This window comes from Helianthus annuus, chromosome 13 (genome assembly GCF_002127325.2).
Source record: "Helianthus annuus cultivar XRQ/B chromosome 13, HanXRQr2.0-SUNRISE, whole genome shotgun sequence".
In the NCBI taxonomy this organism is placed as follows: domain Eukaryota; kingdom Viridiplantae; phylum Streptophyta; class Magnoliopsida; order Asterales; family Asteraceae; genus Helianthus; species Helianthus annuus.
In genome coordinates, this window is record NC_035445.2 from 92007113 (window position 1) to 92072320 (window position 65208).

The 65208-nt window shown below is 37.4% G+C and overlaps 1 long non-coding RNA gene across 1 annotated transcript; it reads right to left on the minus strand.

Annotated features, from left to right (window-relative positions):
• Positions 1-51776: 51776 nt before the first annotated feature.
• On the minus strand, positions 51777-54924 carry LOC110902977. Its single transcript, XR_002571564.1, has 2 exons — positions 54820-54924; positions 51777-51993 (listed from the first exon to the last, which is right to left on the minus strand). It is a non-coding gene; the product is annotated as an uncharacterized LOC110902977 (long non-coding RNA).
• Positions 54925-65208: the final 10284 nt, after the last annotated feature.

Consider the following 65208-nt stretch of genomic DNA (forward strand, 5'->3'; position numbering starts at 1 on the left):
TCCAAAGGTCGGTGCTTTGTCCTTGAACATATGTGTGAAAGCGGCCTTTCCATGACGGAAAATCGTTCATGTGGTTCAGCTTTGGTGGACGATTGTTACTGCCTGTTTCACTTTCACTAATCAGAAGATTCTGAAGACTTTGACTTTGATTGGAAACCAAAGCCCATTGACATGAACTTATTGATTGTTGTTGTTTTGGAATGGCACTCGTCATATATTCAGCCATCGACATCTGTTTCAGATCTGGTTGTGGATCCGTACTCCAATCCCAAGGACTTGTGCAACTCATTGTGATCAAAAATTAACAAATAACCTACACACCACAAACAGTTAAGAACAAACAGACAACAATTGAAAGATACAATCTGATCGAAAGATCAAGACTTGTTCGAAGGATCAACAGTGATCGAAAGATTACTGTTGAGTTTCGAGCGAAGTCTTCGAAAGATTCTCAATGAAAGATCCTTATCTTTCGACTGATTATCACGAAAGATTCACAGTTCGAAAGATCTATATCTTTCGAATACTGATCTCGAAAGATTCACAATGAAAGATCCTTATCTTTCGAGATGTATCCTTATCTTTCGGACAACCAACTTTCGAAAAGATTCCAACTACGAAGGATAACCCTTAGACTTCGAAAGACTACTCGAAGGATGCTTATCTTTCGAGCTGCCTTTGATCGAAAGATGTCGAAGGATATCTTTCGATGTCGAAGGATATCTTTCGACAGCTCTGACACACTGACACAAAGTACGACAGGTTGGTGAAAAGTTGATGTGGTTGGTGAGCCAACTTTCGGCAGAAAGGATGTTTCTGTCAACAACTTTTTCACCAACTTTTTGACTTTCAAAAAGTTTACCCAAAATGGCAATCTTATCCCCAAGTCCAGTCACCGGAAAGATGATCGGAACACGGCCGGAAAAATCAAAGTTTCACAAAAACAATTTCTATGTTACCCAAACCGACCCCGAACACTCCCGATAGGTTTAGTACGCGTTTTTATGCAGAAAACTACCAAAAACGGGTGCTAAGCCAAGTGTCCAAACACACCAAGAACTTGAACAAACCGGTTTTAAACAAGGTAAAGAGCGAGGCTCTGATACCACTTGTAGGTCCCTTTTCTCGGAGGATCGAGAACAAACCTAAACCTTGTTATACTAACCCACTAGCGAGTGCGGAATCCAAGCTAGTAGGCAAACCGGGATGAAGCAAGAACAAACACAAGAACACACAAAGTTCACCGATTAACACCACTGTATTAATACGTATGAAGGTTTACGGTTACAAGCACAAGGTTTACAATCTGTTTGCAAACTCTCTAAAGTGTGTGTGTGTGTGTGTTTTCCAGCAGAGTTTCTCTAACTCTCTATGTGTGCATCTATCTAACACTAACACACTGCATGGGTATTTATACCCATACATAGCAGATCTGGTCGAAGGATCGATAGATGGTCCGAAGGATCATCTATCGATGACAGGGAGCTCGAACGATCAGCATGGACATCGAAGGATCATCCTTCGATGTCTAATGGTTGAACCATGGTCGAACCATATCTTTCGAGCACCTCGAAGGATCAGTTGTATCCTTCGAGGCTATCCTTCGATCCAGACAACATCATGTTGTCCAAGTCAAACTAGGAGGATAGTTAACTTGGTCAACTTACAGACTGATTTAGGACATCGTTTATATACAGACCGAATACAGACAAAGTACAGACACAAGTGCACCAACAAGATGTAAAAATACATAAAATTGATGTAAAAATATATGAAATGGAGGTATAAATACATAAAATTGAGGTAAAAATACATGAAATGAAGGTATAAATATATGAAATGAAAGTAAAATATAAAATAAATGAAATGGATGTATAAAAGCTAGAAATATATGGAAATATAAATGGTTAGGTTCTGTTCGGTTAATTTTGGTTATCTGATGATACAAAAAAATAACCGACGACCGACTATTGGATAATTTCAGTTTGGTTTCGTTGGTTTTCAGTTCAGTTTCAATTAAAAGTTCGATTATTGCTCACTCGTATTGTATAATATTGTGTTCCAATTGGTGTGTCAACATGTATACACAAATGTGCATATTTTTATACATGTTCTTATATAATATATTGGTTCTCAATATAATATTAGTTTGGAGAAAAAAACTCACTCTTATGTATATACATATAGGCAAAAGATCAAATACAAATAATTTTAATATACTAAACATAAAAATTAAAGGAAAACTCAAAAAGACAAGGTGACATTTTTGTAATTACCACCAACTATCAAAGTTACTATACAAATGTAAACTCAACAAAAGATACCTAAAAAACACAAAAAATTTTTTTTTAACATTTTTTATCAAAAAATCGCTACATTTCGTTAGAAAAAAAAATATTTTTTTTGCTGCTACTAAAAGTAGTGATTTTTTAATAAAATAAAATAATTTGTGTGTTTTTTTTTGTTTTTTTTAGATTTTTGGGGGTTTAGTTTTTAGCATTTTAGCTTGGGGGGGGGGGGGGTAGGTTTTTCGTGGGTGGGGGGTTTAGGTTTTTTTTTTTTTTTTTTTTTTTTTTTTTTTTTTTTTGTGTGTGTGTGGGGGGAGGAGGGGAGGGGGGAGGAGGGGTTAGGTTTTTTTTAGGTATATTTGTAGAGTAACTTTGATAGTTATTGATAATTACAAAAATGTCAACTTGTCTTTTTGAGTTTTCCTTTAATTTGTATGTTTAGTATGTTAAGATTATTTGTACAAGAACTTTACCCTATACATATAAGTCTTATATAATTATTATAGTTCTCAATATAGTGTTGGTTTTTTTAAAGAGTGAGCTCTTATTATTATTACGGTTCAAACATATATGTATATAAGTGTGTATTATTGAGGTGGGGAAATAAAACTTTTGGAAAGATCTTGATTGATTATTGAACTATAAACAATTAGCATAATAGCATACCAGTTTAATTATTTTATCATATGGGTTGTCTGTTGTTCAACTTTCTTGGAACATTAATCAATTATATATTTCTAAGATCGCATTTTTATGTTTAAATAGATTACATTTTTAACTAAATATATATTCTGAGTGCTAAGCATATGTCCAAATATGTTATCATTAATCTTTAAATTCAAAATATGATCATACACCTGTAAATGTTATCTCTAATTTAATATATTTTTTCTTTGAAAACATAGTATATATTAAACATTACTCTAGAAGCAAAGGAAGTGAAGTTCACATGTAAAAGAATAATATGAGTAATAATCGAGGAAAGGGACTATTCTTGCCAAATAATAAAAACATGTAGGTAACACAAAATCTTTTTAGACCCACTAATTTTAGGCCATCTTTTAGTCTATGTTTGGCCCATCAAATTACTTTTCCTGTTTCATAAATGTGTTATTGTGTGCCATCTTCTTGCGGGTATTAGGGGATACGGAGTGGAGCGGCAAAGGGAATCGGCAAAGGGGTTTGTTGCTCGGGAACACCGTCGCCTACTCCCTTGCCCTGCGGTGACTTTGATGATCGGTGTTTCGTTGCCGATCGGTGGAAGGGATGGAAGGAGAGAGGGGGTGTGTGTGGTGGGGTTCATACCATCTCAACCAATCATATTTTTTTCTTTTTTTTTTAAACAGTTTACCAATTCATAAAGTGTCTAACCATTGCCAACACTTTTGAGCATAGTTTACCACTTTGACACGACACACTCTCATTGGTTGATTTTGAAGTTTACCACTTTCAAGTGTCTAACGACTCGCTATACCATCATTTCTTGTTGGTGCATCTGGTCGGCAAGAAACAAAGCGGTTTTTGAGGGCCAACGAGCAAAAGTGGAAGATATTTTAGGCGAGTTAAGATCCATGGGATTCTTTTGGCTTAAACATAGGTCTCAATTTCATTCAATAGGGTGGAGCGATTGGTGTAAATTTGTAATTATGTAACTTTGTTTTCGGTGTTTTGTTTTTGTTTGCCGGCCTGGTCTTCGGGTCGGTTTAGTGTGAATGAAAGTTTATTTTCAAAAAAAAAAAAACGACTCCCTATACCCTTATATGAACAGTGGAGAGTTTAAATGAGAAGAAACTTTTTGAAATAATAAAAAGAAGACATTTCAACAAATAATAATGCTTTATTTTACTACATTTAATTTTGTATTTAATATTACTGTAAGGGTATATTAGTAAAATTAGATAGAACATTAATTGGTAGTATTCCTTTTTAATAGCTATTACTGTAAGGGTATATTAGTAAAATTAGATAGAACATTCTTTTTAATAGCTATTACTGTAAGGGTATATTAGTAAAATTAGATAGAACATTAATTGGTAGTATTCCTTTTTAATAGCTAACTAAATTAAATTTGTAGTTTATTTTCAAATATATATATATATGTCTTCAAAGAAGAAAAAAATAATTTAAAGTGTAGGATAAATTACGACGTGTGTAGCATGAATTATGAGTTGTGTATGATGAATTTCAAAACGTGTAGAATAAATTTTGATGCGTATAGCCAAAAATTTTAGTGTGGAGGATGATAATCTTTATGACTAATTAATTAGTCAAAGATAACAATAAATGAGATGAGAGAAAAATTATTTAATGTTTTACAATTGTACCCTTTATTCTTTTTTTTTCTCAATTTAATTTTCTTATCAAATGAACTTCCCCCTATATGAATATGTATAGTAGATTTATATTCTTATAACGAGAACTGTACATTTATATTTATATATACTACAAACTACATGGAGGGGAATAGTGTCAGGCACTTGCCTCACACTTTCCCATTGATCCAGCTAAATTACGATTTTGTCTCGTTTAAATTTACAGTTTTGCAATTGGTTTGTTTTTTTCAACCAAATTACAATTTTGCCGTCAGTTGAAATTTACAGTTTTGCCATCATTTTGTTTTTTTCTTGTCAAATTACGATTTTGGCCCCAGTGTAAAATTACAACTATGCTATCGTTTTAGTTTGTCAAGCAGTTGGCTGACACTTCCCCATTGGTCCAACCAAATTATGATTTTGCCCGTTTAAATTTACAGTTTTGCCATTGGTTTGTTTTTTTTTCTCCCAGCCAAATTACAATTTTTCCCTCACGTGAAATTTATAGTTTTGCCATCGTTTTTGTTCTTTTTTCTCTTTCAAATCACAATTTTGGCCCCAGTGTAAAATTACATTCATGCTATTGTTTTAGTTTTTTTTTACAAAACTATGGTAGTGTTTTGTTTTAATTAGTTGACCCGGTGTAATTTTTATTCGTGACAGGTGGCTGCCTGACACATGCTCATTTGTGCTGAAAAAATACAATTTTGCCCCCAGTTTAAAGTTATAATCTTTACATCGTTTTAGTTTTTTTTTAGCAAAAAGTATTGTACTGTTTTGTTTTAATTGGTTAACTCGATGTAATTTTTTTGAGATCGTGTCATAAGTAGTATGTACTGTTGGTCAGTTCTGTTTTAGGCATAATGGAAAAACATGAAAACATACCTGATTGCAGCAGTACATGCCAACAAAGAATCCAGATGGAGACACAACAATAAGTTTTGACATGATTGTCATCTTGGTCTGGTTCCTTCTTAGGGTGCAATCTAATGATGGTAATGATAAGAAACCGACAAGGGAATCGGTTATGGAGAGGGAGGCGAGATTGATGTTATGTGCTATTAGGGTTTGTGTAATTGTCTAACCCTTTAACCTCCACATTATTCTCCTTATATATGCACCCAGGAGGAAACCCTAATTAGTTAATAAGGGTAATTAGGCCCATCAACAATTACCAACTAATTATTTAATAGGATTGTTATATATTTTGATCCATATAATGTAAATTATTATAATGGCTACTAGATTAAATATAAAATAAATATATTTAATCTTACATTCTCCCACTTAGCCGAGTAATCGTTTACTATGAGTGTTAGATAAGCATGATCAGGAGTTAACACTCATTTTAGCCTTAAACAAGTACTATAGCAGAGAAATACAGCCGTTGAATCATTATGCGACTCAGGACCCCCATTAATCATACTATAGCCTTAATTTAAAACCTAATCGTTATGATCAAAATACGCATAAGCCCTTTGTTTGATTTGTAACTATATTTGTCTATATGCCATTATGCTAGCTTGACATATTCTTAGAGACATACAAAATCAAACTGATGAGGAAAATTAACTAATACTTAGTCATTCATAGTACGATATGCAATTGCGCATGGCCCTCAATTAATACCCGTCTATGAGCTCTCCTAATAAGACTTATGGGTAATAGCCTTCAGTTATAGGATCCTTAAGCATATCATGAATGTATTCGATACAAAACTTAGTTTCCTCAATTCGTTCATAAACGAATAATTAATTGCGTATCGAAATTTAATGCAGCACCTCTTGAACTGTTACTGTTCAAGGAGTCATGGTAGCTGACTTTATCACACTAATTCTTCAAAACATTATATGGAGTTAATAAACTTATGAGTCCACTGATAAATTTCCAACAACATTTAGTGACTATATTATGTCGTTATAACATAGGTTGTTGATATCAGTGCATTATGACTCCTCCATGAGATAGTTTTGTCTGCTGACATAAAGATATACCCGAAATTACATTTTGTAATCTTTGAATATCACAAAGTTAAAGTAATCAACCGGTTTTAATTCTCACTTCTTCTTCAAATTGTAGTCTCTCGTTTCTTTTAAAGATATTGTAATACTCCATTAGATGTTACACATTAATCTAGACATATCTAGTGTGTTGCAATGTGAGTAATATCTAAACGAGTATAGACTTAAACTTACATAAGGCTTCCAATTAATGAAGCATAAGGAAATAATTTCATTTATCCTATTATCCTCTAAAGGAGAGCAGTATTTTGTTACATATGTAAGGACCCATTTAATGTTAAACTTATGGAACGAAACTAATGTCCCATTGGGCCTATCTCGGTACGTTATGATATCTATTACATAAGAGACATCTCTGAGATCTATCATATCAAAGTTTGTGTTAACAATGCTTTGACTTATGTAACATATACTTGTCAAAATAATATCATCTATATAGACAAGTTTATCTTAGTTGCTCCCACTCATTTTGAGGTAGGTTCATTAATCCACTTGATTCTTGATGAAAATAATTACGTTAGCTTTTCATCACATTATGATGTTTGCATTAACCCATACATGGATATTATTGGCTTACAAATAAAGTGTTCTTTAACCTTCAGTTTGAAACTTTAGGTTGTTATCTAGTGAACATGTAAATCTGTCAGCCATTTGTTAGAGAAAATTGTTTTTAGTGTTCATCTAATGTAGCTTTAAACTATTATAAGCTACTAGAACAGTGATGATCCTCAAAGAAATCTTTGATAATTTATCTCTTCCTAAGTATAACCTTTGACAATCAATCATGCTTCTTAGTGTCTTAACGCTTATATCAGGGAGGTGTACTCAGAGTTAAATTCGGAGTGAAATTTAATGACACTCTTCCCCCCGCCTCTTGTATTCCTTGCAAGCCATGATAAGGACTTTGACTGCTCCTACTGACCTTAGAAATCTTTAGGAACTCAGTATGCTTAGGGTCAATATTTAACGACCAACAAATTCTAATAGAGAAAACAAATTAATGACGTTAGTCGTTGTGATTTCTCTTGTTGAGGATTATGTTAGTTTAGGTAAGAAATCTAAGTGTGCCCACAATTAAGCAACAAAGAACCTTTTGTAAGAGTAGCATTAGATTTTAAGGAGATAAGTATTGATGGAACAGTGTCATGATGGAGCGGTGTCTTGTACAAGAGGTGCAAAGTGAGGTAATGTAAAATTTTCACTCCCCCACCTCTTGCAATTATTGCAAGTTATTATTAAGACACTTAATGCTCCCACTGATCTTTAATATCTCTAGAATGCTACAAGAGAAGTTTCAATGAGCTACGTGACGTGGGAACCTATCATATATACGTTAGACTTTATTTGATTTCTTTAATGTCCAAAAAACTTTGGGGACAAAGTTAATAGAAATCTTATTAAGTACATATATGAATAGAGTTCTTCTAAGACAGTGGGCCATATGTGACAAAATTTAGATACAAGTTGATAGTCTGTTAAATGATAAATGAATTATCTCTGAATATTCCATTTGGAATAAGTTCCACGAATGTCAATGAATGACTTATGATGGACCCATGCTTATTCCTTAAGCCAAGTCATATTTTAGGGCTTTAACGTCATGATTTAATATCACTTAAAATGAGATTAGATGAAAAAAATCATCCTCATTAACCATGTTATGATTTCTCATGAATTTTGGTTATAATGGATGAAATTTATAAGTCTCATTTTCCTTTTGTCAAATTCTCATTTGCATGATGACAAAAGTTGTGAAAAAGTAAGGTATCATCTAGTTTCATCTTAGTAATGTTTCTATCCAGATATTTAGAACAAATAAGATGAGAGTTTAAGATAAGTGTGACTTTATGTTGACTATGCAAACCACACAACCTTCATAACATTGCTTAATCATGATACTATATTCTGATTAATCTTCAGAATATATAAGGTATCGAAAGGCGTTGTTAGAAGACTGCTTATTATGGTTCTTATAGTCTTAACATTTAATTTTGTCACTAACTCTCACGTTAGTTATTTGTTGACTTCTGGTAAGAAACATTTAAAACTAGAGTCAACTAATCATGTGTTAATAGGAATATTAAAGAATTATCAGACTTAAATATCATTAGTAAGTTACTATCTAATTAATTTATCCAACTGTTCTTTAGAATAATGGATAGTCTCGTTGCTTATGCCTAGTCTAATGACATAATTATGCAGTGAGATTTTCCCTTAAAGAACGTTAACGTTGGGATTAGCACTTGTAATTTGTCTATGGACCTTAGAACAATCCTTTTTCTAAGGTTTTAGTGGTTGTAAGGTGAATAACATCTTATTTTCCAGTTTCAAACATTTATTTCTATGTACATGTGACAACCTGAACCTTCAAGGTTAGTGTCGTCTAACCTCGTAACTTTTAATCTTGTATTTTCCTTTTACGCAATGTGTTACCACACATTTCGGTGAATGTTTGTTACTTGTTACGCTTAGACGTAAACGGAAATCATATGTGTTTGGGCCGAGTACCAGCTATACACGATTGGGCCTAGGGCCGCACCCCAAATATTTGAAGCCTCAACTAGATTAAAGCCCACCCATTAATATGTATTGATTAAATCCAACCCATTTAATATATATTGATTTAAGCCCATTAATATATGATTTCGGAAGTCAAGTGTGTGGGCTTGGCCCAGATCGGTCAAGATAAACAACCGCCCCCAAGATCCTATATCTATTATATCTATTAATACGTATCATACTCCAAAACGAATTCTGCATAGTTTAAAAATCGTAACAAACTCTACTCCACCCTATCTCTCTCTCTCAAATCTACATACGGCAGACGTAGGAGACCCCCCCCTCTCGTGACCGTCTACTCTACTTGTAATTCTTCGTAGGTATGTCCTTTCCATCGTGATTGTTATTGTGTTGATCATGCACCATGTCATAGGGAGGGTTGTAAATTGCATTGAATCTTGTTCGTCCAATCTTGTTTATATGTGTACTGATTGATGTACGATGCTTATACATGATATATGGATAACGAGTGATTAAGGTATTAAATGAGGGTCTGAATTAATCGGAATCATGCATAACTGATGTAATGGGTGAATTGTAAACGAGATGTTATTGGGCCGCACTGCTCCACATAGCCTGTTATAGGGCCGAACTGTATAATGAGTCTGATTAATAGATGTGATGATTTTGTTATGTGGTTCATGATTAAAATATCATTATTGGTCCAATAGTTTTAATTGTACATGGGCAGTAGACTAAGTCAATTGTGTGTGCATGACATTTGCGGTGCAATAGTTTTGATTGTTTTAAATATTGTTGCTGAATAATTACATGTAATCTTTATGATGTGTGGGTCAGCTAGTGGACCGAATGAAGGTCCAATGGGGGGCGCATTGTGTAGGCTATATATCATTGGAAATATGTGTTGAACTATGTGGCTTACTAATAATTAATAGTATGTGTTGTCATGCAATAAAAGGACCGAACACTGGACCAATGGGCGGCTGGGTTAACTCAAGTGGAACAACAGGAACTTATCTTTGCATTGTACGATGTTGATGATATATTTGTGCATAAGCTCGTTAATTATTATCACATAATTCACATGAAGCAAATAGGAAGCCGTGTGGCAGTTTTATAGTCGGCCACTTTCTGATCGGTCCAATCAGATTCAGTTAGTAGTTAAAACATGTTTGCATTGTAGGGTAATACGAATTGAATAAACACATATGGCCGAGAACTAGTGTGTAGCCTGTTTATCTTAGTTTGGGGTAGTATGTGAATTGCACCTATTTGTTGTATCGACTGGGTTGGGCTTATGTTATTAGGCCCAACATCTATAGGGCAGCACATGATGTGATTTGGGTCGCACATTGAATGTTTGGCTTTGTTAGATATCGTGGTATGCATATGTTGAAACTTTGGGTTATACACTTGCTAGTTGATTTTGGTAGGAATGTAAATGGTGTGTGTGTGCGTGATTACATGTTGAGCATCATTCGATACTTTAAATGGACGAATAGGCTGTCATGAGTTGTAGTGCATATGTGTGTTACATGAGCAATGATCATACTTGATGTGAACCTCGCATACGTGAATTAGCTGTACGTGAACGGTGTGGTGCATATGCATGTAAAACTGACTGTAATCGGTAATCCTTTTTAGGGCGTGCTTTGTTCGATTAATAAACAAGATATTTAATCTTACCGAGCAAACCAAGGTGAGTTCATTGCATTTTCTCAAGCATGCGTCCCGGTGGTTTGGGACAACTGGTAAACATTTGGAAGGGAAACATTGGGTAAATAACTTAATCGGTTTTGGTTATTGCCTGGAGGGCAATGGGGGTGATTAGTTGATAGCGCTATTAGGTGGGAAACCTCACACCGGGCCGTAAGGACGGGCGTGAACTAATTATCTGGGTATGGCTATGGTTGTTAGAGGCACACTCCTCGGATACATATGGGCACTCTCCCTAGGGTATCTAACGAAGGCAACATAGCAAACGGTCGTTAAGGGGTACCCACTCCCCGGATACTTATGGGCACACTCCTTAGGGTATCTAACATGAGCAACATCGTAACGCAACATTAAATCGCATTATCATACATATGGTAACATAACTTGTTAACGAAACCTTGAACTCACCAGCGTAGTCTGACACACTTGTTTACATGCTTGTAGGTAATTACTGAAGGAACTTTGGAGCTTGCTGTCTGATGCTGCTGGAGTGGTTATGGTCATAATAAACAGTTATTTTGATTTGGTTTCGATACATTTACACATTTATACTTTTATGCTTCCGCTCAGTACTTTGGTTTGGTTTAACTTTCAAACGATACCTTTCTTTCAAATTGGGTATTTAAATACATTATTACTTGTGTTTGATATGATTAGTGGCTCTTTGTTGAATCGTTACGCCTCCATTAGGGACACGCCCTAGGTGGTAAATTGGGGGTGTGACAGTACATATGTTGCTTATCAACACACTCGTTATACTTTGGTATTTTTGAGTGTTATAGTTGATTTATAAGGCATCAAATTGTACAAGTGAAAATCTTAGTATGTAATGTACTGGAAAAATATACTTACTTCCATGTGTAAGCCCTTAACTTTATGGGTCATGGTATTGTACATTGTTATGTATTCACATATACCACTTAGCTTTATAATTTATAATTTTAAATGAAGGCATGCATCTTAGGAGTTCTAGTGATTATTCTACAATTATAGATTACTCTTAGGAAAGACTTAATCTGGAATAACCTTTTAGTGATAGCACTTATTCTTGATTATCATAAGAGACATCATGTTCGATTTGTCCTATTCATCATGCTCTACTTTTCTTCTGTAGTGCTTTATCAGAAGAGAGCAATAGGATCATCGTGTCTTAAGAGATAATCAAGGATTTAATTTAAGAGCTAATTCTTATAGAAACTTTAAGCAAAACATATTAGATTTAGGAATTAGAGTGGATGAGATATAGATTTATAGAAGAAAATTATAGTGAGTAAAATTATGGGTACTAAGAATAAGGCAGACGAAATGATCATAAAAATTAATTGAGGATCATTAATATAAGGATCATTATGTGAAGAGGTTGTGATATGTCTATTACTAACATCAAAATAATAGACTACTTAAAGTTCTACTTAAATGAAGACAAAACAGCTTTGGCCAGAAGTGTAATCATTTAAGCATGTGTGCAAAGTGGTTGTAACAAATCAGCTTTGGCCAGAAATTGAGACAATCACTTTAGTTATGCACTTGTTAAGTATGCCATCTATGAAGGAATTAAATCAGCTTTGGCCAGATATTAAGACATTCATGTTTATGATGCACACTTAACATAGCTTTCATAATACTTGAACGATAAGTAGATACATCAAATCAGCTTTGGCCAGAAGTGATACATCAGAAGCTCATTCAAGTTAAGCCATTTTGGTTTTGTAAAACATTATTTGATCCTCATTAATTAACTAAGTAATTACAAAAACCAATAATTTAATAGCAAACCACCTGTTAGCGCGGATCGAACTCCGCGATGAGTTCGCTGGGGTGCAGGGGGACAGCGTGCCCCGCACGGGGTTTGGGGCGGAGCCCCGAGCTAAATCTTAGATCACATTAAACAGCCTAAAATAATGAGGTTTCGAGTGAGATCTCGACTCAGTTATGAGATCTCGAGTGAGTTCTCGAGTCAAGTCTCGACTTATCATTATGAGGTCTCGACTCATTAAGGTCTCGAGTCGCAACCTCAGTGTCTCGAGTCGTAATCATGGTCTCGACTGTTGTGAATTATGAGATCTCAACTCCTTATGAGGTCTCGAGTCGGAACCATGGTCTCGAGTTGTGACCTTGTGGTCTCGAGTTGTAGCTTTATGGTCTCGAGTCGCAACCTTATGGTCTCGAGTTATGACCTTATGGTCTCGAGTCGAGACCTTTGTCTCGAGTTGTAAAGACTGAAGCCCTTAGTCGAAACCTCAGTGGTCTCGAGTCGAGACCTTATGATCTCGAGTCGAAATCGTTGTCTCGAGTTATAAACATCTGAGAACACTTATGATTTCGAGTCGAGTTCTTGTGGTCTCGGGTGGTTAAAACTTATATCGAAACTTCTGTTACAGCGGTTAGTGTGATAAGTTTGAAATTCGAATTTTAAGGGATTGGTATATATTATTACCTGTTTTAAAAGATATTTTATATTTATCCAATAATTTCGAAAATTATATCTAATAACATTAACAGATTTTTCGAAATCTTAAGGGATAAAAATTAATCAAATACAGGAAAAACACCTTCTAATCCTTAATTCATTCCAAAATAAGGGAATTTATTCGAATTTCACTAAGAACATGAAGAACCCTAATAAATAAAATAATAATTCTGGAACCCGAAACCTGAATTTTTTAAGGTTTTAAAAACAGATTTCAGTCATAAACATAATCCAGTTGATTTGGAATGAACATATAATTAATCCTTTTCCCGAAAACAGAGATCTCGAGTCGATCTTCATGACTCGAAACCGGCTGTTACAGTTTTAAAGTTACAAAAAAAAAAATCCGTTTTCCAGATTTCTATCCCAGAATTGATGGATACGAAAACAGAACTGACTAATCAACATATGCTCTGATACCACATGTTGGTCAGTTCTGTTTTAGGCATAATGGAAAAACATGAAAACATACCTGATTGCAGCAGTACAGGCCAACAGTGAATCCAGATGGAGACACAACAATAAGTTTTGACATGATTGTCATCTTGGTCTGGTTCCTCCTTAGGGTGCAATCTAATGATGGTGATGATAAGAAACCGACAAGGGAATCGGTTATGGAGAGGGAGGCGAGATTGATGTTATGTGCTATTAGGGTTTGTGTAATTGTCTAACCCTTTAACCTCCACATTATTCTCCTTATATATGCACCCAGGAGGAAACCCTAATTAGTTAATAAGGGTAATTAGGCCCATCAACAATTACCAACTAATTATTTAATAGGATTGTTATATATTTTGATCCATATAATGTAAATGATTATAATGGCTACTAGGTTAAATATAAAATAAATATATTTAATCTTACATGTACAAGTAATCGAAACACGAACATACATATTATAAAAGAGAAATATTCGGCTTAATGTCCTGCAACATAAGCATGAATAGGGCAAAAACTAGTTATGTTATATAACACAAGTCATTAATACAAATAAAATATGAAAAGTGAAAATATCCGCACATACAAGTCATTTCTGTGTATTAAATCTTAACGGCTTTAACTTGTAAAAGGTAAATGTTATAACTTATAATTAGACCTAGCAAACGAGTACGTTTGAGCTGAGTTTTATTGTTAATGGTTGTGAATAGTAATCTCTCAACCCTTAAGGGTCGCTTCGTCTTTAGTAGGATCGGTTTTGCAATTCAAAAGAGGGTTACGAAGCAGTCTGTTGACCGTTTACCTGTCATTTATTTATAATTTGTTATTTTGAGATTTTAATGAAAAAAAATAATTTGTTATTAAATAGTTTTTTGTTAATATTTGTTGGAATTGGTGAATATAGATATGATACTAAAAGTGGTTCACGAAAGAAAAAAAAAAGGTTAGGAGTTGGATGAATTGTTAAAGGTAAAAGACTAAAAGTTATGAACATTTTGATGATGTTTCTGTCGGCCATCAATTCACCACCTTTTTTTTTTATTATTAACACTTCACTTAACCATTATTTTATATGTTCTGTTTACACAAGTTAAAATCAGAAATCATCGGTTTCACAGATTCAGCTATGAACTAATGGGTTAGGTATAAATGGGTATCTTCTGCTTTTCTTTAATAAATCAAAATAACCGACTAATACTTGTCACTAGAGGAAACGAACCAAATGTTCGGTAAATAGTTCGTGAATTATTTGACGGAAAGTTCGTTTGTGTTCGTTCGTTTATTAAATAAACGAACAGGAACACGAATTTTCGTTCGTTTAGTTAAATAAACGAACATGAACAAAGGCCGGGTTCGTTCATTTATGTTTGTGAATGTTCGGTAACGTGTTTGTTTTTGTTCGATACTTCATTAGTGTTTTTAGTATTTATATTTTATTTAAATACTTCAAAATTTAGACACACAATATATATAATAAGTGTCAGTATTATATATTTTGTTTATGAACGTTTGTTTGTATTCACGTGTTTCCATTTGTGTTCATGAACATTAGTTTGTGATCATTTATGTTCATCAACACTCGTTTTCATTCGTTGCCTAAAATTAACAAACAAACACAAACGAACACGAACAAGTTAATTTCCTTAACAAACGAACACGAACATAAAATCTTATTCGGTAAGTGTTCTTGAACAGTTCGTGAACACACATATTTCTTAACAACCAACACGAACAAGGTCTTACTCATGTTCGTTTGTTTCATTTACAGCTCTACTTATCACCTTTCTTTAGAGACGCACCTGTTTTTAAATGACGCTGACCATTTGAACCACTGAAGCTATAATACCATTTTTAAAAACTTACATTAAACCAATTGTCTTATCGTTTCCAACAATTTTATCTTGACATAATGACACGTTATCTAAGGACGCGAGTGCCATGTGAAATGATAGTTTCGTTAAAGGTATGAAACTTTAACAAGGACGTGTAGTTAAAACCATTACACATAGTTTAATGATTCCATCAAGGCTTTTGTTAAAAAAAAACAAGACTTGTGCAAGTGTTTTTCAAAGTAGTTAAAATATATAATGAAATAATTAATTTGTCTGATAAAAAGATATTTGTCGAACGCAATAAAGTTACAACCCGTGTAAGTTTTTCCTCAAAGAAAAAATATATATAAAGCCTGTTATAATGGATTTCTATGATGCTGATTTGAAATTTACGTGTGTCATCATTACATGTATAATATTTTTCATAAAATGAGGGTTTCACATTCGACAGTTGTTTAGAGAATATAATCTAGTATTAATCAAATTTCTCATTGTTATCTAAATCTATACGATTTAAATAGAACGATAAAACATAATTAATTCTATAAGGGTTACGGCTAAATACAAAGTCTTTTAAAATTAGAAGTCGTAAGAAGGGTATCAAACGGACTTCAATTGACCTCTTCAAGCGGCATTGAAACCGTCTCATCAAACTCTACAATATAAGATTTTAGGTTTTTGCATTTAGATGTTTAGCTTGTAGATTTTAGAATTCTTATTTACTTCATTTTGTCTTTTTTATTTATTGTTGTATTTTTTCTATATTTGCGTCATTATGTCTTTTTTTTTTTTGACTCACTATGTCTTTTTTCTTTGACATGGTGTTATATTTTTCGGCATTGTCTTATATGTTGTCGACATTATGTTATATTTTGCGATTCATTGTTTCTTTGTATACTTTTTATTTTTAGGAGTGTTTGTAGAATAACTTTACCTAATTCTATAAAATTTGATGTGTTATTACATGTTGCTATAATTCGTTAAAATCTAGTATTGATAAAATCATAAAAGTATCATTCTTACCCAACAGAAATCGTTTTGTTTACACTTTGTCATTATAATTCACATATTTAAGATCTAAGAATTGTTATAAACATATCCATTTTCCTATAAATTTTTATAAAATTGAATTAGTGGTAATAAAATATGGAGTTAATTACACAAATGGGTCCTGTGGTTTATACATAATTTCGCCTTTGGGTACTAACTTCTTTTTTAACAGGTTTAGGTTCTATGGTTTCAATTTTGTAACACCTTTGGGTACTAACATCAAAATTAGTTAATTAATGACTAAAATACCCTTACATTTTTTTTAAGTTTATCAATGTAACACATTTGGGTACTAACACCTAATTTTATTTAAGTTTAAATCAATTTTACAAAATCTATTTATTTTTTTTATTTTCATTATTTTATTATATCTCTTAATTAACATAAACTCTATTTATTTTTTTTATTTTCATATTTTTATTAAATTTCTTATTTAACATAAAATCTACTTGTTACACCAGTATTTTTTTAAATAGATTTTTTAAATAAAATCTACTAGCTATATAGTTTTATGTAAATTAAATTTCGTTTTCAATTTTGGATTGAAATGATTGATAATAGTAAATATCTTTCATGTAAAAAATTTAAGCCTTTTTAACTCGTTTTTTTGTTCATTTACATTTTACTATTTTAGAAAGATATTTAATTTACATAAAACTATATAGCTAGGTATTTTAGATAAAACTATATACCTAGGTATTTTAGATAAAACTAAAAAAATTAAGCCTTTTTTTAACTCGTTTTTTTTTTTTTGTAAAATAGATATTTAATTTACATAAAACTATATAGCTAATAGATTTTACTGGTGCAACTAGTAGATTTTATGTAAATTAAATATCTTTCTAAAATAGTAAAATGTAAATGAACAAAAAACGAGTTAAAAATGGCTTAATTTTTTTACGTGAAAGATATTTATTATTATTATTATTATTATTATTATTATTATTATTATCAATCATATATATCCAAAATTCAAAACGAGTAATGTTTACATTATTTAAAACTAGTAAGAAATTTAATTTACATAAAACTATATAGCTAGTAGATTTTATTTAAAAAAATTATTTAAAAAAATACTAGTGTAACAAGTAGATTTTATGTTAAATAAGAAATTTAATAAAAATATGAAAATAAAAAAAATAAATAGACTTTATGTTAATTAAGAGATATAATAAAAAGATGAAATTAAAAAAATAAATAGATTTTGTAAAATTGATTTAAACTTAAATAAAATTAGGTGTTAGTACCCAAATGTGTTACATTGATAAACTTAAAAAAATGCAAGGGTATTTTAGTCATTAATTAACTAATTTTGGTGTTAGTACCCAAAGGTATTACAAAATTGAAACCATAGAACCTAAATATGTTAAAATAAAAAGTTAGTACCCAAAGACGAAATTAGGTATAAACCACAGGACCCATTTGTGTAATTAACTCTAAAATATGCTTTTACGATTGTTTGTGTGGTGTTGTGTGACACATAAAGAGTGTGTACTTTATAACTTTGTATGCTTGCACGCTTACAGTGTTCAAGGCTGCAAAAAGACAAAAGGCATTACAAATTCACAATACCTTATATAATTTTTTTTTTTATTTTCTGTTTTTAGTTTGCTTTTTATAAGACATGTGCAATGGTTGGTAAATATGCATTGAAACTAATCTAATGTAAACCATGGGCACAATGGGTATCATTTTTATAGTCATTGATCGAGGGGTATTATGGTTAGTAAATGTGAAGGGTGAATTGATTTTTGATTAGCTCAATTAGAAGAAAAAGGAAAAGAATAACGCTCCATCCCTTTTAAGTAGGGCTGTAAACGAACCGAACGGACACGAACAAAGCCATGTTCGTGTTTGTTTATTAAGAAAATTTACATGTTCGCGAACTGTTCACGAACGCATACCGAACATAAGTTTATGTTCATGTTCATTCGTTAAGGAAATTCAGTTGTTCACGAACAGTTCGTGAACAATGGTCTCGAACACAAACGAACGCAAGCAAATAAAAAAAGAACGCAAACGGACATTTAACTTGAAAATAAAAAAATAAAAATAGTGTCATCCTTAAACATTGGATATAAGTAGTTAAACACAATCATCAAATGATAAGTCAAAACACAAGAAGTCTAATACACCACCAAATGATGAATCAATTTTAACTAACTTAGACATAATTATCTTCAAAAATGTCTTAGCATGTCCATATTTTAGCTAACTTAGAAAAAAATAGGGTTTCAAGTTTTTAATATGTTTAGATAAAAGGTTTATTATTTACTATTTTTTTAATATAATCAAACGAACACGAACGAACGTAACAGAACATATTACCGAACTTTCACGAACGCGGTCAAACGAACGAGACCCGTGTTCGTGTTCGTTCGCTAAGCTACCCGAACAAAATTTTTTGTTCGTGTTCGTTCGTTAAGCTAATCGAACGAACATAAACGAACTTCCCGCCGAACGGTTCACAAATGTTCGCTGAACGTTCGATTCGTTTACAGCCCTACTTTTAAGTTCGTGTTTCTAACCACATTTCCCTGACACATTCACACCATACAGGAGGTGAATGTGAATCATAGGTGACATCTCCTCTTTTCACTACCATGGATCATAATACCATGCGTAGTGGTAAGGGTGAATAATGCCCTCATCTTTGGACGTTTTTCGTCATGTGACAGTACAGTCAGCAAGGGGCATTATTGAGCGTTTTTCTAAAATGGGTGTAGTGGGGATGTGGGTATTATATTAAAAAGGTGTAAACAATTAAATAAAATAAAAAAAGCTAACCAAAAAAAGGTATTGGTCAAACCCTAAAGAAGATAGCTCTGATTGGCCCAAACATTGCCCCCATAGCGTTATTTAAACAACGCCAAAACAACAGATTCATCCAAACACGCCCTGGGGGTGGTGGGGCGGCTTGTTTAGGCGTTTTCCGACGAAAAAACGCCCCCTTAGGCACGACTACGGGTGGTCTAACACATGTTCTAATAATAGTAAGATTGATACAAATCAAAATTTAACTTATTACGTACCGTAAAAATCGCATAATATATTCCAATGAAGAAATTTTGAATATATCAACAGAAACCAGATAAATAATTGTTTTTTTTAACAAAAAATGAGAGACAGACAAAGAAAAAGAGCGAGGTACACAATTAAATAACCGTCTATTTTACAACGAAGTTTTTTTTACGTGCATCAACAAAAGATGGTGGGAAGTTTGTTAAATAATCGTCTTATTTATTATTTCTAAGTCAAGATACAAATGATTCATCATCATCATACTCAGTAAATCCCAACAATAGCAAAACTAAGGTAGGGTTCGAGGAAGGTAAGATGTAAACAGGCTTACCTCTACCCCATCAGAATAGAGACGCTGCTTCTAGTAAGACCCCCGACTCGATGGTAGTTTTACATCAAACCTTATAGATAAGGTACATAACACAAATACCCTTCAAATATAAACAAATTTACCATATTCAAACACTGATAAACTGCGGTTGTAATATTTGCCGGCATAACTACCTACAAAATCGGCGGTTCTAAATTATTAAATTAAAGACAGATAGGAAGAAAAACAAATGCGGTCATGATCATCATGACCCTCCATGTCATCGTCATGTCACCCACATCTAATCCACCATCTAAAACCACCATCTTAAAAGGGTGTGGTCATGACCTAAACCACCATCCCCTTTATTTATTTTAATTTATTTTTAGGAAAGGAAATCATGAAAAATGGAAACTAGGACCATGGTTGCCATGGTTTAATCTATGGGAACCATGGTGGATCAAGCAAGAGGATGGTATAGCCTTCTATTCATGTTCCTACATGGCAAATCATGTCCCAACCATCACCTCCACACCCTTTAGTCTTTACCCTTAGGCTATGCGGTATGGTGATGGTCCTCCCTTGGAGGATAATCCATCACGTAGGCGCCACGTAGATCGGGTGTGAGGATGGGGCAAAGAGGATGGAGGTGAGGAATGGGGGGATGAACCTAATATGTATATATATATATAAGTTGTATGTATAGGTGTGTGAGAGAGGGAGGGGGCGAAATGGGTGGAGGAGCGACGCCGGTGGGGGACGAAGTTGGGACGGTGCCCACACCGTGCAGCCATACGGGAACATATACCATTCTGATTTCTGACATGTAGTTTACTTGTTTTGGTCCAAAATTTCAAAACCCAAAATTAGGGGAACATATATTTGCAGCCACAATGTAAGCCGAGGATTGTCAAATTAAACACCAACTCGTCAATTTTTCTATGTGAAGATTCTTGCATACATAGCTAGATGAAGAAGATGGTGATGTTTTTGTAATATATTAAAAAAACAAGAAAACTAATAAAGGGTAAAATAGTCCGTTTGTAATTTGTTTTAATTAAAATAAATCAAAATGGGTATATTCGATATATTAACCTTTTAGAAAGAAAATATATGTAAATTAAATTTTAGATTGGGTATACATATGATTTATAAAGTTTATAGGGAGATATATGTAATTTCCCGTTCTGATTTTGAAGAGTATGAATTTTTAGGGTTTGGAGAGGAGATAATGGGGATATTAATAAGGAAATGGGATTTTAAAAGGAAGAGTATTACTGTAATAACTAGTGTAGTAAAAATAAAATAAATAGGAGTAAATTTGTTGCTAGATTCTTATATTTTAAATTATTATAATTTTATCTATAGTTATACATTAATATTAATATTCAATATAATAATGTTTTTAATTCTAAACTAAAATAAACTATTTTACTTTTGGGAAAACTATGATAATTATTTATAATCTTAGAAAAAATTGGTAGAAAGCTAATGTAACACTAATATAATATCCGATGGAATTCAAGAAAAGCTAAATGATGGGGATGGGGCACCTTCACGGGTACCCTCTTTGGGTTCGTTCTTGTGCCACAACACTGTCACCATCCACAAGGGTAGACAAGGCGGGTTGATTATCCGGGTTCCTCTACCCATGGTTAGTTGCTAAATTTTAGGTCAAAGATGGCCATTTATGGTTTGGGCCATTTTGTCAGTTTAGACCAAAGGTTTCATTTTTAACATCTGGATCCAAAAAGGTTTCATCGTTGCCATTTTGGTCCAACTGACTTAACTCCATCCATATCTGTTAAAGCTGCCAAGGGCATTTTTGTCATTTCATTTTGGTCCAACTGACTTAACTCCATCAATATCTGACAAAAATGCCCTTGGCAGCTTTAACAGATATGGATGGAGTTAAGTCAGTTGAACCAAAATTGCAACGATGAAACTTTTTTGGATTCAGATGTTAAAAATGAAACCATTGGACTAAACTGGCAAAATGGTCCAAACCACAGGGACTAAAATGGCAATTAACTCTATCATAAAATTCATTGACCAATTCAACTCATCATTAAAAAAGTTTCTGAAAAAAATAAGACAAATTACAAGCACTAACTGAAATAACTTCCTTATTAACAACAACTCAGAACACACTCATTGTAGTGAACCTTAAAACAAGATATGAGTAAATTGCCATTTTAGTCTCTGTGGTTTGGGCCATTTTATCAGTTTAGCCAAAGGTTTCATTTTTAACATCTGGATGCAAAAAGGTTTCATCGTTGCCATTTTGGTCCAACTGAGTTAACTCCATCCATATCTGTTAAAGCTGCCAAGGGCATTTTTGTCATTTCATTTTGGTCCAACTGACTTAACTCCATCAATATCTGACAAAAATGCCCTTGGCACCTTTAACAGATATGGATGGAGTTAAGTCAGTTGAACCAACATGGCAACGTTGAAACCTTTTTGGATCTAGATGTTAAAAATGAAACTATTGGACAAAACTGGTAAAATGGCCCAAACCACAGGGACTAAAATGAAAATTAACTCTATCATAAAATTCATTGACCAATTCAACTCATCATTAAAAAAGTTTCTGAAAAAAATAAGACAAATTACAAGCACTAACTGAAATAACTTCCTTATTAACAACAACTCAGAACACACTCATTGTAGTGAACCTTAAAACAAGATATGAGGATGATCTAGAACACACACACATAGCATTATGTAACATAAATATGTTGAAATTGAGAGGATGATACGAGGATACTTACGTGAGGGCGAAGAAGCATATAACAGAGAATATCATGAGAAAAAAATCCGATAACATGGATTTGCAGATCACAAACTCTTCCTCCTTTAAGCAAAGATTTCAGATCACATAGATTACCAAAATACCCCTATGGCTCACATATTTAGCAACCGTGATGCGATCTTAAATTTATCTCCACATGAAACAAGCTACTGTTAAAGGCACTGATGGAGAGAGTGAAACACATGCCTTAAAGTGTGTCATGTTACGTATTTTAGTGCTGTTTACGTGATTATATGCTTTGAGTATGTTTACTACGTGTGTTTGTGGTTTTACAGATTAATCGCGTAAATCGATGAAGTTTGTAACGCTTGGTGATGAAACGGAACAAGCAAGAATATTCATCACGATATATTATATCAATCGGGAGTTGTTCGGGTTAGAAAATGGCTTGGAAACACAAGAAACGAGGAACAATAAAGTCCAGAGGCCTTTGGGTCTCACTTTACGATTGATATGTATGAGAGACAACAAGATTACAGTAACTTCTAAACGTAGCCTACGGATGGAACCGTAGCATACGGTATAGCGATGTAAGATTTGGTAACAATGTTTGACTTTGTGGATGGCATCTCATGGGTTTTAAAATTCTATAACTGCACACTCTTTGGCTAATATTGAGGGCCCACACACGTGTGCCTTGAGACAAGAGGAGGCCATTATTGTTTTAAAATAACTCATCTCATCATCACATCTTGAAGGCACTTGTAAGGCTTTGTTTCAAAAGGAATTCTCAAAAAGTCAAGGGGTGTACATTAATTGTTCTATCATCAAATATCATCATCACATCATTTACAATTTGAGGGCCGCCACATATTCACGCACGCACAGGTGGGCCGGTTTGGAGATATTGGGCCAACATGATTGGACTCTCTTGGGCGGCACATGCAATATTAGTGGACTTCTTATTGGCAGCCATATTTGGTTTAGAGCATCACGTGCAATCTTGGGGAGACTTCGAGATGGAGGAGGACATCATGTGAGGGTCTTGAGTTTGAATATATATCAAAATGATCCTCATCAGAATCATTAATTGGGGCATCACACAAAGTCAACAACATCATAATCATAGTGGGCCGCACATGTTAGCCGAAATCAGTCAAGTGGTGAAGGATTTATATTATTCAAAAGAAGGATATCACATATCATCATCTTGACAGCTATAGTTGAAAAGGGAGTGGGCCGCATACTGGATTGGGCCGCCATATTCTCACAAAGAGGTATCACGTGAACAAGACTTTGAGGACATAGGGTTTTATTTCAATTCGATATTAAATCATCATCTGGAGGAGGGGGAACAACCGTCGCATAGAAGATCAATCTTGCAACATGAACGGCTAGTCTTTTCTGGTTTCCTTCGGATGGAGGGTTTGTGTAACCATTGTAACTTGGTGATCTAAGCATTCGATGCTTTTCATCATGGATTTAATTGACTTATTGTAACTGTTATGGGTGAAATTCTGAGCCCATATCCTGGGAAATATCTTGATTTATATCTTGATTGTATGATAACTGCTCATATCCGGGATGCTCATTTAGGATATTGGTAACATCCTGAATGGTATCCTCAGGATTACTAACGGGTTGTGTGCAGGAGTACGCGTCTAGTTGCCCAACGTTCATGAAGACCTTTTCTACGGGAGACTCGGTCCAAGTCGTTCACATGAAGCCGTTGAAGCCGCATTACTCGGTCTACAACGTTCATAATGGAATATTCGGAGTATTCCATGTTTATAGGAATTATAGTTTCTATTTCATTACTATAAATAGACGGGTATACCAGATCGAATAGGACATCACGGCTACACCCACTACACTTACACACTTGTTCTCTCGCAACTTGTACTCTCACACAAAGCATTGTAACACTTAGCGATCTGGATAATATCCTGCACTGTATCCTGATATTTGAAGCAATAGAAGAACTAGGCAGCTGCGACTGTCAGCTCCCGAAGTTTTATGCCGGCGATCTAGATTGATCAAAGGCTTTCCTCGTACATCTCGTGTCAACCCCTTTACTTTTTGCTCATTGTTTGATCGTAGATACAACTCAATATCCTGAGCCGTATCCTGAACACTGTTTTTCCAAACAACATAACCAGCATATTTTCAACACACTTTTTAGCACACTACCTCACTTAACTAATTTGATCACTTAATTGCTTCGGTAATTTTTGACCAAAACAATTTGGCGCCCACCGTGGGGCAAGTGGTGCTCTCTTTACTAAATTTTTTTGTGAAATCGCTAATCAGTTTTCTATTTTCAAAACTTTTTGCCACTTTGTCCATAATGGCCTCAAGATCAAACATGAGTTCCTCTACTGTGTCTGCTATGACTTCTGCCACTACTGGTTCGGTGCTTCCACCACCTCCTCCAAGGACGTTAGCCTCTTCACGACCTCAGGATATTATCCCTACCCGCAGTGTTCAGGAATCTGCTCCCGTTCTAGCTTCTAATGATGAAATTCTTACTTTATTTGGAAGTGTGCAGGAACAAATGAGGCAGCAACAGGAAAAAAACCAGATACTGTTAAGGGAAATACAACTCCTGAAGTCCGGCTCGAGCAGACCTGCTGAGAATATCGTCACTCCATTACAGCCCAGAGCTTTGAACTTTAGTTCAGCCGTGTATACTGAGGATAATAGGGGGAATATTGTGCCCAGCCTCCCTCAGAATCCTACTCCTGAGATACCCTCCTCGGTTAGGATGTCAACCGTGAGGAGCTCAGGATATGTTTCGGGATATGGGCAGAATCCTCCGACTGGTAACGTGTCTAATAATAATAATGCTATTGTCACTAACAGTGTTGGATCTTTGCAGGATACAACTGTAACGTCAGAATTATCCAGGGAGCTTCAGAAATTAAAGGATATGATATCCAGTGTACCTGGGGTGGTGCAGCCAATTCCTGAAGTATCCCAGGATAGCCACAGGATATCTCGGTTCGTGCATCCTATATGTGATGCTGAAATCCCAAAAAGATTTCAGACTCCGAACATGAAGCTTTACGACGGAACCACGGATCCTGAAGAGCATATTGCCCAGTATAGGGAAGGGATGGAGATCAACCCTATCCCTCCGGATCTCAAGGAAGCTTGCCTGTGCAAGGGTTTCGGTTCTACTTTAACAGGATCAGCCTTGAAATGGCTGTTAAATGTTCCTCCGCATTCGATTACATCATTTGCCCACTTAGTGAATTTATTTAATAGCCAATTTTCTTGCAGTCGGAGTTTTGAAAAACTAACCAGTGATCTTTACAGGATAACTCAAGGACCTCAGGAATCCTTGAGGGATTATGTGAACAAATTCAGTCGAGAATCCTTGGATATCCCACATCTTGATGTTGCAACGGCTGTGCAAGCCTTTAAGATGGGGTTGCAAAAGGACTCTCAGTTCTATCAGGATCTTGTAATGAATCCCTGCAGGAATCTTGACGAAGCTCGTAACAGGGCTCTGAGATATATTCGATTGGAGGATGACAAGAAAATGCAAGAAAGGATGAATGCATCCTCAACATACGATTCGACTAACAGGAAATCGGAATCCTCATATAAGCCATATCGCTCCAAGCCATATGGCAGAAATGATAACAAGAGAGTGAATGCTGTTGAAGACGAGGATCCTGAAGAATATCCTAAATTATCTGAATATTGTTTTTCTGTTAATATACCTGAACTAATGTATGCTATGCAGGGTTTGGGAGATAAGGCTAGGTGGCCTCGAAAGAATCAACAAAAGGCTGATTGGAAAGATAAGTCAAAATGGTGTGCTTTCCACGAAGATTTCGGACATGTAACTGAAGATTGCATTGCTCTAAGAAAAGAAATAAGCTATCTTCTAAGCAAGGGATATCTGAAAGATCTCTTGGGAAGAAAGAAGAATAAAGGTCAGGATATTGAGAAGGATCCTGAGCGAGCAGCATCACCTCCCGCGGATGCCAAGATAATTAACTTCATTTCGGGAGGATCCGACATTTGTGGGACTTCGTATTTGGCGGCAAAGAGACACGCAAAAGAAGCTAAGGCCGAAAGGGGAGACAAACCTGTCAGGATGACTACCCTCACAACTGACAAAGTGATCACTTTTGATGCAGATGACAGGGATACTGTCCAGGATCCTCACCGTGATGCTCTGGTAATAACGTTATATGTGGCTAACCATTTTGTACGCAGGATACTGGTTGATAATGGCAGCTCCGTCAACATAATCCAACTAGAAACTCTGAAGAGAATGAATGCGTCTCCAATGGATATCACTTCAAAGTCTACCGTGCTTGTTGGGTTCAGCGGGGAGGCTAGAAACATAGTGGGAGAGATAAAGTTGCCAGTATACGTTGAAGGAGTCAACAAGATGCAACGTTTCTGTGTGATGGATTCTCTATCCTGCTATAACATCATCCTCGGAAGACCGTGGATTCATGATATGAAGGCCGTTCCATCAACATATCACCAATGCATTAAGATTCCTACCCCTTGGGGAGTTGTCAAAATCGATAGTGATCAGCAAGAAGCGAAAGAATGTTACTCATCCTCAATGAAATCCTCGGCCAAACCAAGTCCAACATAGCAATTAAAGATGCGGGCCCAGGATATCATGGAAACTTCGGAGCAGGATGTGAAAAGAGTAATCCTGGACCAGGATAATCCTGATATCTCGGTGCTCGTAGGAACCAATATTCCTCAGGATATTGAAGAACAATTAACTAACTTTCTGAAATGCAGGATGTCTACATTCGCATGGAAGCATGAGGATATGACATGTATATCAAAAGACATTATTACTCACAAGCTTGGAATTGACAGGTCATTCAAGCCTATACAACAAAAGAGAAGGAAATTCGCCGCTGAGCGGAATGCAATTATCCAAGAGGAAGTTGAAAGATTATTGAAGTCCAGGATGATTAGAGAAGTCAAATTCCCTAGATGGCTAGCAAATGTGGTAGTGGTTCAAAAGAAGAATGGGAAGTGGAGAGTCTGTGTAGACTACATAGACCTGAACAAAGCTTGTCCAAAAGACCCATTCCCTCTGCCTCATATAGACTCGATGGTGGACGCCACTGCCGGCCACGAAATGTTAACCTTCATGGATGCATCCTCAAGATTTCAGTAGATTCAAATGGAACCTTCAGACCAGGAGGATACTGCTTTCATGACACCAACAGGTATTTACTGTTATACTGCTATGCCTTTCGGTTTAAAAAATGCAGGTGCAACATACCAGAGATTGGTGAACATGATGTTTAAAGACAAACTGGGGGACACCATGGAGGTGTACATTGACGATATGGTGGTCAAATCCAAGAAAGCTGAGGATCATCTTCAGGATATTAAAGGAGTATTCGATATCCTGGACCAGTAAAATATGAAACTTGATCCTGCAAAATGCCATTTTGGAGTGGGGGCAGGAAAGTTTTTAGGATACATGGTGACAAAAAGAGGGATAGAGGCAAGCCCGGAGCAGATCAAAACTGTTTGGGCTGGATTTTTATAGGTGATCCTTACACATGATCCTAACCAGTGATCCTTGTTTCTTTGGCAGACAGTGATCCTCAGCAGAACTTCAGGATCAGGATCATGGGACATTATGGTGATCCTCATACTAACGGCCACTTCCGCTTAATACAATATTGTTTTGCAGGAACATCTAACAGGATATGCTCTAGACATCATGATCCAGGGACGCGTCTTCACAAATATGGCAAGAGCTTAATCGAAGAAAGACGTTGCACAGGATATGGAAACTAGGCTTGATTTATGGGCGGCTATTTAGGCTAGATTGTCTTTATTTCTAAAGGGGTAATGAGCTGATAATTAGTCCTTTTACCTAAAATAAGTCACCTACACTTGTATAAATACCACTCTTCCTCATTCGGAAGAACACACACGACATACGACACAACTCTCAAACACTTAGACACTCAGTGATCCTTGTACTCAGCTCATTACTATCCGAAGTTGTAACTACATTTTTATTATATTGAAGTTGGTGATCGGTAGTTGCCATCACCCGAGGTTTTTTATGCCGGAGATCATACATTGATCAAGGGCTTTTTCCTCGTATAAATCATTGTGTCTTTGCATCCTTTATCACAGAAGTGATCCTTTACTTTCATAATTAACCAAGCATCATACCCCGTTTACATAAAGTTTGGTTACATTATCCTTGTGTGATTTTTGACCAAAACAGTTTGGCGCCCACCGTGGGGCAATTGGTGCTTCATTCATAAGAAAATCTTTTGTTCGAAATCATTTCAGAGAGTTACATGGCTTCATCATTGAAGAACACGTCCACGGCGATGTCTGCGGTCACTTCATCACAGATCACCTTGCCTCCTCCACCGGCAGGATCTCAGAAAAATACTGAGAAGAGATCAACTCCCACCTTCTCTAAACCTCTATCTTCTTCTGCTATGAATTCTTCTATTCCCAGTACTAGTGATGTATTTGCTTTAATTTTGCAGATGAAGGATCGTATGCAGCGGCAAGATGAAACTAACGAAAGGATCCTCAGGGAAATTGGAGATCTCAAAAGACAAAAGAAAGCGGCAGAGGATCATTCTCCACTGATGCCCAAATCCTTGAGCTTTGATACTCCAATGATCACTTCCCAGCCATCAGGGATCCCGGACGTGCAAATCATAGGGGAGTCAAGAGGATCACATCTCAACTCGGCAGCAATGACTCAGACATCAGACTCACATTTTCAGCCTGTAGGATCCTATCCTCAATACATGGGATCCTTTATGAATCCGGGAGCCTATCCAGGGGCACAGCAGTTTCAAGGATCCTACTTTGTTCCAGGATCATTCCAGGGCCAAGGATCCTCCTTTGTTCCAGGATCATCCCAGGTTCACGGATCCTCCTTCATTCCAGGATCATCCCAGATACCAGGATCCTTACAGATGCCAGGATCCCTAAAAAGTTTGCAAACAGGAAGTCTAGATGTCCATCAAGGGGACTTCATTCCAATGCAGACCATTGCTTCCACTGGTCCCTCCGTTGTTCCAGAACCCCAGCAATATGGATTCCCTAACTTGAACCCAATGGGAGGTAACACTTTAAACAATTATCCTACCACTAACCATGGATCCATGCAGGATACAGGTACCAATCATGCTATGGCCAGGGAGTTGCAGAAGCTAAAAGATATGATCTCAAGTGTTCCAGGGGTAGTCAAGCCTATCCCAGAAATTGCGGATGGAAGCCACAAGGTATCCCGTTTTGCACCACCAATTTGTGATGCAGAGGTACCCAAAAGGTTCCATATCCCTACCATGAAGCTGTATGATGGCACAACGGATCCAGAGGAGCATATAGCACAATACAGGGAGAGGATGGAGATCAATCCTATCCCAGAAAAATTGAAGGAAGCATGCCTATGTAAAGGATTTGGATCCACTCTTACTGGATCAGCTCTTAAGTGGCTGCTAAGTCTTCCCCCTTACTCTATTACTTCATTTGCCAATTTAGTTAATTTATTCAATAACCAATTCTCTTGTAGTAGAAAATTTGAAAAATTAACTAGTGATTTGTACAGGATAACTCAAAATCATAATGAATCATTAAGGGATTATATAACTAAATTTAGTAAAGAATCCTTGGACATTCCCAACTTGGATATGGCTACGGCTGTTGAAGCCTTCAAAATGGGACTGCTTAAGGATTCATTATTCTATGATGATCTTGTTATGACACCATGCAGGAATTTAGATGAAGTAAGAACTCGAGCACTCAGGTTTATCCGGCTAGAGGATGACAAGAGGATCCAGGAAAGACAAGTAGGATCCTCAAAACAAGATAAGCAAGGATCCTCCTTCAAAAGCAACAAGTTCAAATCCTACCATAGAAATGAGAACAAGAATGTGCATGCTGTTGACCAAGAAGAGGATGATGAAGAATATCCTCCAATCTCTGAATATTGTTTTTCCGTTGATAATCATGAATTAATCCTTGCAATGCAGAATCTAGGTGAAAAAGCTAGGTGGCCCAGGAAGAATGATAAACCATCCGGGACTAAAGACAAGTCCAAATGGTGTGCATACCATGAGGATTTCGGGCATCTAACTGAAGATTGCATAGCCTTAAGAAAAGAAATTGGATACCTGCTAAGCAAGGGGCATCTAAAAGAATTGTTGGGGAGAAAAAAGCAAAGGACCCAGGATCCTGAAAGGATCCCTGAAAAGGCTCCAGCACCCCCGGCAAACGCACAAGTGATTAACTTTATATCCGGAGGATCAGACATCTGTGGTACATCCTTTTCAGCGGCCAAAAGACATGCAAAAGAATCAAAAATGGATAATGGAGAAAGGCCTATTAGAACCTCAAGTGTCTCAGAAGGGAAGATGATAACATTTGATGAGGATGATCGCATTAACATTCAGGATCCTCACCATGATAGTTTAGTTATCACTCTCTTTATCTCTAACCATTTTGTCCGCAGGATCCTTATTGACGGAGGGAGCTCAGTGAACATTATCCAGCTTGATGTCTTGAAGAAGATGGGAATCCCAGAATCAGACATCACACCAAGATCCTCCGTGCTTGTAGGATTCAGTGGGGAAACGAAGAAAACTCTGGGGGACATCAAACTCCCAATCTACGTGGAAGGATTACATAATTACCAAAAATTTTGTGTTATTGACTGTTTATCTTGTTGCAACGTTATCCTTGGCAGGCCTTGGATACATGAGATGAAAGCAGTCCCATCTACCTACCATCAATGTGTGAAGCTCCCTAGCCCATGGGGAATAATCAAGATCGATAGTGACCAGCAGGAGGCTAAGGATTGTTATACCTCATCTATGAAGCCAACCTCGAAGCCAAGGGAGCAATAGCAATTACAGTATCCTCCAAGGAATGTCTTGGAGGCAAGGGAACAAGATGTAGATGAAATCCTCTTGGATCCTAGTGATCCTGAATCAAAAATCTATATCGGATCAGGGATCCTTGGCAAGATGAAAGAAGACATGATATCCTTCCTCAAAAGAAGAAAATCTACCTTTGCTTGGAAACATGAAGATATGACAGGTATATCTAAGGATATTATTACTCACAAACTTGGCATTGACAGGTCTATCAAACCAATCCATCAAAAAAGGAGGAAGTTTGCACCAGAAAGGAATGCCATTATCCAAGAAGAAGTAGAGAGACTACTTCGAGCAGGTATGATCAGAGAGGTAAAGTATCCAAAATGGTTAGCCAATGTGGTTGTTGTCCAAAAGAAAAACGGAAAGTGGAGGGTATGTGTCGACTTCACTGATCTGAACAAGGCATGTCCCAAGGATCCTTTCCCACTACCCCACATTGACTCCATGGTGGATGCAACAGCGGGGCATGAACTGTTGACCTTTATGGATGCATCATCTGGGTTCCAACAAATCCAGATGGAATCATCTGACCAAGAGGATACAGCCTTTATGACCCCAACCGGTTTATATTGTTATATTGCCATGCCTTTTGGACTAAGAAATGCAGGTGCAACATATCAAAGGCTGGTAAATATGATGTTCAAAGATCAAATCGGAAAAACTATGGAGGTGTACATAGATGATATGGTGGTCAAGTCAAAGAAAGCTGAGGATCACCTAAGGGATTTGGAAGAAGCATTCGATATCCTTGACAATTACAACATGAAACTTAATCCTTCAAAATGCCATTTTGGTGTTAAGGCAGGGAAATTCCTAGGATATATGGTGACTCAAAGGGGAATCGAAGCAAGTCCGGAGCAAATCAAAGCATTAATAAATATCAAATCTCCTGCCAATGCCAAGGATGTTCAAAGACTGACAGGCAGGATAGCAGCTTTGAACAGGTTCATATCGAAATCCTCAGAGAAATGCAGAGAATTTTACGATATCCTAAGGAAGAATAAGAAGTTCGAATGGACTGAGAAGCATGAGAATGCTTTACAAGCCCTAAAAGAGTATATGTCCTCAGCACCAGCATTAGCAAAACCGGAAAAAGGAGATGTGTTATCCTTATATCTGGCGGTATCCTCAACCGCTGTAAATGCTGTCCTTGTTAAGGATCACGAAGGTACACAATATCCTATCTACTATGTAAGCAAAAGTCTACTTGATGCCGAATCCAGGTACTCACACCTCGAAAAACTTATCCTTGCATTAATCATGGCATCGACTAAGTTAAGACATTATTTTGAAACCCATACTATTGTTGTTAGAACTAATTTTCCAATTAAGAATGTCCTCAGGAAACCAGATATGTCAGGGAGAATGGCTAAGTGGGCAGTAAAGCTTAGTGCCCATGATATAAGATACGAACCAAGAACAGCTATTAAATCTCAAGCACTAGCTGACTTTGTGGCTGATTTCAGTAGTGATCTACAAAAAGAAGCAGAATTGGAGGTTCAGTAGCTGGATGAGACCAAGGATCCTTGGATACTACACACTGACGGATCCTCAAATGTCAAGGGCACAGGGCTCGGGATCCTACTAAAATCGCCACAGGGGGACATAATACCCCACTCCATAGCCTGTGAGTTCCAAGCAACTAACAATGAGGCTGAATATGAAGCCTTAATTGCTGGCTTACAGATTGCTAAGGATATGGGGGTAAGATATCTCGAAGTATATGTAGACTCATTATTGATCACCAATCACTTTAATGGATCCTATGCTGTTAAAGGTGAAAAACTAACCAAATATTTAGAGATAGTCAAAGAATTGGCACTCTCTTTTGTTTCTTTTAGCTTAACACAGGTACCAAGGGAGGATAACACGGAAGCTGATGCATTGGCCAACCTAGGATCATCCTTAAAAATTCCAGAAGACATAAGTATCCCTATCATCCATATCCTGGCTCCTGCTATTAAAAATCAAGTAGCCATGGAAATAGAAGAGGATACTGCAGTAATCCCTAGTGAAGAAGCTCAATCTTATTCAGGATCATGGATCCCACCAATCATGAAATACTTGCAAAACGGAGAGATCCCAATGGGAGAAAATCCTAGAGCTTTCAGGATCAAGGTATCTCAATTTACAATCTTAAATAATGTGCTATATAAACGATCCCTTGCAGGACCATATTTAAGATGTATTGAGGATCCTGAAATTGAAGAAGTGTTGAGAGATTTCCATGAAGGAGACTGTGGAAACCACACTGGGGGCAGGGCATTATTCTCAAGGATCCTTAGAACAGGATACTACTGGCCAACCATGAAAAGGGATGCTGTAGAGTATGCTAAGAGATGTGATCCTTGCCAAAGACATAGCAATATCCTTCACCAACCAGCTGAATTACTACACCCCATACCATCCTCTTGGCCATTCATGAGATGGGGAATGGATATAGTTGGCAAGCTCCCTAAAGCACCTAGTGGAAAAGTATTTATGCTTGCCATGACTGACTATTTTTCCAAGTGGATAGAAGCTGAAGCCTTCGCTCAAGTCAGAGAAAAGGAAGTCATATCCTTCATTAAAAGAAACATTATAACTAGATTTGGCATTCCCTCTGAAATTGTATGTGATAATGGCTCCCAATTCATTGGAAGCAGAACCACTAACTTTTGTGACAGTTGGGGAATCAAGATGATAACATCAACACCAGTTCATCCACAAGCCAATGGTCAAGCAGAATCATCCAACAAGATCATCATCAACAATCTGAAGAAGAAGCTAGGATCCAAGAAGGGGAAATGGGCAGAGGAGTTACCTTATGTGCTATGGGCTGATAGAACAACTCCCAAGAATGCCACTGGTCAAACACCTTTCTCTTTAGTATTTGGGGCAGAGGCAGTGATCCCAACAGAGATGGTGATCCCAACTGCTAGAACAATTGCTCGTGATCCTGAAGAAAATGCTGCAATCCTAGCTCAGGATTTGGATACTATTGAGGAAATCAGGGATCTAGCTAGAATAAGGATGGCAAGCTACCAACAAAGAATGGCTGGTACCTACAACAAAAATGTCAGGATAAGGAAGTTCCAAGTCGGAGATATGGTGTTGAGAAAAGCATTTCAAAATACTATCAATCCTGCTGACGGGAAGCTAGCACCAAAATGGGAAGGTCCCTACCTGATTGAAGCTGAAGCAGGAAAGGGGGCATACAGGTTGCTAACCATGGAAGGAAACTTGTTACCAAGAGCCTGGAATGCTGTTCACTTAAAGAAATATTTCATGTGAACATGATCCTTCATGCATGTGATCCTTACATTGAAGTATCCTTGAAGGATCCCGGAGATATCAGTGATCCTTACTCTGGTAATATGCTTATCCTAAAACTATTGCATTTTCTTACTTTTTACCTAAGGATAAGGATCATGTATCCTTCATCCTCTACTCACAAACCATTTGAGTTATGATAGTTCAGGTATCTTCAGCAAATCGTCAAAGATCTCCAAAAGCACCACAGATCCTTGGGTCCAACCCCAGTTATCCTTGGGATTATCCCCAGTTTCCGCCAGCAGCGCACGATGATCCTGGTATAGTTCACGTCTTTGGGACCAGTACCCACTTTCGGGGCTGACAACCTCATCGTACTGGCTATACTTAGGATCCTACGTATAATGGTAGACGTACCATACATCCGTTCCTAAGGTTTCTAACGTTTTCACGTTAGCTAAGGTTTTGACATTTTCATGTCACTAAGTTTGGATAGTTGCCAGAAAGGGCCATACTCCAGTTTACATACGATCCTTTGGGCTTGTCCCCAGTTATCCTTTGGGCTTGTCCCCAGTTATCCTATGGGCTTGTCCCCAGTGATCCTCTGGGATCATCCCCAGTTATCCTTTGGGCATGTCCCCAGTTACTAATTTATCTTTTACATTGGCTTAGTCCCAAGTTATATCTCACTTTTCAGGTTTTAGAAGTCTAAACATATAAGGGTCCTTAATCCTTATTAACTATCAAAGTCTTATCTATGATTGTCTTGATTGAAGGTTAGGATCCTAACGTGGATCCTCAGGTATGATCCTTGACTATTTTTGATTATACTCTTTATCCTAACCAACCCTTATACTTTGACAACCGAACCTATGATCCTTGAACTAAAACACTTTGAGAATTTTCAATATGAGGATATTTGATCTAGGATCATATCCTAAGTTTATTAAACACTTTTTCAACTCTTGTTATTTTAACAAATATAGCAATTGAGAAATAAGAGGATTATTGAAGGATAACAACACAAGATAAGCCAGAAAGATTAAAGTTATATTATTAAACAAAAGGATCATTAACCCTTTCAAAAAGTTGTCAAAATTGCCAACCCACATTTCTACCAGCAAAACGTGGCCCGTCCACATGGGTTGGCAAAGGGTGTCCATTGTCTATGCGGTCTTAGCATTGTGCAGGAAAATTAAAGCGGCAGGATCACAAAGGCTTCATCCCCCAAACAGAGGATCCCTCCACCTTTTGCAATCCTACCCATTGTTCAAAGGATCCAGGATCCTTAACCCTAAAAACTATTGTTCGAAGATTACAAACCATAATTGTTTCAAACACCACAAACTACTATCAAAATTTAAAAAATTGGGCTCCGGCTATGTCTAGAAGTTTCCATCATTGCCCAATCTTGCAGCTCAAACCTTCGCTGCACCATTTCCACCAGCTCCACTCGCCTCCCCCTGATCCTTACCGGCATCTCCACCTTCAAGCATAGGGATATCCTCAACATCATCGTCATCCTCCAACTCTGCTAGCCTTGCCTTCCAGCCTTCAATGTCCCATGTGCTCTTATCAAAGGAAGGATCCTGAGCCTCCGTGGCCATCTGCAGTTGTATCTTGTACATAGCTATCGCGGCAGAGACTTTAGCGTCCTGAGTAATGTCATGCTTCTCATAATCGAACTTGATCAATGCTTTGACAGCCTCATCCTTAACAGCCCGGATCTTCTTCTCAAGATCAGTGATCTTGAGATCCTTCAGCACACCCATTTGATGAAGGTCGGCAATCTGGCGATCCTGATCTTCAACGTGGCCAACATAAGATTCTATTTCAGTAAGTTTCTGCAAAAACAACAGGATATAACGTCAGACACGGGTGATCCTCAAAAACCATCAGGATAACCAACAGGGGCAGTGATCCTGACCTCGTTGACAGAATCAAGAAATTGCTGACGGAGGAGGGGGAATCCTTGAAGATCCTCAGAAACTTTCCTCTTCTTTCCCTTACCCCTAATGGGTAATTTAGGGGCTGAAGCAGAAGGACTAGCAACCGAAGTCTTCTTCTTCGAAGACGTGACCTTGGCAAGGTCATCAATCCCAAACAAGGAGGCAGATTTGGCAGACTTAGCAGATTTTCCAGCACCTACGCAATTCAGAAACAAGATAAGTTCCCTTGTTAAATTAAATACTCTTACATAAAGCTTACTTTCTATGAGGATACTTACTTGACATTGTGGCAGATGCAGAGGATATCTCTTGAGAATCTTGAATAGTGACTTGGAAGCTTCTAACTTCAGGATCAAGCTTTTTAAAAGCTAGGACTCTCTCTTTTGCAGCGGGGCTTAACTTCAGATGAGTAATGGATATAGCTGCACAAGAAATAAAAAGAGATATTAGTGATCTTCATCAAATGAGACAGGACTGATAGTGATCCTTCGAGGATCCTCTACCCTACCATGAGTAGCCCACTCCTTGGGCAGATCATTCCCATTAGGGAGGGAATCCCTTCTCACGAAGAAGAAACGACGCTTCCAATTTGTGTCATTTTTGGTAACTTTCAAAACAGGATGATCCTCCCCGGCCTTCCGTTTCAACAAATATCGATGAGAGCCAAACGTGGTAAGATCATAAAGTGCGGCCAGCTCTGCCATCCCTAAATCAATCCCCTCTTGCTCGATGATCCTCTCGAAGGTATACAAGACCCTCCAGATCATCGGCATAGCTTGGATATAAGATATGCCGGTCAGAGAAAAGAAAGATTGGGTGAAGGCCGGAAAAGGATACGAATATCCTATGATAAATGGAGTAGCAGGAAAAGCCACCCAGACATCCGAGACAAAGTCGCTCAAAGCAGTAGGATCAAAGGATTTAAAAACGGCATTCGCCGGAAAGCAATGACGAATTTTGTCTACGTGAGCATCAGTAAAGCAACACCTCTCCGTAGGAGAATCCTTGATAATCCCCTGGCTTTTTAAGGGACTATCCTTCTTGGAATCCTTGTGCGGAGAATTCCGGAGCAACATGTTTGGAACAGAAACAAAGTAGAAACGAAAAACAGAGCAAAGAGAAGGAAGAAGGGAAAGATAGAAGAAGAGGATACCTGATCAGTCTTCGGTAGCGATTATAAAGGGAAGATATCTCGAATTTAAATGCAGAATAATCCTAACCCTATCTCCTATTTATAATGATGATTTGCAGGGATTGTCACATCTATGACGTAATGATCACAACGGCTAGTCCATGTATAACGGCTAGTTATTCGGAATCGCCCGTTAGAGATAAGATCGAAACAAAATATAACTCGTCTATTTACAATTAACTCCTTATATTTTGGGGGCAATTGTTAGGGCTGGATTTTTATAGGTGATCCTTACACATGATCCTAACCAGTGATCCTTGTTTCTTTGGCAGACAGTGATCCTCAGCAGAACTTCAGGATCAGGATCATGGGACATTATGGTGATCCTCATACTAACGGCCACTTCCGCTTAATACAATATTGTTTTGCAGGAACATCTAACAGGATATGCTCTAGACATCATGATCCAGGGACGCGTCTTCACAAATATGGCAAGAGCTTAATCGAAGAAAGACGTTGCACAGGATATGGAAACTAGGCTTGATTTATGGGCGGCTATTTAGGCTAGATTGTCTTTATTTCTAAAGGGGTAATGAGCTGATAATTAGTCCTTTTACCTAAAATAAGTCACCTACACTTGTATAAATACCACTCTTCCTCATTCGGAAGAACACACACGACATACGACACAACTCTCAAACACTTAGACACTCAGTGATCCTTGTACTCAGCTCATTACTATCCGAAGTTGTAACTACATTTTTATTATATTGAAGTTGGTGATCGGTAGTTGCCATCACCCGAGGTTTTTTATGCCGGAGATCATACATTGATCAAGGGCTTTTTCCTCGTATAAATCATTGTGTCTTTGCATCCTTTATCACAGAAGTGATCCTTTACTTTCATAATTAACCAAGCATCATACCCCGTTTACATAAAGTTTGGTTACATTATCCTTGTGTGATTTTTGACCAAAACAAAAACTATCTTGGATATAAAGTCACCCTCGAATATGAAGGATGTTCAACGATTAACAGGACGAGTGGCAGCCTTGAAGTAGACCTAGAAGTACAACAATTAGGAGAAAATTTAGAATCCTGGATATTATATACTGATGGTGCATCTAATGTAAGGGGTGTAGGTTTAGGTATACTACTAAAATCGCCACAGGGGGACATAATACCCCAGGCTGTTAGATGTGAATTCCCTGCTACTAACAATGAGGCAGAATATGAAGCTTTAATTGCAGGATTAGAATTGGCTAAGAATATGAATATCAAGAATTTGCAAGTATATGTTGATTCCTTGTTAATTACTAATCATTTTAATGGATCCTATGCAGTCAAAGGTGAGAAACTAATTGAATACCTCGGTATTCTTAAAAGATTAGCAGGATATTTCGATATTTTTACACTTGAACAGGTACCAAGAGAGGATAACGCCGAAGCAGACGCATTGGCAAACTTGGGATCATCAATCAGGATACCAGAAGGAATCCCAATACCGATATTACATATCCTGTATCCTGCAACGGATCCTCAGCATAAGGAAGTAGCAAGTATTCAAAATCCTGAAATGGTGTATCCTGAAGAGGATCCTAAATCCTGGACAACTCCAATTATGAGATATCTCAAGGAAGGACATATCCCCGAAGATGAAAATCCTAAGGCATTTAGGATGAAGGTATCACGATTCACTATTATAAATAATATTTTATACAAGAAATCTCTTGCAGGACCATATTTGAGATGCTTGGAGGATCCTGAAGCCAAAGAAGTACTTCAGGATATACATGAAGGGGATTGTGGTAACCATACTGGAGGCAGGTCATTATTTTCGAAAGTACTAAGGACAGGATATTATTGGCCAACAATGAGGAAAGATGCCGCAGAATATGCTCGAAGATGTGACGCATGTCAGAGACATAGTAACATACTGCATCAACCTGCTGAACCATTGTATCCTATTGTTTCCCCTTGGCCATTTATGAAGTGGGGTATGGATATAGTGGGAAAGCTACCAAAAGCTCCGGGAGGAAAAGTTTTTATGCTAGCAATGACGGACTATTTCTCTAAGTGGGTCGAAGCGGAAGCATTTGTTCAAGTTAGAGACCAAGAAGTAGTATCCTTCATAAAGAGGAATATCCTGACCAGATTCGGAATACCAGCCGAAATAATCTGTGACAATGGTTCTCAGTTTATAAGCAAGAGAACTACTGACTTTTGCAAGAATTGGGGAATCAAAATGGTAACATCTACTCTAGTACATCCTCAAGCGAATGGACAAGCAGAATCCTCAAACAAGATAATTATCAATAACTTAAAGAAAAGACTTGGTGCCAAAAAAGGAAGATGGGCAGAAGAATTACCCTTTGTTTTATGGGCTGATAGGACAACAGTAAAGAATGCAACAGGCCAAACCCCATTTTCCTTGGTATTTGGAGCAGAAGCAATGATTCCGACAGAGATGACGATACCCACTGCAAGATCTACCCTAAGTGATCCTGAGCAGAATCCTGAAGCTTTGAGTCAGGATTTAGACACTATAGATGAGAAGAGAGATGCGGCAAGGCTAAGAATGGCAGCATATCAACAGAGAATATCCAGGGCATATAACAAGAACATTAGGACCAGAAGATTTAAGGTTGGAGATTGGGTGTTAAGAAAGGCTTTTCAGAATACTACCAATCCTGCCGATGGCAAGTTAGCTCCAAAATGGGAAGGACCATACGAAGTTGAGTCAGAAGCAGGGAAAGGAGCATACAGACTCAAGAATATGGAAGGGGATATGCTACCGAGGTCTTGGAATGCTATACACCTAAAGCTCTATTTCAAGTGAGTTTAGAGTTTAATTTCTAACTCAGGATGGTATGAATTCTACCTTTTTAAAATATGTTTGGTTTAATTTGTTCTTTGTAACCCAATACTGACTTAAGCATCGGAGGGGTGTTAGCCAAGCTAACACCCACCTTAGTTTACAATTGTTTAGCAAGATTTGTTTCAGGATACAGCTCCAGGATATGTACTCAGGATAACTCGGAAGATTAGAGGATTGGCCCCCTCTCTCACGGTTAAGGGATACTGATCCCTTCACAGGTTTAAAGGTATTCACCTTTCTCCCGAATTGGGTTTAAACACCCCGCCTGGAGCGCAAGTTATTCAGGGATAGTTCAAGGTGGCGGGACCAGTCCATGTAAAAGTGGTTGACAATTTCGTTACTATTGGCTATATCCTGAATCCTAAAGGTATATGAGGATTGATCACCCTCTCTCACGAAAGGGTATTTTCATACTCTCTAAGGTTTAAAGGTTTTCACCTTTCTAAGTCTTGGAGTTTATACACTCCCGCCTGTAGCGCATGAAACTCAGGGTTTATCCCCAGGATATTAAGGGTTTACCCCAGTATGTTGAGGATTCATTTAAGGGTAACAAGGTTTTTGCCTCGAGGAGTTTGGAATTTATTCGAGCCAGAACTTGAGTACATTTGCATTCCTGTGTCACATGCAGGGGACATATATTATATTACTCAAAGGTTGGATCCAAGATTATAACTGTGGACTGGGGACATTCCTAAGGTGGAAGATTAGACTCTCCAAGAGTCTTTGGTATGATCTCTCCTTTTCTCAAAAGACTTAAGTTTTCTAAGTTATATGGTGATATCCTGACCAGGATATCTCTTAAAATACTTATCAGGATATTCTTAGATGATGTTCCCATAATATTTCCAAGAGTTCTCAAACAAAACAATTTTCATAAGTAAAATTCATGTAATGGAAGGAATAAAGCCAAAAAAGGGTTATATTATTAACATAGCAAAAGATTATGCTCTTGGCTTTGTCTCAAACCGAGACCCATCCACCAAGAGCAGGGTTAGTTTTCCAACATATTTACTTAACAAATGAAGGCTTCGTCTTGGAACCCAAGATACCTCCACCTTCACTTGTTAAAAGCGTTCAAAATAAACCATACTAACTGATGACCAAGGGCTTCGTCCTGAAACTCAGGATCCCTCCACCTTTGGCCATCATATTGTCTACGTGCAGGAAATTAAAATTGTTCAACAAACAAGAAAAGTAAATTGTTCGAAATATCAACCATCGAATCTAAAAAAGTGGGCTCCGGCCTAAGCATCAATATCCATCATCGCCCACTCAGATGCCCTCACACAGCGGCATCCTCTCCAGCCTTCCCCGGCTTCTCAGCACCAGCATCCTGCCCAGCATCCTCACCAGCATCTGCTCCAGCATCCTTCTTGTCTCCAGCCTGATCCACCACCTATGCTGACTTAGAGGACTCACCGGCTTCTACAGGAAGTGGCACAGTTTTTCCTCCAAGCTCCTTCAGTTTGGCCACCCAAGAGTCAACCGGCCAAGCTGGGCACACGAGGCCTATCTCCTTGGCCTCGTAGGCCATCTTGATGCGGGCTTGTAGCAAGGAGACGATGGCAGAGGCCTTGATACCTTCCCGGAAAGAAACCATGGCCTGCTCGTGGTCCATTTCTGCAGTGGCAAGTTTGAGCTCAGCCTCTTGAGTGACCTTCTTCATCAAGCTCTCGTAGTGCCGGGACTTTGCTTCGGCAATGGCACCTTGGTCAGCAACAGTGCTTTCAAGCTGCTTGATTCTGGCTTCGTGGAGTGCAACAGTACCGCATGCATCATTATACAGGTGGAGCAGATGCTGAAGACCCTGCACATTAAATTCAGGTATGGGTTAGAATATATTAATCAGTATATCCTGTCAAGATATATATGCAGGATATGTAGCAGGATATTACCTTGTTGAGGAAGGATGTCATTGGCTCTAAGGAGTCAGAAAAGCTGAGTTCATCGTAGGAGAACCCCTCGGAGCCAGGGGCACTGATTTCAGAGCCCTTCCTCTTCTTTGCTGTGGAAGCACGGGTCCTAGGGTTAGCCTTGGGGGCCGGCAGTGGCTTGGAGCTGGTAGCAGCAGGTGTCTCTTTCTTGACCATAACAGGAGTAGGATAACTATCAAGCTCGTTAAGGTCAAGGAGGATCGGAACTTTGCTGGAGTCTGCACAACAGGGAGTAAAAATTCTTTCCTAAGATATTTCAAATAAGAACATGTATGCAGGATATTGAACAGGATCCTTACCAGACATGTTTACACTGGAAAGAGGACTTGGAGACGGTGGAGACGGGTTAAAACTTCTTTCAGCTTCAGGAAGGAGTCTGATAGCATCAATCCTTTTTTGTGAATCTGCAAGGGGAGGTGCTAGCTTCCTAAAATCAGCTGTGTATAAGAAAACGACAAAGTCAGTCCAAAGTATACAGCAGGATATAAGACAGGATTTTCCTAAAAACCTAGGTCCTACCCTTCTTCAACCATTTCACCGGGTAATCCGCTCCACCAGGGATTGAATCTCTTTTTACAAAAAAGAATTTGGATTTCCATTCCTCTTCATTCCTGGTGGCTCGGAGGATTAATGGGTCATTGGAAGTAGAGTAAAACAAGAATCGACAGGAGCCGTGGCACCTAAGTCGGTATGCTAAAGGAAGGTCATGAACAGAAAGATCAGGGATATGGTTGTTCATGATTTGATCAAGAACAGACAAGACTCGCCAAAGCATTGGCATTGTCTGACTGAAGCAGATTTTGGTGACGTTAAAGAACTCGGTGATGAAGTCCGAGAAAGGAAATTGCAACCCTAAGGTAAAAGGAAAGGCATTGAAGCACAACCACTCGTCGGAAACCATATCTGATCGGATTTCCCGATCAAACGGCCGGAACACCGTCCCTTTTGGGAAGATGCCGGAGGTTTTAAGGGCTGACAAGTGTGCACTATCAAAGGTGCATATTTCTTTCTCCGGATCCTGGAGAATATTTTGGTGGATAAACGTGGGAACAGAATCGCCGGAGCTGGATCTTGTCTGCCTTGCCATATTGTTACCGGAATATTGGGAAGAATGAAAGATGAAGTTGAGAGAGAAATGTTTACCTTTTTCTCTTCGGTAAAGGTTAAATGATGATGAAGATGAGAAGTTATAGGGATGAAATGAGTAGTTATAGGCTGCGCGGTTACAACTAGTCACATCAAGGTCTTATCTCTTAATTACCTTGTTGTTTGTGAAAAAATGTAACCGTTAGTATCAGCATACTTAATGGTAACATTTTTGGGGACAATTGTTATGGGTGAAATTCTGAGCCCATATCCTGGGAAATATCTTGATTTATATCTTGATTGTATGATAACTGCTCATATCCGGGATGCTCATTTAGGATATTGGTAACATCCTGAATGGTATCCTCAGGATTACTAACGAGTTGTGTGCAGGAGTACGCGTCTAGTTGCCCAACGTTCATGAAGACCTTTTCTATGGGAGACTCGGTCCAAGTCGTTCACATGAAGCCGTTGAAGCCGCATTACTCGGTCTACAACGTTCATAATGGAATATTCGGAGTATTCCATGTTTATAGGAATTATAGTTTCTATTTCATTACTATAAATAGACGGGTATACCAGATCGAATAGGACATCACGGCTACACCCACTACACTTACACACTTGTTCTCTCGCAACTTGTACTCTCACACAAAGCATTGTAACACTTAGCGATCTGGTCAATATCCTGCACTGTATCCTGATATTTGAAGCAATAGAAGAACTAGGCAGCTGCGACTGTCAGCTCCCGAGGTTTTATGCCGGCGATCTAGATTGATCAAAGGCTTTCCTCGTACATCTCGTGTCAACCCCTTTACTTTTTGCTCATTGTTTGATCGTAGATACAACTCAATATCCTGAGCCGTATCCTGAACACTGTTTTTCCAAACAACATAACCAGCATATTTTCAACACACTTTTTAGCACACTACCTCACTTAACTAATTTGATCACTTAATTGCTTCGGTAATTTTTGACCAAAACAATTTGGCGCCCACCGTGGGGCAAGTGGTGCTCTCTTTACTAAATTTTTTTGTGAAATCGCTAATCAGTTTTCTATTTTCAAAACTTTTTGCCACTTTGTCCATAATGGCCTCAAGATCAAACATGAGTTCCTCTACTGTGTCCATAATGGCCTCAAGATCAAACATGAGTTCCATAATGGCCTCAAGATCAAAGATGAGTTGGATTTTTATTCTGATGATGATGTCCACCCATACTATTCTTATTCTGATTCGCAGCGAGTTGCATATGAGTACCAATCGGATACGAATTATTGTTATGATGAGCAGACATGGTATGAGAGTAGCTATGATCCAGGGATGGTACAAAGCGTGAGTTACCAAGAGAAGTATGACGATTGTTATGATGAATACTCTCAATTTTCTTATGAAAACCATCCTGTACGCTATCAGGATGCTTATCATACCTAGTATACAGTTGATCAGGGTGAGTCCGAATGTGCACCCCAGTCACAAAGTTACTATCAATCACCCCAATTTAGAAGTCTTATGGAATATAGGAGACAAAGAGAGCTGGCATACATTGAAAAGGAATTGGCGAAACCTGACCTGTCAATTGAGGACCAGTTGGAGATGTGGATTACGAAGTATAACCTTTTGATGGTTGAAGTGAAGGATGATGGGCCAAGAATGACTCCAATGGAAAAATGCCAAGCCAGGGATAGATGGGTGTCTCTACAGATGTCTCTTTCTCAAGTAAGGGATGAGGTTGTGGAGGTTAATACCACACCGGTGATTCCCCCAATTGCTGAACAGTCAGATGTGGAGAAAATTGTAGAAGGTGATGAAGTGAAAGAAGACATTCCACAAAATAAGTGTGGGGAGGCACGTATAGAGATGAGGAAGGTGACGTTGAAGGACATCGGGCATGTCATCATAAAGTGGTTGTGCAATAATCCAACTTATCTGCTGATATGGAGTAAAAAGAAATGCTTGTGGAGAGTTAACTATCGAGTGTATGTTGGGAACTCGATAGGAAAGTGTGGATTGAGGCCGGATTGCAGTGCGTCAGTGGACATCTTGATAAAAATTAGACCCCGCTGGATCAGTAATGTCAGGTACCGTGCATTCATGGGAAATACAAGGGGTAAATGTGCACTGAGACCACCATAGCGCATATCAGGTACGGTCTGGCTGAAGACCTATAAACTTAGCACTCTCGGGAGGCAGCCCGAGGATGTAGAGTTTGTACTTTGTTTTGGTTTTGTTTGGTGTGTTGTGTTTTGACAGATTTATACAATTCCATCTTCACGGATGCAATGAATCAAGTGTGGGGATGTTTAGCAACATCCCCGGTGAGATCTCAATGAATCTATGAGGGGCGTATGTTCTGGTTAGATCGCAGCAGCTACACCACCACAGATACTCACTTGTTTTCTGATCAGGTGCATGTGTTTATCTATCTTGTGTTTTATTTGTTTTCGTGCATTTAGTGGTGTGAATTTTTGTGTTGGTGGTGTGAGTCGAGTGGTTGTTAGCCGTTCATGGTTTGTTAGGTGGTATCTCTCGAGTTTAGATTATAAATTGCACCATACATTGGGGACAATGTATCCCAAGTGTGGGGATGCGGTAACTTGAGAGAGGGTTGGTATAGTTGCTGATCTTGAAATGCTTGAAGGGTTGAAATTTTGCTGAAAATTGAAAAAAAATTTAAATTTTTTTTGTGTCTCAAGTATGCTTGAACTGCATGAAAACCAACATTTTCAATTGCTAAAGGTTCCTACTGATATTAAACTAAATTAGATCCTTAGTCATGGTTGTCCCTTTAAGTTTCATGAGAGTATTTCTGACAAGTTTTAGAAAGTAATTGAGAAGAGATGCCTAACTAGGGGTAACATGCTTTAGGAATTACACATGCTACGTGTCGGCAACCCTTATTCCTTTTATTCGGTGAGATATTTGAGCCTACTAGATTTGTTACTTGAATTTCAATAATTGTTCATTTGTTGACTGTAGACCATATGTTGCTTTGTGTTAGAACTTGTGTGGCTTGATACGTGCCAAGACTGTGCTTTAGCGTGTGCACATATATAATAAAGGCATTAGGATTCCGTTATTGTGTTATATGTTGATTGTTTATCCATCCCACCTTAGTTAACCATGTTGAGCCTTTAACCTTTCGTTTGTTACACCTTGTTTGACCCGTTTGATTACCAACCATGACTGACAATTGTGTGTTAGATATTTGTTGAAAAAAAATGAAAAAAAAGAGAAAAAAAGAAAGAAAAAAAATCATTGTATGTTCGTGTTAAAATAATGGGTCGAAAAATAACCCAAAGTTAGTAGTTATTGTGAATAAAGTTGTCATGGTTTGGTATGTTCGTTTGTGTTCGCCAATAAACATAAAAAAAACCAAAAACATTACCTCACCTTTACCTTTAACCCAAAATCCGAAAAGTCCTTTTGATATGTGCTACGTTATTTGATACAATGGAGGTGTGATTGCTATACAAGCTTATGATTGCAAAGTAGCGTATTTGGTTTTGAGTGAATTATATACTAGCACATTACACGCTAATCTTGATAAAACCGAGAGGAGTGATCATTGTAAGGGGCGTGTGGTATGTGTGTAGTATCATAAGCATGTTAGTTTTAGTTAGGCAAGTTTTCAATTGTTTTAAATGCGTATCACTTATTTGTCAGATTGTCAATCTCGATTGTGTCAGTCTATGGGACGGGTATGACTTGGAATCTTAAATGGCTAAGTCAGTAAGGGATTCAATGGTGATTTGTTAATATGGTGAGTAGTGTCTGTGATGGTTGATTGAGGACAATCAAAGGTAAGTGTGGGGATGTGATGGAAACAGTGAAACACATGCCTTAAAGTGTGTCATGTTACGTATTTTAGTGCTGTTTACGTGATTATATGCTTTGAGTATGTTCACTACGTGTGTTTGTGGTTTTACAGATTAATCGCGTAAATCGATGAAGTTTGTAACGCTTGGTGATGAAACGGAACAAGCAAGAATATTCATCACGATATATTATATCAATCGGGAGTTGTTCGGGTTAGAAAATGGCTTGGAAACACAAGAAACGAGGAACAATAAAGTCCAGAGGCCTTTGGGTCTCACTTTACGTTTGATATGTATGAGAGACAACAAGATTACAGTAACTTCTAAATGTAGCCTACGGATGGAACCGTAGCATACGGTATGGCGATGTAAGATTTGGTAACAATGTTTGACTTTGTGGATGGCATCTCATGGGTTTTAAAATTCTATAACTGCACACTCTTTGGCTAATATTGAGGGCCCACATACGTGTGCCTTGAGACAAGAGGAGGCCATTATTGTTTTAAAATAACTCATCTCATCATCACATCTTGAAGGCACGTGTAAGGCTTTGTTTCAAAAGGAATTCTCAATAAGTCAAGGGGTGTACATTAATTGTTCTATCATCAAATATCATCATCACATCATTTACAATTTGAGGGCCGCCACATATTCACGCACGCACAGGTGGGCCGGTTTGGAGATATTGGGCCAACATGATTGGACTCTCTTGGGAGGCACATGCAATATTAGTGGACTTCTTATTGGCAGCCATATTTGGTTTAGAGCATCACGTGCAATCTTGGGGAGACTTCGAGATGGAGGAGGACATCATGTGAGGGTCTTGAGTTTGAATATATATCAAAATGATCCTCATCAGAATCATTAATTGGGGCATCACACAAAGTCAACAACATCATAATCATAGTGAGCCGCACATGTTAGCCGAAATCAGTCAAGTGGTGAAGGATTTATATTATTCAAAAGAAGGATATCACATATCATCATCTTGACAGCTATAGTTGAAAAGGGAGTGGGCCGCATACTGGATTGGGCCGCCATATTCTCACAAAGAGGTATCACGTGAACAAGACTTTGAGGACATAGGGTTTTATTTCAATTCGATATTAAATCATCATCTGGAGAAGGGGGAACAGCCATCGCATAGAAGATCAATCTTGCAACATGAACGACTAGTCTTTTCTGGTTTCCTTCGGATGGAGGGTTTGTGTAATTAGGTACTTTTATGTGTTTTTAACCATTTTAACTTGGTGATCTAAGCATTCGATGCTTTTCATCATGGATTTAATTGACTTATTGTAACTGGTTGCATTTATTTAAACCTCAATTTCTAAGCATTCAGTTCCCGAGAGTTCTAGTAATTGGGATATATTTGACATGGGGTTAGGGTTTGTATTTGTAATTGATAATCATTCGATAACCTCCCGTTATGTATTGACCGGAGTACTTAGTCGTTGGTTATCACAATTAGTTAATTAGGTTAAACATTTATGTCTATGTGAATGTTTTGATTAAACACATAACTGAACTTGTTTGCAAACCTGAAATTCGGAGGAACCTTTCTTTTTCCTATTGTTTAAAACCTCAATTTCTTAATTCGTAATTTAGTTAATCCACAAATCAAATCACAAGAATTTACTTTTCTGCATTAGTTAATAAATACTTAGCGTTACACACTTTCCATAATCCTCCTCTGGTTCGATACCCGACTTACTGTAGCTACCTAGTTTATTTCGGTTTTTGCATGTCATTAACGACAGACATCAGGCACCCATATGACCTATACAAAATTTTTAACTGAAACTCATTTAATTCAACATTCATATAACAGTTAAACAAGTCGATTTACAATTTAAATCATATGATTAGTTTACAAATCACAAATTTCTAATCAGTAAAGATAAACACAAAAAAATCAGAAGAACTAAATAATAATTACAATAATTTGATTAATATAAAAAAAAAGAATGAAGGAACTAACACTCCTCGAGAAACACCACCGGTGAAAACCTAGTTTGCTTAATAGCTTGGTTATTTTGTACATGTTGCTTCAAAATGTGTACATAATGTAAAATTACCAAAATGGTAGAAAACCTAGTTTGTTTAATAAGGTAGTATAGATACTATGAATTAGCAATAAGTAAGATGCATGTAAAGCTATTAAGGCTTAGATACGACACGACTGTAATAAAAATTGCCATGTCATACGACGTGTACCATCATAGCCAAGAAACCCAAACCATATCATCAACATCGAAAACTAAGTTTCCAACAATAAGGCTTCTAGAAGAGGATAAACCACATTAAATGCCAATTCTACTGCCCAAGACAAACACATCACACTAAACCCACTATCCAACCAAAACAAACAATATGCCAATTTTTATCTTCATTTTACTCACAAACACTCATTCTCTTGTTTCTCAATTTTTATACGTTCACAACATTTAAGTTGGAGATGAATAGTAACATATCAAATAAAGAGATTGCTCTCTACCATATATTTTTGGGATAAATAATAAAATAGAAGATCTCATATGGATGTTAAATGAATGAAAAATTTATTATTTTCTCTGCATTTTTAAGTTGGCATGTGAAATGAAGAAACTATTGTGAATGCATAATTTATTGTTTAGGCGACTTTATTTAAATTATTTGCTTTACTTTGCTTTATTTGTTAAATTTGGATCATTGGTGTTGTATTGTAATTATGTATCTTTCCCTTTGCTTGCAAGTTTCTTAGTACCACCATGATTCTCTTTTTTTTTTTAACACCAAGCCAACCTCAAAACGAGCCGGCCTCAACAACAAAACCTACATATTTACAAATTTACACCAATCTTCTAAAGTAATCGAAACATTTTTAGATATACTATTAAACCACAAAAAAACCCATCGACTTAATCTCACTAAAGGTTTCTTCGACCTTTACGTGCTTGTTGTTAAACTTGGCACGTTCCTAGCTCTCCAGATACTCCAACATCCAAGCCTAATTAATCCCTTAAACACCTCTTTTTTATTCCCTTTCAAACTGACATATATATGCAATTCCAGCAAGCCTTAAAACGAGAAAATATTCAAATTGGGGCTTGCACCAGCGACTAATTTGAAACCACAGCAAGGATGATATGAAGCAAGATGTGAAAAAAGATGCTCTACAGTTGCACCACCTTCACCACATAACCCACAAACCGAGTCGTCACCCCGCAATTTTATTCATTTCAGCTCTCCAAATAAAAATGTTGCACTTGCTAGGAATCCACTTGCCCCATTCAGGAATATAAACATTATTATTTATCCTTTTTTTATCGAGTAAACAGTTTACCGCCCCCACACTGAATTCCTCATCCTCAATAAACTCCTATCCAAGCCCAACGATCTCTATTCTGGTTCAGCTTAAACTGATGCAATAAACTGCAAAGATTCAGCAACTCCTATCCAGCCACTATAAACCCGCTCCACTGCCAAACGAACCTTCGACCGTTATTTTGAATCCGGATCCTATCACTAACACGACATCTTTTAACTGTTTCAATTTTAAATAATTGTTTCGACAGCTGGCGCGCAACCACAGCTGGCACAGCTGCTCCTCCCTTCTTCACCCTCCGGCTATAAATAGGACCCTTCATCATTCAGGTTGAATCATCTTACTCTCTATTCACACACACTCAACACACACTGTTTATTCTCTCTCGGAACAGTACTTATTCTCACGCCGGAGCCTGGTTAAGAGGGAAACCCCCATATTCCCCTCTTAACGAGACTAACGGTGTTGCTGTTTTGTAGGATCCAAGCCATTTTTGCGAGTAAGAAAGGAGACTGAACCCACAGGAGAAACAACCCCACAGACTAACCTTGGTGTTATTCTGTGTTTCATCATTGGCGCCATCTGCTTTTTTGCAAAACCAATCTTATCTCTTTTCTTTCTGAAAAACGCTCGTGAAAATGGCTGAAATAAGCCCTTCACCTCAGATAGACGGAGAAGTTTCTTCCTTTGAGCTCCGTTCGAACACAGCACACGTCCAACGGTATAACGCCCTAACACGCTTTAACTAAAAGACGCAGCGGAAAATACGTACCATAAAATTTCTTTCATTATAAACCTTATGTCTTACTTGAAAGTTCACTTTTAAAATAACTCCTCTATATTAAACACATCAGACTAACTCAATTATAGAATAAAACATAACTTATATATAACAAATTACATTCTTATACACCCCGTACAATCCTTCATGTGACTCGATCCTCGATCTCTATTCCTTGATGATCCTCATGACTTGTGTTACCTGCGCTCACCACAATAAATTCATAACGTTAGTATGCATTATAAACATACACGATTTATTCTCGTTTACTTATTGATCCATTAACTCTTTACATCCCAGCTTTCCATCTGATCATACATTCCGTGGTGAGACTTCTTTGTTATTCCTGCGTTACACTTCCTTCACCATGCACGCTAATATTAACGTTAGTACTCAATTTCATTGGATACTTGCGTACCTACCTTCATACATATTTATGTGTTCACACATGACCATCTACGTACATACGTACATACCCACACATATACTCATGTACATCATTACATACATATCTACATACAAACCTACCTACTCACATACATACATACATATTTGCATCCACGTATATGCATTCGTACCTATACGCGTATGTACCTTCGTACCTAAATACATAATGCTTACGCCCATACATAGCTACTTGCGTTCATACATATACCGATACCTACATATATACCGATCTTGCATACATAATTACATACTTACATGCATTCATAAAACGAATCATAATTACACACGTGCATACCTTCGCTCACACGTACATATACTTACATAATTACATAAATACATTCATACATACATACTAACTCGAACATATCACTTACCTAATTCTCCCCGAATTACTGTCGTATCACACATAACCAATTACATACATACGTTCATACTCTTATATAAACACATCTACGTCACTTCATGCGTATCTACATACGCCGTAGTCCACGGGTAACAAACCGAAGCCTACGATACATAAATCAACTTAAATAACAAGATTTCAGCTTTTGAGACTTGGGGAGGCCGTCGGCGACGGCCCTAGAGGCGTCGGCGACGGGCCTTGCCTTTACCCGTAGCCAGAAACACCCGTAAACACTTAAATAAGGCGTCTGGCAAAACTGATGTTTTGTCGTTCGTACGCGCTAAAACGCGCGTAACTTTTGAACCGTTTATCCGTTTAACCTCTCGTTCTTCCTACATGCTTGTAAATTCACATTCTATCATATTAACTTAAAATCCTACCTCCGGATTAAGGGAATTCTTAACTTAGAATCCCACATTTAGGTACCATATTACTACATATGCTTTAGGATCCCACATTTAGGTACTATATTACTACATATGCTTTAGGATCCCACATTTAGGTACCATATTACTACATATGCTTTAGGATCCCACATTTAGGTACCATATTACTACATATGCTTTAGGATCCCACATTTAGGTACCATATTACTACATATGCTTTAGGATCCCACATTTAGGTACCATATTACTACATATGCTTTAGGATCCCACATTTAGGTACCATATTACTACATATGCTTTAGGATCCCACATTTAGGTACCATATTACTACATATGCTTTAGGATCCCACATTTAGGACGAAGGACTTCATCACATATTTGATCTCATCATCATGTTTAATTAATTAAAACATTATATTACTTAAACAATCTAAGAAGTGATTACGGAAATCACTTACCTTATGCATCCGTGTTCATACCCGCTTCCTTGCCTCATCTTGACCCGTTTAATCCCATCAGATTACCTTCGACTTAGATAACTTCCCTCATCTAAACTAGATCAATACATATCTTAAAACTTTCATTATTTCATAATCTTACATAATTTCCCATACTCATGAACATGAAATCTATATGCATACTAAGAAGTGAGTCGGAAGTCACTTACCTTGAGCGTTCAAGTTCAAGCATAGGTTCCATGCTTTCTTTTGACCCATTAGCCTCCGTGCTTGCGCCCGTAGACATGCTATCTATCCTTACATGACCATACATTGATACCCTTGTTAGTAAACAAGGCCACACAAAGCATCAATCACAATAAATCTATGCTCAACAATTGACTTTCATTAATGGATTTCTTGCAACTCATAGCATAGATTAACAATGAGATCCTTTCTACTCGCATAATATAAACACGCCATTACATATCTTGCTATAAACATTTCGTGCATCACTTTGACTTCCTAAACCGTACATTTATGATAAGAGATCTACCTCACAACATTCCTACCATTGTTGACTTTCCAGAAAGTCAACTATCAAGCATTTCAACTTCCAACTTGGACACATATTCATTCACAAATTAACATGTTGGAATATAGTCATTATGCCATCTACGCTTCATACTCATTTTGTAGGACATATTTGGCCGCATAATCAAATAGTTACATATACACATATACATACGATTCCGTTCATAACACATCTTTATAGTTAACGCCAATATCAATTAAGTTTACTCTTTTCTAGGATTCTCATTCGTTCCATAACCATTCTTAAGTTGAAACTAATACGATCAAACATTCCATATATATTCATCACATCATTCAAGCGTATGGTACGAATTTCACATATTATTGTCATTTAGGCATTTCATCAAACACCTTGTGTGCGTACTACCATCTAAGCTTAATGTACAACTAATTTATGCAGATCCTTCTAACCTCATACATAATTCACCAAAATTCCTCCTTCTAATCATCATGAATCATTTCTACATAATCATTAAACATACTAGAATCACATTTCTTTCAATTCCTCTAACAAGAATCTACCATGCATGCCAAAATACATCAATATTAAGCAAAAATTGGACATGGGTGATCATTCAAGTTGTTATCATCACCATAACCAAATGGGTTTCACATATAAACATCAAATTAACCCAAACCATGCATAATCCATGTTCTACATGATGATTCTAACTCATAAACAAGTTCAATTTCATACTACTTCAAAGATTAATCAAAACCCTTATCATTAACTAGCATCAAATCACATAATTCGACTTACCCCATGATGGGAAACCCTTAGATGACTAAGGAATTGATCACATGCATTCGATTGACCTTCAATTTCCTTCTTAATTTGATGATTTGAGAGGTGTTAGGGTTTTGAGGGGAAAGTTTCCCCTGGTCTCTCCTCACGGTCGCACACACACAGCCACTTCCATTCCCTGGGCATTTTTTTTGTTATGTGTTTTAATAACACATTTTTCATTTTCAACCCCTCATTTATTCATAACATGTCATCTTCCCCCATTTCTACATACTAATCTAGCAAACCTTCATGCATACCTAAGAATTTTAGATTTACTAAAATTTATAAGACTTTACTAATGGTAAAAATCTATGTTTACCATTTCTTTCCGTCAAATACTGCGATTAAAACATTGTATTATGTCATACGAAATTTGGGGTGTTACAAGTCTACCCCCCTTAAAGAAGGTTTCGTCCCCGAAACCTTTCTCACTTTCCTCTTACACACACACATCTGTGTTTGACTTAATAGTCACATTTTAATTATAAGTAATCGTTCTATCTCATTTCGTAATTATTCATATACTGGACTTCTTCTTAACAAGTCTATACTTTCCATGGCATACTTTCACATAACATTCTCATTTCCTCGACCCGTTAGTAGCAGGTCAGTATACATATTCATTTAAACTTATAATAATGCTTACCTTCATATGATCTGTTTAAAATAGATTTAATACTTTTGCCTCATCCTTTAAGATTTCATTCCAAGCACACGTTGTATAACATTTAACTCTTGTTTTGTTATCACAACAAAACTACTACTTCATAGTTACACCTACATGCTTAACTCCATAGTTAGCGTCGTTCTACGTTTTCTACAGTTACTTGTACCATGCGTACTTTTACATTACCATTAAATCATCCCATTAATTTTACATTACTTTTTCTCTTATTTAATACATTATTTAGTTTAGATAAGTATACGGGTCATACTAGTCAGACATCGCGTACCATACCATGCCTATCCTAACATTCATTTTACTAAGGAGTTACTCACCTATAACTCTTCTACCATTTCCTACGTACATGCTATACCATATCACACATTCCAATTCTTACACGCATTTCTTTCATTTTATTAGTCATTTCGCCAACTTGCCACATTTTGACTTTTCAAGGTCTAATTGCACTTCTTACTTATCGTAAATGTATTGAAGTACATGCCCTTACTTCTTTCCTTTCATGCTTACTTGCAAAGACTTTATTACATCGTTTCAGTATTTCTTACCAAACTTACCCTTCCCGTCAATACTTAAGTTATTGTCCGGGTTGTAGCCCTTCATCCATCCTGACTCCCAAGAGTCGATTTCTAACACATCTAACGCGTAACTCATACAAAACTTCTTTCATTACACTATCACCTTTTACTTTATACTAACTTACATGGCCCGTTCAACTCAATCATGGTTGAACCATCGGCATCTTCTTATATAGACTAATTTCATCCCTTTATATTTTAAATCCGTTTCACGAACTCAAACGTCACATTCATGCCTTTTATTGCTTTCATGTTTTGAATCCGTCTAGCGGTTCCAAACATACCATTCATACATTTTCTTCCTTTCGTGCTTTGAATCCTTTTCGCGGATTCAAACATTTCATTTACATCATCCATTCACATCTTTCATTCATTACAAGTGCTGAATCCGTCTCACATATTCAAACATATCGTTTTCTGCATTTCATTCCTTGAATCCGTCTTGCGGATTCAAACATTGCATTTTACACCTTTCATTCTTTGAATCCGTCTCGCGGATTCAAACATTTCATTTATACCCTGTTGATCCGTACTTTCTTACGGATTCAACATTCTTCATTTTTTATCCCTCATACTTTTCATTCCTACATAGTACTCTCAATTTCCCGAGAGCCTTACTACCCTCTTCACCCGCACGCCTACCTGCTACCCAATTCTAACGGACATACCTGCGATAATTACCACGGTCTCACGAACGTCATATGCTTCTTGCGTACTGGCCAGGTGCGCAATTCACATACTAATTCCGTGCCTTCAGGTAATCATCGCCTTATGTCCGCATTAGTGGGTCTCAGTTCGTGCTACATTTTTACAATTTTACCAAGACAATATCGTTGTCTTCCGTTTAGTACTTACCCTCCCAAGGAGACTTCTTCCTTTTTCTTTTAACCACGGTACCCATACATATCAACATTGTGTACCTGGGGTCCGTCTGTCCATTCGCATCCTTGATTGCCTTAGCATCCACCTTAGACTGCATTCACGGATCATCCTCTCCAAACTTTTAAGCTTACCTTGCACATAGCAAACCGTTAGCTTCTTCATATGAATACATACATACACGTTTTCATACCATTTCTACCTTTAGATCTTGATCGAGTCATGGATTGTACAGGTTCCTTATCACAAGAGCACATAGGTTTGAGTTCAAGTACCTACTTTATCGTACTTGATTCCCTCAAACCAGGGCTCTGATACCAACTTATAACGCCCTAACACGCTTTAACTAAAAGACGCAGCGGAAAATACGTACCATAAAATTTCTTTCATTATAAACCTTATGTCTTACTTGAAAGTTCACTTTTAAAATAACTCCTCTATATTAAACACATCAGACTAACTCAATTATAGAATAAAACATAACTTATATATAACAAATTACATTCTTATACACCCCGTACAATCCTTCATGTGACTTGATCCTCGATCTCTATTCCTTGATGATCCTCATGACTTGTGTTACCTGCGCTCACCACAATAAATTCATAACGTTAGTATGCATTATAAACATACACGATTTATTCTCGTTTACTTATTGATCCATTAACTCTTTACATCCCAGCTTTCCATCTGATCATACATTCCGTGGTGAGACTTCTTTGTTATTCCTGCGTTACACTTCCTTCACCATGCACGCTAATATTAACGTTAGTACTCAATTTCATTGGATACTTGCGTACCTACCTTCATACATATTTATGTGTTCACACATGACCATCTACGTACATACGTACATACCCACACATATACTCATGTACATCATTACATACATATCTACATACAAACCTACCTACTCACATACATACATACATATTTGCATCCACGTATATGCATTCGTACCTATACGCGTATGTACCTTCGTACCTAAATACATAATGCTTACACCCATACATAGCTACTTGCGTTCATACATATACCGATACCTACATATATACCGATCTTGCATACATAATTACATACTTACATGCATTCATAAAACGAATCATAATTACACACGTGCATACCTTCGCTCACACGTACATATACTTACATAATTACATAAATACATTCATACATACATACTAACTCGAACATATCACTTACCTAATTCTCCCCGAATTACTGTCGTATCACACATAACCAATTACATACATACGTTCATACTCTTATATAAACACATCAACGTCACTTCATGCGTATCTACATACGCCGTAGTCCACGGGTAACAAACCGAAGCCTACGATACATAAATCAACTTAAATAACAAGATTTCAGCTTTTGAGACTTGGGGAGGCCGTCGGCGACGGCCCTAGAGGCGTCGGCGACGGGCCTTGCCTTTACCCGTAGCCAGAAACACCCGTAAACAGTTAAATAAGGCGTCTGGCAAAACTGATGTTTTGTCGTTCGTACGCGCTAAAACACGCGTAACTTTTGAACCGTTTATCCGTTTAACCTCTCGTTCTTCCTACATGCTTGTAAATTCACATTCTATCATATTAACTTAAAATCCTACCTCCGGATTAAGGGAATTCTTAACTTAGAATCCCACATTTAGGTACCATATTACTACATATGCTTTAGGATCCCACATTTAGGTACCATATTACTACATATGCTTTAGGATCCCACATTTAGGTACCATATTACTACATATGCTTTAGGATCCCACATTTAGGTACCATATTACTACATATGCTTTAGGATCCCACATTTAGGTACCATATTACTACATATGCTTTAGGATCCCACATTTAGGTACCATATTACTACATATGCTTTAGGATCCCACATTTAGGTACCATATTACTACATATGCTTTAGGATCCCACATTTAGGACGAAGGACTTCATCACATATTTGATCTCATCATCATGTTTAATTAATTAAAACATTATATTACTTAAACAATCTAAGAAGTGATTACGGAAATCACTTACCTTATGCATCCGTGTTCATACCCGCTTCCTTGCCTCATCTTGACCCGTTTAATCCCATCAGATTACCTTCGACTTAGATAACTTCCCTCATCTAAACTAGATCAATACATATCTTAAAACTTTCATTATTTCATAATCTTACATAATTTCCCATACTCATGAACATGAAATCTATATGCATACTAAGAAGTGAGTCGGAAGTCACTTACCTTGAGCGTTCAAGTTCAAGCATAGGTTCCATGCTTTCTTTTGACCCATTAGCCTCCGTGCTTGCGCCCGTAGACATGCTATCTATCCTTACATGACCATACATTGATACCCTTGTTAGTAAACAAGGCCACACAAAGCATCAATCACAATAAATCTATGCTCAACAATTGACTTTCATTAATGGATTTCTTGCAACTCATAGCATAGATTAATAATGAGATCCTTTCTACTCGCATAATATAAACACGCCATTACATATCTTGCTATAAACATTTCGTGCATCACTTTGACTTCCTAAACCGTACATTTATGATAAGAGATCTACCTCACAACATTCCTACCATTGTTGACTTTCCAGAAAGTCAACTATCAAGCATTTCAACTTCCAACTTGGACACATATTCATTCACAAATTAACATGTTGGAATATAGTCATTATGCCATCTACGCTTCATACTCATTTTGTAGGACATATTTGGCCGCATAATCAAATAGTTACATATACACATATACATACGATTCCGTTCATAACACATCTTTATAGTTAACGCCAATATCAATTAAGTTTACTCTTTTCTAGGATTCTCATTCGTTCCATAACCATTCTTAAGTTGAAACTAATACGATCAAACATTCCATATATATTCATCACATCATTCAAGCGTATGGTACGAATTTCACATATTATTGTCATTTAGGCATTTCATCAAACACCTTGTGTGCGTACTACCATCTAAGCTTAATGTACAACTAATTTATGCAGATCCTTCTAACCTCATACATAATTCACCAAAATTCCTCCTTCTAATCATCATGAATCATTTCTACATAATCATTAAACATACTAGAATCACATTTCTTTCAATTCCTCTAACAAGAATCTACCATGCATGCCAAAATACATCAATATTAAGCAAAAATTGGACATGGGTGATCATTCAAGTTGTTATCATCACCATAACCAAATGGGTTTCACATATAAACATCAAATTAACCCAAACCATGCATAATCCATGTTCTACATGATGATTCTAACTCATAAACAAGTTCAATTTCATACTACTTCAAAGATTAATCAAAACCCTTATCATTAACTAGCATCAAATCACATAATTCGACTTACCCCATGATGGGAAACCCTTAGATGACTAAGGAATTGATCACATGCATTCGATTGACCTTCAATTTCCTTCTTAATTTGATGATTTGAGAGGTGTTAGGGTTTTGAGGGGAAAGTTTCCCCTGGTCTCTCCTCACGGTCGCACACACACACCCACTTCCATTCCCTGGGCATTTTTTTTGTTATGTGTTTTAATAACACATTTTTCATTTTCAACCCCTCATTTATTCATAACATGTCATCTTCCCCCATTTCTACATACTAATCTAGCAAACCTTCATGCATACCTAAGAATTTTAGATTTACTAAAATTTATAAGACTTTACTAATGGTAAAAATCTATGTTTACCATTTCTTTCCGTCAAATACTGCGATTAAAACATTGTATTATGTCATACGAAATTTGGGGTGTTACAAACGGGGCCAAAGGAACGAAATTATCCAAGAAGGGCAAATGAACAACGATTTCCCTAGTATCTTCGGAAGTGCATCCAGGGTTGTTAGCCAAACCACAACTGGACCCATTTTCCAAGCTCCCACTAGGGTCATCACGCAAACCACAAACGGAGCCACTTTCCAAACTCCACCCGGAGTAGTCCAACAAACACCTCCACCAGTGCAAACACCAAGCCATGGAGCTGGCCCCTCAGCTCCATTGGAACAAGCACAGTTGAATTTCTCTGCACTTTTAGGGCTACCAGAAGGAAAAACCCTGGCTTCCTGGTACGCCGAACAAATGGCGTTTATAAACCTCGTTTATACACAACTCAGCGCGCAGCAAGCCTTGCTTCAAGCACAAGCCAACCAGTCGGCATTCGCTACTCCACCACAAAGGTCTCTGAGCACACACACAACTCAGCAGATCAATGCGTGGAACTTACGTCCGGAGAAGGGACCTGTACCCAACATCAGGAAGCCAAACACGCACGACACGCGCGACACTTATGGCGAAACAGAAAGCAATTATGTTCAACACTCCAACTTACAAAGAAGGCCGATTCAAAGCCGTCTAGGCGCGCGCAATATGAACACCGAATGGGAAGACGAAGAAGAAGACCCGACGTATAAAGGGGAAAGTACAGTGTTCAGCAGGCTACACCCAGAACACGAGTCATACAAGCCAGCTAAGCGCGCAGGGTACAACCCAAAAGCAGAGCACGATTACACCTTGAGCTATCGCCCAGACGACATGGCTGAAAATTCAATGTTCATCAGGGAAATTGCTACAGCTGCTATAGACAAGACAAAGTTTCCACACAACGTAGGCAAATACAACGGCTTAACAGATCCAGATGACCACCTTCAAGTTTTTAATGGCGCGGGAGCCACAGGTGGGTGGAACCTGCCAACTTGGTGTCATCTTTTCGCGCAAACATTCGTAGGCGCAGCGCGCGTCTGGTTTGACAGCTTACCAGCTGGAAGAATTAAATCATTGGTCGATTTTCGAGAGAAGTTCCTCGCACACTTCTCTCAACAGCGAAGACACACTAGAGACCCGGCTGATTTTTTGAACATATGGCGCCGAGACCACGAAAGCGTGGAAGATTGTTGGTGCAGTTGTCTGTCGACTACATCTTCGTTCGAGTCTTAGAATAGGACTGATTGTATAATGAACGGAAAACGAGAAAACATGTAATAGATAGGTCCGCTCATTGGTCCAATTAGGTTAAGTTCGCTCGAGCGGACATATGAGTGGTCCGCTCGAACAGCATTGATCAGGTTCGCTCGAACGACAAGATGTTGGGTTCGCTCGAACGGCAGGTAACATGGTCCGCTCGTATGTCAACATTGTAGGTCCGCTCGAGTGTCTTATGTCTAGTTCGCTTTTTGGGCCTGACCAATAAGCGAACCCAAACGCCTATATATAGTCCAATGAGCGATCCAGTCAAGTGAGTGTGTTGAAATCGTACCGAAGTGCTGCCAGTGCGAGATTTGAACTGTAAAAGATTGTCAGATCAATAAACAAGTAGTTAAAGTGATTTGCATGCTGTTTATACCTTAGTTTCTTGTAATTCCGCACCTGAAACCAAGGAGAAAGCCACTGAATGACTCGTTTAGGTCAGAATACGATCCTACAATTGGTATCAGAGCTCAGGAGGAGGTTCTCTGCAAAAAATAGCCGGATTTCGTCACTTTTTCTTACTTCTACACCTTCTTTTATTGATTCGGGAAGATTTCACGGTCAAAATTGGTCCAAATTTTCACAGATTGTGCGCAATTGTATCGAGACAAATCCTGGAAAGTTTGGTGTTGAAATTCGAAGGAAAAATGGGTCAAACCAGGAGGTCCGCTTATCCGGTCGAATAGTGGTTCGCTTATCCGGTCAAATAGTGGTTTGCTTATCCGGTCGAATAGTGGTTCGCTTATTCGGTCGAAAGAACAGATTCGCTTATTTGTCCGATCGATTCGCTCCAAGTACCTGTCCGGTCCGCTTATCCGTCCGGTCCACTTCAGATCAACTCGTCCGATCCGCTTATCTGTCCGGTCCGCTCCGAATCAGCCTGTTCGGTCCGCATATAAGACCGATTCGCTCTTTTGACCCGTCTGGTTCGCTTTTGTGTCCGATTGACTATTTGATCCACTTTTCTGTCATCCTGGTTCGCTTATCAGTCAACAAACTCGTGTCGGGTTTTTGCGAAAAATGGCAATGGTGTTTGATGAACAAGAGAACTATTATTTCGAAAGATTTAATGATTGGCATCACGGATTTCTAGATGAGGGTTATAGAAAAGTGAGCAAAGATGGATGGGCAAAAAGGTTTAAATACTTTGTGTGTCTGAAAGACGAAACGTTGGAAGATCTTAAAGACCGATATGGTGTCTTACTGAATTATTTGAAAGATCATGAGATATATCCGTCAAATGCTGAGAAATTAGAGAAGTTTGCAGATGCATTACCGATTGAATGGGGTGAATGTTTAAAAAATTTAAGGGAGGACTCAAATTTTTCAAAATTACCTCTAAATCAATTCATCAGCAAACTTAAAGCTCATGAACTTGAAACCAGAAAGAAAAAGAAAGAAATGATCAAGGTTTTGGAGAATAATGTACTAGATCTGAGTTCAGATGTGATTGAAGAGATGCACAAAAGGGTTGCTAAATGTGTCAGGGCAAAATATGTGCTGAAATACGATTTCAAACGAGGTTGTTATATTGATAATAATGGAAATCCTCTTGATTTCGTTAAAATTTTTTGTGCAGATACATTCATAGCAAAGGAAGAAGAAGCTCCAAAGGCTGAAGAATCGGTGAAGAATGAAACAATGTGCTCAAAATGCGATAACGTCAAGTCTAATAATGACAAACTCGTGAAAGACATGGGAAGTTTGGCATCTGAAGTCAAAAAGTTGAAAGACGAGAAGCACACTGCTGAAAACCAGATTCTTTGGTTACATGAAAAGTGTGAGAACCTAAAAGTAGAAAATGACAAACTGTTAAATGATTTTAACAGTTTAACATTGAAAAATCAAGAATTTGAAGAGCAAATGAAAATTCTTGAAGATGGGAGAAATGTGTTCAGTAAAAACAACATTGAAAAACAGAAAATGATAAATTCCCATCTTCAGAAAATTATAGAACTTGAAAAAGAAGGTGAATGTGCTCAAAGGAAAATCAAAGAGTTGGAAAAAGAGCTTGAAAGCAAACAGAAATCTTCAGAAGATTTAGATTTCTGGATTAAGCTTGAAAACAAGAATCTGAAAGCGAATGAATCAAAATTTCAGGAACAGATTAAAGTTTTGATGAATGAAAAATCTGTTCTTGAAAATTTGAAGAATGATAATGAGAAAACAATCAAGTCTCATTTTGGGAGAATATCTCAGCTTGAAAGTGAAGCTGAGAATTCGAGGAACAAAATTGATGAACTTGAGAAGAAATTGATAGGTTTTGTGACTAAATCAGACAGTTTGAATTTTCCCTGTCCAAAACCAATCAATTCTGTTCCAATAAGTGACGTTGTCACAAACTTTGACAAAGTCAAAGTTAAAGATTGTGGTGAAAAATCTGATGATAAAAAGGAAAAGTTTCAGAAAACTGTTATGCAATCGACTGAAAAGGGTGAATGCTCGAAGCAAAAACCTTTGAAGAAGAAAGCGGAACAGAAACAAAAAATTAAAAATGAGAAAATTGTTCAAAAAGATAATAAAAGCTCAAAAGATTGATCATCCAATCAAAATGAAAAATTACAAAAAGTAAAAAATGAAAATTCAAAAAATGTTGGTAATAAGTGGTGCAGGTCAGACCACAGTGCTTCAAAGCCAAATTCAGCAAATTTGAGAAAGGAATATCACCAAGCCAAACAATGCTTTGATCTGAGCGTTTGGACTCAAAATGGTGATTGTTACGATAACAGAGTGTGTTACAGCTGCGGATATCACGGACACATTGCTGTTAACTGCCAGTATTGGAAGTATGAGACCAGGAGGTGCTTTAACTGCAACATCAAAGGTCATATTATCAGGGATTGCTCAAGAAGATCGAATGACAGATTGAGGGCTAATTCTCAGAAAATGGCAAAGAAGATACCAGTCATTGTCAAGCCAAAAGAATTGAAAGCTTCGGGCCAAAACGTCAAAGAACAGAAGGTCAAAGAACCTAAAGTTCAAGAAACAAAAGTGAAGCTTTCTCAGGGGCAGAAAGACCGACTGAGGAAAAAGAGAAAGAAAGCGAGAGAATATCTTGAAAAGATATTGTCCTCGGATTCACGGGACAAAAAGAATAAAAGTTCTGATGAATCTACTCCCTCAGCTGTAAAGACAAACAAAAAGAATTCATCAGATACAAATCTGGGGACAAAAGAGGAGAAGAAGAAGGAAAAGGTCGGCGATTAATCTGATGTGCCGAAGTCAGACAAGCCACC